The following is a 72089-nucleotide window of genomic DNA, read 5'->3' on the forward strand; positions in this document are numbered from 1 at the left end:
ATAATATTTAATCAAACAACTCAATATAAGCTGTTATTCTTGGTTTTGATGATCACAAAGTATTTTGAAATGTATCTAACCTTCTTCGATTATAAGTGTCTTTACATATCAAAGAATCAGGTATGAATAGGTCATGAAATGCATTTCAACCAAAAGAAGAAGCAAAAACAGGATACTCACGTCGGACGGCCGAAAGGAATCTGTCGGACGTCCGAAAGGATAAAGAGCATCAAGAAGGAAGCTCTGTCGGACGCTCGTGAGGAAGCATCGGACGTCCGGAAGGATCGGACGCTTGCCATCGGACGCTCATCAACCGCATCGGACGTCCGAAAAATTCCAAGCTAACTTGACAACTCTCTGCCTACGATCGGACGCTGCGGTGTCGGACGATCAAGACGCATCGGACGTCCGAACGTCAACTTGGATGCCATCGGACGATTGGTTCGGACGATGATTTGATCGTCGGACGTCCGACAGCCCCAACGGCTAGTTGACTCTTCAGCTGCCTTCTATCCGTTGGAAGCATTGATGAAGCCCATTTCTGGTTCCCTTTAAAATCAAACTGGTCTGAACGAAGTAGAGACTTTTGCACACTTTGTTTACAAGATCTAGTGAGATATTTTAGCTAGAAAATAGTCTCCAAAGCAGATTTGTTTTAAGGTGGTGTGAATTTCTGTTGAGCTTTTCTTTTGTGAGTGAAAGGATCTTTAGTGTAGCTCTGTTGAGGGTTTTCTGAGTGATTGTAAAACTTCTTGGCTTGACTAAGTGAGGCTTAGGGCAAGGAGGAAGTGCTCCCTCCCATTGTATACAGTCTAGTTGATCGCTTTCATGCAAAGAGAAGTTGCTCTTCCTTGTGTTTGGTCTTCAAGTTTTGAGTAAAGCTTGGTAGACACTTGGTTTTGTTTCTCCATTTTAACATTTCTGTTTTAATAAAATCTTCAATTGCTTATCTATACTTGCTTCTCCGATCAATATTGCTATTGTCTTCTAATCATACTTTGTTGATCATTACTAGGAGGTAAATTTTCATTAACGAAAAAGTGCATAAACTTGGTTAAGATTTTAATTAAACCAATTCACCCCCCTCTTGGTTGTCTGTGGGAAACTAACAAATTGGTATCAGAGCTTGGTCTCCTTGAGATTAAGGCTCTAACGGCTTGGAGTAAAGATGACAACCAGTCATGCTATGGTTGTTGAGGGGCAATCTGTTACTAGGCCTCCATGTTCAGTGGCTCTAACTATGTTGCGGAAAGAAAGAAATGATTATCTTTGCAATCTATTGATATTGAACTGTGGTTTATTGTGAGTGAATGACGGCATGAAAGCTAACTTTCTTGATGCAGATACAAGGGCTGTTTCGGCCAAAAATGAGAGCTGAAATGATGCTCCAAAGAAGGACTACCTCAACATTGAATGCCAAGGCGCATGAATGTTCTTATAGTGCTTAGATCAAATGAATCAATTAGAGTGAAAGGCTGTAAATCAGCCAAAGAAATGTGGGATAAGTTAAGAGAAATCCATGAGGGTGGGACAATGTGAAAGAACAGAAGAAAGGCCCATCTTGGTCACAAAGTATGAATCTTTTAAGAATTGAAGCCTCTTAGGATAGTTGACAAAATGTTTTTGCAGGTTCACTGACTTGATCAAAAGATCTCGAGGTGTTGGGCAAAAGAGTAGCACCTTGGGAAGAGAAGAACAGAAAAATCTCCAATGCATTGGGCAAAGAATGGGAAAATAAAGTGACTGCAATAGAAGAGGCTAAGGATTTAAGTTTCTGTGCCTATTGAATCTATCAATGTAACTCACTAACCTCTTATGAGTGGAAACTGAAATCTAAAGTGCAGGCGGAAGAGGATGCTAGAGCAAAGAGAAACATTGCTCTAAAGATTACTCAAAGTGAAGATGATCCAGCTCACTTGGATGATGAAGATTCGGATGGTGATGATAATGATCTTGCTCTTATCACCAGAGGCTTCAAAAGAATTTTGAATAAAAGAAAGTTTAGAGGGGGAGGTCCTAGCAATCAATTCCAGAATCAACCATCTATCGCAAAGTACAAAGGAAAACAAGATTTCAACAAGAAACAGTTGGACAAATGCTTCGAATGTGGACAGATTGGACACTATGCAAATGAATGCCCCATGAAGAAGATGAAAGATGGAAAAGCTGATCGAAAGCCAAGATTCAACAACTTTCAGATTACTTGGAATGAATGCAACTCCGAAGGGGAAGTTGAAGAAGAAGAGGAATCAGCTCAAATGGCCTTCATGGCTATTGGAAATAATGAGGAAAAAGGATCAAACAAGTCCAAATGGTTTATTGATAGCGGCTGCTCAAGGCACATGACCGGTGATCCCTCTCTATTCATAAAGCTGAAATCAAGATCAAGTGAAAAAGTGACATTTGGTGATGATGTGAAAGCTAAAACAATTGGAATAGGTGATGTTGGTAAGGATGGTGAAACTTTTGTTCATAATGTGCTCTTAGTTGATAACTTGGGTTATAATTTGCTTAGTGTTAGTCAATTGTGTGATAAAGACTTGAATGTGTTGTTTAGAAAGCATGAATGCATTGTACTTGATTCCAAATACAATGTTGTGTTCAAAGGTAAGAGGTTCAACGACATTTATATTGTGGTTCTTGATAAAATTGATTCTTCTAGCTTAACATGTCTTAAAGCTTCAAAGGAAGATCCTTGGTTGTGGCATAGAAGACTTTGTCATTTTAACATGGAGTTACTAAAGGAAATTTCGAAAAAGGAGCTAGTTAGAGGCTTGCCAAAAATCAGTTTTGAACAAAAGGATAAAATATGTGATGCCAATGGTAATTTGGAAAAACAAACAAAAGTTTCTTTTAACCAAAGAGTGTGTATCTACTTCCAAACCTTTAGAACTCTTGCATTTGACTTATTTGGCCCTACTCAAAATCTCTAAGCTTGGGTGGTAAGAAATACTGTTTGTGATTGTAGATGAATTATCTAGAACACTTGGGTAATATTTCTTTGCTGCATAAAGGATGATGCATTCAAAGAAATTTCACTTCATTGTTTGCTAAAGTGCAAAATCTGCTTGGATTAAAAATTGTTAGAATTAGAAGTGATAATGGACAAATTCAAGTATGTGGTTTCCAGATTTTGTGATCATAATGGCCATAACTCAATGAGTTTTCTATTGCGAAGAACTCCACGCAAAATGGTGGTGTAGAAAGGAAAAACAGGGACTCTCCAAGAGGCTGCTAGAACTATGGTTAAATGAATGTAGGTTGCCTAAAATATCTTTGGCTGAAGCGGTAAACACTGCATGTTATGTGATGAATAGAATTCTCTTGAGACCTATCTTAAAGAAATCTCCTTATGAGCTGATTTTTAATAAGAAACCTACAGTTGGTTATTTCAAAGTATTTGGTTGTAAATGTTTTATTTTGAATCTAAAGGAACATCTTGGTAAGTTTGATAAAAAATCTGATGAAGGAATATTTTTGGGGTATTGTGAAAATAAAAGAGGTTATAGTGTTTTTAATAGAAGGACTCTTGTGATTGAAGAAGCTATACATATAACATTTGATGAAACCAATGATGATAATTCCAAAAGTCCGTGTGAGGATGATGATGTAGGTGTTCGAGCAGGAATGGAAAAGCTGTCAATTGAAAATGAAGGAAGTTCTAAACCAGCAGGAACTGAAATGGAAAATGAAGTTCATAATGATCAAAGAAGAGGAAGATGAAGACAAAAATGATGATTCACTCCAAAAGATCTCCAGGCTTGGAAATTCAGCCAAAATCCAATCCAAAAGAGCTTATAATTGGTGATGCATCCGAGAGGTAAACACTCGTTCCTCATGCTAGAAACATTGAATTGACAATTTTTGCTTTAGTGTCTCTTTTTGAACGCCAAAATGTCATGATGCTTTAAAGGATGAAAACTGGATTTTGGCAAATGCAAGAGGAAACTTAATCATTTGAAAGAAATGAAGTTTGGCACCTTGTTGATAGACCCTCAAAATCAGCCTATCATTGGCACAAAAAGTGGATTTTAAGAAATAAGTTGGATGATAAAGGTGTTGTTGTAAGAAATAAAGCCAAGATTAGTTGCTAAAGGATATGCACAAGAAAGAAGGAATTGATTTTGATGAAACATTGCTCCCGTAGCAAGATTAGAATCTATAGAATGCTTTTGCTTTTGCTTGCTTCAAAGGTTTCAAATTGTTTCAAATGGATGTTAAAAAGTGCCTTTTTTAAATGGTTTTATTTGATCAAGAATGTATGTGGATCACCCCCCGGTTTTGAAAATACAAAATTTCCAAGTATGTGTTTAAACTTTCTAAAGCTTTAAATATGGTTTAAAACAGGGCTCCAAGAGCTTGGTATGAAAGATTAAGTGGTTTCTTGATTGAAAAAAAGGTTTCAAAAGGGGTGTTGTGGACACCACACTTTTTACTAAGCACGTGGTTGAAAAGAAACCTTCTTATTGTGCAAAATATATGTGGGAAAGAAAAATATTATTTTCGTGCACTAATGAGTATCTATGTTAAGGAGTTTTCCACCACTATGCCCAAAATGAATTTGAAATGAGTATGATCCTAGGGAGAATTAAATTTCTTCCTTTGGACTTCAAATACAATCAAGCTCTTGAGGGATTTTTATAATCAAGCAAATATACAAGGAATTTTGCTGAAAAGGTTTTGGCATGGAGGACTCAAAACAAGTTGGAACTCCAATTGGCACTTCTAGAGAAGCTGACAAAGATGAAGAAAGGTAATCATGTGGATGAAAAGCATTATAAAGGTATGTCGGAGCCTACTTTATTTAACCGCAAGTAGAGCCTGATATTATGTTTTGCTGTTTTGCTTGGTGTGCTAGATTTCAATCTTGTCCAAAAGAATCACATTTGAATGCTGTATAAAAGAATTTTTGGTATTTTGAAAGGTACATTAGACTATGGTCCCTTTGGTATGCTAGATTAATGAGTTTGCTCTATAATGGTTTATTCGGATGCCTGATTTTGGAGGTTGTCATGTGGATCAGAAAGAGTACGAGTGGAACTTGTCAAATTTTCTTGGAAATTGGTTTAGTCTCTTGGTTTTAAGCAAAAAGCAAAATGCAATATCTTTGTCTACAACGAAGCGGAAATATATTGCCGCTAGTGCATGTTGTGCTCAACTTTTGTGGATAAGCACACTTTGAATGATTTTGGGAATTGTTGTAATGACTGCATGCCTGTATTGCTGTGAAAATACTAGTGCTATAATTGACCAAAAATCCTTCATCATTCTAGACAAAGCAGCATAGATATATAAGCATCCACTTTATTCGTGATCTTGTTAAAAAGGTGAAATATGGTGTAAATTATGTTTGTCTAAGATTCAATTTGCTGATATATTTACCAAAGCTCTGCCATTGATCAGTTCATTCATCTAAGATCAAAATTAGGAATAATCCGAAAAAATCATCCTAGAATATTTCTCACAAGTCTTCGGACGTCCCGAAAGAAGATGAACGACGTCCGATGATGTTTCTTCAGCCATTTTCCAGAATTGCGCCTGTTCGGACGCAACTGTCGGACGTACAACTTCGTTCGGCCGTCCGACAGTGCAACGGCTCATTTGTTTTAAATCAACTTTCTTCCTCATTTGCTTCAATCTTTTTTTATTTCCTCTCGGACGAAAACCCTCTCATTTCTCACTCTCAAATTCATACCATTCTGAAGCTCTCATTTCCAAATTGATTCAAACAAAACTTTTCCTGATTGATTGCGATTCATTTCTCCTAATTATTTCATCGAATCGCAAAACATTTCGAAAATTCCCAAATTTCCCTCAAAACCCTACTTTCTCATAACTGCTCTGTCAAATCTTGTTCAAGGACTTTGTGTCCCAAAATTTCTGTACGATTCACTTCCCTACTGCTGTGTGCATCATTTGCATTCCTCATTCCACACATTTCGCACAATGGTGAATCTAAGGGGAGGAAAAGTTACTGCCGGACGCAAGCATCCACTCAGGGATGAGGATGAGAGTCTTCCCACTGTCAAACGGACAATCCAACGCCTTCAAAAGAGAGCATGCAGGGTCAAATGGTCACGGCCTACACACAACCCTCCTCATCAGCCTGAATTCTGGACAGGGGACATCTTTCTAACCGGCCTCCAAAATCAGCCCTCCTCCTACATTTCTTTGATGATGCTGGCGAAGACAAATGACTCTGGATATCCCCAGAAGGGTGTCCATCCTCAAAGAACTGTAAACCCCTCTGAATTTCGCTCCATAGGTTTTAGAATCCATTTCTGAGTCTATTTGCTTTCCAGAAATGGTCACATCTTATTTCTATGCCAAAATGTCTACTATCCTGAATAATGTTGCACGATACAATTTTTTGCCAATCTAAGGAAAGGTTTCTGACCCAACTGAAATATTTTCCAGGGTTTGGGGTAGACTTAATCATTGACTCTGAAATTGTGAACTCCACTTTTAAATACTACCATTTGAACGTTTATGCAAAGATAAGATTCTAATTTCTTTTCTTATGAAGAGCTTCCTACTGCTGCAAATCATTTTGATGGGACAAAAATGTTAACCTATTTCAAAAGAAGTTTTTCTCACCTGCTGATGCTAAATTGAATGATCTGGCTCCTGTGAATTTAATTGCTTTTTCTATCATTTCAAACCTGCTTGTGCCCACTGATGGGCACAGAACTGATGCAAACAAAATGGAGTTGTACCTCTTTTATTGTTTTCAAGAAAAAATTCGTATTGATTTTGGTTTTGTCATGTGCAAGTTCTTACTTCGCTATGCCACTGATTCTCGCAGAAAATTGTCTTATGGAAAGTTTCTTCAAAAGATTTTTGAGTTTAACAAAGTCCCTATTCTAGGTGTTTGTCATAAAGAAGCATCTCTTATGCCTTTACAAAAGGGTATTTTGAAAAAGAAAAATCTTGTTTTCAAAAGATAATGCTGTGGCTTATAAGGGTGCAATCTTCTAGTGAACTTAGGTCTAAGACTGCACCTGATCCTTCACGACCAAATTTCACTCACTCCCCATTCACACCTAGGAATCTTACTAAGCATCTCCTCTTCCAGTGATAAGTAATTGAGCTCCTTCGTGAACCTCAAACAACATGTTCTTCTCTAGAACATGGGTCTAATGCTCACTATGTCCTCTGAGCAACAACTGCCTTCCTAGACAAAAAGAAACCTCCTGTTTCCCCCCCTGTTGGTTGAGGAAGTTTCCCCAGACAAAGATCCACACCACTGATCCAAGTTCATCATCCGGATGCCTGGTTCTTCAACCCCTGTGATCCTCATGGGCACCTCTACATGCAGATAAAGGCAAGGCACCAAGTTGAAGAGGCTGCTGAAGATGATAGAAGAAACTGAAGAGGAGGATCTTTGATCAATATCAGCTTCTTCGGAGGACACCTGGATCCACTTAGTTATCATTTAGCGACATTTGCATGTTGTTTGTCTCTTTTATGTTTTTTGTAGTATTCACAATGAATGTGTAATTAATGGATACGCTTTTAAGTTTCATTTTGGATGTCTAAGTACTGTTTTGATGGCTGTTGAATAATCTTGATGAAATGATTGTCTATTTGCTTATGTGAATTAATGAATTTGTGGATTGTCTATTCTGATATTCTGATGGTCTAAGTTTTGATGTGTGAATTTGTCTAAATTTGTGAATTTGTGGATGTGGTGATGTGATTGGTTGCCCGTTTGTGATGACAAAAAGGGGGAGATGGTTATGATTGATGATTGGTAATGTTAGGATATGTTGGATTGATTGTTTAAATTTAGATTGGCTGATATGCTTAATTGATTAACTCGGATGGGCAGCTTTGTGAGGGGGAGTTTTCCAAAATTTTCAAATTTTGTGATTCACTAAGACAGGGGGAGTTCTTGTCTATTTTGAAAGAGGAAGTTTTCATTGCAATCATAAAAATTCATTTCAAACCTTTGTTTTGTCATCATCAAAAAGGGGGAGAATGTTATTCTTGGTTTTGATGATCACAAAGTATTTTGAAATGTATCTAACCTTCTTCGATTATAAGTGTCTTTACATATCAAAGAATCAGGTATGAATAGGTCATGAAATGCATTTCAACCAAAAGAAGAAGTAAAAACAGGATACTCACGTCGGACGGCCGAAAGGAATCTGTCGGACGTCCGAAAGGATAAAGAGCATCAAGAAGGAAGCTCTGTCGGACGCTCGTGAGGAAGCATCGGACATCCGGAAGGATCGGACGCTTGCCATCGGACGCTCATCAACCGCATCGGACGTCCGAAAAATTCCAAGCTAACTTGACAACTCTCTGCCTACGATCGGACGCTGCGGTGTCGGACGATCAAGACGCATCGGACGTCCGAACGTCAACTTGGATGCCATCGGACGATTGGTTCGGACGATGATTTGATCGTCGGACGTCCGACAGCCCCAACGGCTAGTTGACTCTTCAGCTGCCTTCTATCCGTTGGAAGCATTGATGAAGCCCATTTCTGGTTCCCTTTAAAATAAAACTGGTCTGAACGAAGTAGAGACTTTTGCACACTTTGTTTACAAGATCTAGTGAGATATTTTAGCTAGAAAATAGTCTCCAAAGCAGATTTGTTTTAAAGTGGTGTGAATTTCTGTTGAGCTTTTCTTTTGTGAGTGAAAGGATCTTTAGTGTAGCTCTGTTGAGGGTTTTCTGAGTGATTGTAAAACTTCTTGGCTTGACTAAGTGAGGCTTAGGGTAAGGAGGAAGTGCTCCCTCCATTGTACATCTAGTTGATCGACTTTCATCAAAGAGAAGTTGCTCTTCCTTGTGTTTGGTCTTCAAGTTTGAGTAAAGCTTGGTAGACACTTGGTTTGTTTCTCCATTTTACATTTCTGTTTAATAAAATCTTCATTGCTTATCTATACTTGCTTCTCCGATCAATATTGCTATTGTCTTCTAATCTACTTGGTTGATCATTACTAAAAAGGAAGGTAAATTTTCATTAACGAAAAAGTGCATAAACTTGGTTAAGATTTTAATCAAACCAATTCACCCCCCCCTCTTGGTTGTCTGTGGGACTAACATAAGCCTCAAGGCTTTCTTGATTTTATGAATGAAACTACAAAAGATGAAATACTTCTCGAGACCAAAAGACAAACGAAGAAACGGAACTAGGGGGCCTCTTTATTATTTGAATGTTTTCTCTCACACTTTTACATGCAAATTGGAGAGGTCTTTATATAGGCCTTCCACTGACAAAAACTACTAAAAATAAGCTATGACATCATATTTGTAATCCAAAACTAAAACTAAATAACAAAACACTAGTTTCCTAAACTGATAAACTAATCCTAAAAAGACTTTGGTTTGTATTCCTACATCTATGGATTGTAATATCTTTTGAACTTGAAGAATGAAGAGCACAACTTGATAATAAAATATCCATATTATTAGCTAGGTTTATAAGTTATTTTACGCTAGGCAATGGGAAAAATAAATTCATTTTACACTAGGTGATATATAAGCAGAAAATTTTGGTAGATCTTTTCAGGCACACATTTAAATAGAGAGAAAGTCGTGTGGGAAAATGAAGTGCAAGAAAGTGAGATAGGAAACAGAAAATCTTTTTCTCGAACATATTTGGTTGTCAGGAAAAAAATTCTGCGAGAAAATAGGAAGTTTGTGATAGGTAGTGATAGTTATTAAAGTTTTTGTGTCTAATCAACCATTTTTCTTCAAAATTTTGCAATTTTTGTAGGACACAAAATGCAAGAAAATGAAGAAAAGTATAGAAAAAATTTATAAATTTCCTGCTAAACAAACATACACAAAAGAAATAATAACTAATTTTCCCTCATTTTCTCATGCTTTTCTGTGAAAAACACCAACTTAAAAGAAAATTGAAAAAAGCAATTCACTTCCAGCTGAAATAAATAAATCTTGAATGAAAAACCTCTATCCGAAATGTGAATCTAATAATGCCCTTCTAAGGGATAAAAAATATTTTAGCCTATCCTTATTTGTAAGTGATCTAACAAATTAACGAAAAATATTTTTTTCTAAAAAAGAAATCCAATTATTAAAAATAGTTCTTTGGAAACTAAAAATTGGGGCTTAAAAGCAACAAGATATAGTTTGTCTAAGATAAATTTTTTTGGATCAAGTGTAGTTTAATTTGATATTGAAGTTTCGTGTTTATGGTCACCAGAATGAACACTAATATTTTTTCTAACAAAGAAATCCAACTCACGATTTTCTTAAGGTTTTAACTACTGCTTGTTGCAAAGAGCAGCTTTATTTTCTTCCTTGCCCTTTTCTTTTTATCTGTTTGGAATGTGATTTGTTGTCTAAGAAGTTTGTCCAAATGAAATAAATAAAGGTACTATTTTATTATTGCAATCAATATGGCAAAATTTATTGCTATCTATTCCATATCTAAATTTACATCAAAATTTTACCATGTTGGTTTATGTAAAGTCAGCACTATATTGTCTTTCCTCCATCTCTATTCGAAAATACCTATATAGTTGTGCAAAACTCGATCTAAGGATACTACCAGTTCATCCTTTTTCTTTTGATTTTTTTTTTTCAGCAGGTGAAGCGTCAAAATTTTGAAAATGGAAAGGGAAAAGGAGTTTTGAACCAAGAAATATATGCTCGAAGGTCCTAACGTTAAATACAAGACCAAGGACTTCTCGGCCAATTGTTCAACAAATTGTTCATATACTCTAATGCATTGTACCAAAATCAAGATCCAGACTTCTTTAACATTCTCAAAGCAGGAGCTTATGATCAAAAATCGCATTAGAGGTTATTACTTGCACTCCCTTTAATCTTATTAGTCACAGGATAATTGCCAACTTAATAAGTTAGACTCATCACCTGTCAAATCCTCTCCCTATTCTTGCCTAACAAGGCTACCCTTTTCTTTGCGTCTTGCTCTAGACCAATATACTTGTCCAATAACTCATCAAAATCATTGGGTTAAGTAGAAGCTAACTTGCCTTGAATCCTAATTCCCACTGAAGCAAATCATCTTCAAAGGCTGTCTTTCATGGTATATGAGGCATAGTCCTATTGTGTCAAACCAATCAGACTAGTAACAACCAGACTTTGTAAAAACCAGACAAGTAAAAAGGGGAAAATACCAGTTTTCATCCCCAAACTTTTGGGCACAACACATTTGGTGTCTGAATCAACAATTTTTAACCAATGTCATCGTCAAATGGCAATTTGGCCAATTTTTAATGGAACTGGTCACATGAAAATCACATGATCGTTAAGTAAATGTCCTTGTCCGAAACAACATCAGGTGAAAGTGCGGTTGTCTTCACTTTCCCTTTTTCTTTCACTTCGGCAACTTCCTCTGCAAATTTCGAAGAGTAAGCTTTCTCCGAGAGTAAACCCTCTCTTCCAAATCAAATTCTACCAAGAAATTGAGAAGAAACTAGCATAAGGCAACACCTAGCATTGTGGCTGCATTTCCCTAAAATGAGATCAAGAAGTCTTGAGTCGTCATCATCATCAACATCAAACAGCAACACTCGGCTCTATGGCTGTGGATTGCAGCCAAAAATGGCAACATATTAGCGGGATGATAATCTTGGGAGACGGTTCTATGGTTGTTCGAGATGGCCTGTAAGAAAATTTTTATTCTTGTTACTATTTCAACTCAAATTAAATTGTGACTGTGCTTTGCTGATGTTTCTAAATGGAATTATATTTGTAGAGACCTGATAGGTGTAAATATTTTGAATGGTATGATGAACCAATTTGTACAAGAGGAAGGATGATTATACCAGATTTGCTAAGAAGGATGAATCGGATGGAAGAAACAATTGCAAAAAGCCGTAGAAGGGAAAAAATATTGATTGGCATCATCATACTATTGGCTATGCTGCTGATTATGTCTATTATTATAAAAAAGACTGGACATACAATGGAGTAAAAGTTAGTGCTAAGCTTGGAGTGAGTTATTGAATTGGAGCTGCTAAATCTAGTTCATTTTGATTTTTGTATTATTTTTTATTGGATTAGCAGCAGTAGAACTAGCATTGGCTGGTTCTCGCAAATGGTGGCATGTATTGACTTACCTAGCGAGAATGTAGGATTTAGGTCTTGATTGGTAAATGTATCCTATGCATCTCTCTTGTTTATGTGGAATGTTGAGGTTCTATGTACCTCTTTTGTTTATGTAGCCTTAGTTTGGTAATTTGATTGTTCTTTTCTTGTTTAGACTGCGAATAATTTGTCAATAAGACTAGTTTGAAAATAGAGAAATTTATTAATAACCTGAATCTGGACAGGACAAATTTTAGCAAATAATGATTTCTATTAATAAAGTACCAAAAATATTGTGTTCACATTGTTTCACTAATTTTGGGGACCATAAACAAAAAGGTGACCACCACCAAAATAAGATGTCTACATCAAAAAAGGACAATTCCTGCTGTGAATTTCAGTCCATAATCTACATCAAAATAAAAGAACCATCTAAGGCATCTACTATGAACATTTATAGTAGTTTGTTTTTCCCCTTCATTCTTGAAGAACCAGCAACTCGTTTGGTAGCAGCAGCAGCAGCAACTTCCATGTGGATAGATTTGGCCTTGACAGGCATCTGCATAATCTCTTTTTCTTTTCTTGAATGTAGTGGTTGGCTGTATTTCACTTGAGATCTTTTTAGACCGAAAACTTCATACAAATTAGGAGAAGTTGGTGCAGAACTTGTAACAACAACATCTTCCGAATGATTAGTCTCCTACACCATCCAAATAAATAATTAGAAGAGACTATGATAAACTTTGTTGCTGTGGTGAACATGTACCACACTCACAGTTGAATTTGCAAACTTTGTTGTATCATGCATTGACCCATCTTGAACTCTACTTTTTGCATGTGATCTTTTCTGCAAAAGAAAGAAAAACAACCCGCAGTGACTTCATTTTTATAAACTATTGAATAGAAGGAGAGAAAATGAAACTGTAACATAATAACAATTGTAATAAAAGACTTACTGGTATTTTGGCAGACTTATTATTTGAATTCTTGTCAAATATTTTGGGGAGTACATGTAACCAGAACCTCAGTGCAATTAGCTTCATTGTAGTCTCCACTGTCAACTTCATCAGATCTTGCATTGTAGGCAGCTTCATTGCTCTGTATACTAGATCCCGAGGCATTGTTTTCAGCCTTTTTAAGCTTACAAGATCTCACATTGTGACCTTTTTACAAACAATATTTGCATCTTATTACCTGCCCCACTCTACTCATTTTGTTCGTCTTTTTTTCCTTTGCTTCTTGTTCCTCATCAGCAGTCATTCTCCTTTATTTTTTTGGTCTTCCAGCTGCTTTACCATATAAAAGGGGTTTTGGACTATCAACATCAGTTTTCTCCCAATTTCTTTCCCTATTCATTGGATAAATTGCTCCTTCGTAGCATTTTAGGTATGTCTCAACTGTATACCAATTGGATACATAAAACATGAGATCCTTTTTAGTTAGTCAAAGTTCAGCGATTGCATGAGGACAAGGAATTCCTATCAGCTCCCATCTCCTACATGAACAAGTGTGCTTTTTAATGTTCACAGCATAATGGTCACCATATGGACAGAAAACTTCATACAAGTCATCATTCGACTTGAAAGGAAAACATTGTGTTGCCTTATCTATTCTTTTTTGTACTCTCTCAATGATTCTAGGACAATACATATAATCTTTCCATTTCTATCTAGCAATATCTTTATTCTGCTGCATTCTTTGCATCATATACAGCCTTAGCAATTCCATCATTTCAATGATTGGCTTCTATCTAGCATCCAAAATTTTACTGTTGAAACATTCACAAATATTATTCAATAGGACATCACAGTTCAAATAGGTGCTAAAGTGAGCTCTACTCCATTGAGATGGTGGTTTATCATCAAACCACTTGGCAACATCCAAGTCAATTGCTGCCATGTCTTCCATTTTGCTAACAAATTCTACTGGTGTAGTTGCCTTTGCAGCAGCCCACAAATGCTCTCCTTAGAGCTTCCCCTTTGAACCCAGAAGTAGAAAAGTTAAAGTTGCTGTGTAAGTGCTTTACACAAAACCTTCCAGCTGTATTTGAAAAAACATGACCACAAGCCTGAATTAGTCCCTTTTGCTTGTCACTCATAATAGTCCATTCATAATCTCTCTTAATTTTCAAATCCTTTTTATGTAACTTGAAGAACCATGTCCAGGATACCTTGTTTTCACCCTCAACTGCAGCATATGCAATTGGAAAAATGCTATTATTGACATTTAGTCCAATAGCAATCAATAGAACCCACCCAACTGTTCCTTTCAAAAATGTGCCATCTACCCCAATCAAGGGTCTACACCCAACTAAAAAGCCTTGTTTCACTCCATGAAAGCACATGTAAAGTCTTTGAAACCTTTGTTGCCCTTTTGAAGTGCCATCCACAGTCTTTAATATGATAGAGCTACCAGAATTAGATTTCTGAATTTCATGCATATACGCTCCTAACTTGTTGTATTGGTCACTTTCACTACCATGATTAATATCCAAACCCTTTTTTCTAACCCTATATGTTTGTTTTTTTATGAAGAAGCATTTGTTATCCTTCATCACTGTTTTTCTAAAATGCTCCACATCTACCTTAGGATTGGATCTAAATTCCTCACAGTACTTTCTACCAACCCATCCAGAATTTGCAAGTGGATTTTGATAGGTAAAGCCACATTTGTGAATGTCCTCAAATGTCCTAATTTGTACATTTCCTTCTCCACCCAATTTTCTAGCATAGATTTGCTAATTATAGCCTTCACTTCTGCATTTTGCCCTCAATCTAACCAAATCCTGCTTCACAAATTTACAAGGCCTACCTTGTCTCATACTGTAATTTATAATAGCTAACTTGCACTCTTTGATGGTACTAAAAAACATCTTTAATTCCAATTTTGGATTATCCATGTCCTGGGAATTGAACACAACACACCTATTACTACCATTTTCATCATCAGACTTATGCACACTCTCAAAATCTGATTCAGAATCAGGGGCTACATCATTATCTTCAGATTGAACCAAATTAGCTTCAACCTGTCCTTGTTTTGCCGAATTAGTTTGCAATTCCTTATAGTGTTCTACACCCAACCATTCAGCATTTTTATCTATGTTATCATTGAAATCAACATCATTTTCTTCACTTTGATTATAATCAGAATCTACTGCTGAGAAGAAAGATTCACTGGATGAATCAGAATAATTATTATCATTCCCTCCCCCCTTCATGGTCATGATTTGCAGTTATATCTTTATCATTAGCAGGACTTTCTTCATTCTCATCAACCTCATAAGGATTACAGCCAAGTTGGTGAACCATAATTTCATGGAATGAAATTTCAAGGTACAAGATAATTTCCCTAATTGAACTAGTAGTCCTTTGAATATATCCATACAATTCTCTACTATTGTCTATCCTTTTAAACTTATTATTCTCCCAATCATAGTACACTTTGTGACCAAAGACACCAGCATCTTCAATCAATCTATCCACTTCAAAAAAACTCAAACCTATACTCTCAACATAATCAAGGACACATACATCTCCACCCTCATAATGTGGTTGAGGAGTGTAAAAAATCAATCCTCTACAGTGACATCTTAGTGTAATCAGTGAGATACCTTGTTCTGATGATTAAAAAAAAGGCATATATCAAATACTGAATAAGTAACCAAACCATTACTTTCATATTTTAACAGAATCGAATAAACTCATACTTTTTATTATAAGCTTAACAATCCAAAAGGGACCACAAGTTTATTATTCAAACATATATGTTCTAACCATTAAAAAAATTAATCATTTCAAACAATGTGGACCAAATATTAACAAGATTACACCCACAAAACAGACATCAAGGGCCCCTATGTATCATATTAAAAAAAAAGGTCAAACTTTGTAGCTGGACCCAAACATATATGTTCTAACCATTAAAAAAATTAATCTTTTCAAACAATGTGGACCAAACATTAACAAGATTACACCCACAAAACAGACATCAAGGGCCTCTATGTATCATATTAAAAAAAAAGGTCAAACTTTGTAGCTGGACCCAACGTTAACAATAAAACAACACAAACAGACATGAAGGACCACATCTACATAGAATGCCAAAAAAAGGTCAAACTTTTCATTATTAACACTTTAATTAACAAATTATTAAACCCTAGACAATTTACCATAATTTGGGAGTGCACAATCATTCAATTCTTTGTTTCGCACCGACATTTTCCTGCCCACTTTCTTACTTAATCACAGCAGGTCAGCTTCTTTGATCTTCAAAAATTTCACAGAATGCAATTTTGAAGGGCAAGGGAAAGGGAAAAGGGTGAGAAGAAATATAAGTGCAAGAGAAAGAGAAAGTTCAGATTAGGTTTCGAACAAGAAAAGCGAAGACAATCTCATTTTCACCTAAATTACCTAATTTTGTTTCGGAGAAGGACATTTACTTAATAGTCATATGATTTTCACGTGACCAGTTCCGTTAAAAATTGGCTAAATTGCCGTTTGAGGATGACATTGGTAAAAAATTGTTAATTCAGACACCAAATATGTCATGCCCAAAAGTTGAGGGATGAAATGTGTCCAGAACCCAAAGTTTGGGGCTGAAAACCGACATTTTCCCAAAACGAATCAGACCAGTAAAAACCAGGTACCAGTTAGCCTACCGACTTGGGAGCTAGGGTTTGCTTTGAATGCATTGATGAAAACCTGTGATATCACATTACAGGGTTCAAAGAGGGTCTCTTTTCGAAGTCACAACTTTACAGTGCTGAATGTACCTTATACAAGAGAATATAAATGAAAATAATATATTTCTTCACAAAGTACTCCTTTCACGTGATTATTTGATAAATAACTGCATCTAGTCTTTTATTTCCTTTGGCTGAAACGTAGCGCACCTAAACTTGACTTCTGATTTTATGGGAATCAGCTGATTCGAAGATTACTTTCATATACTCTTCACCTGAGGATGAAATTGCAGATATCACATGCATGGTTCCAAATACCGCATTTTCACTGAGGTGAAAATTTGCTGGTGGAGAAATTCACAGCATTCTTGAAAGACAAAAAAGAACCTTATGTTATTAAAGTGGTTCTTTGTCAACTTCCAGTATAGCCCCTGTATGATTAAATCCGCATGAAACTTGCCATGCTCTCACTTTATTGCAAAAGTCAATCGCCTTAGGTTCAATGTAGTCAACGTCATCCCCTTGCCCCTGCAGAGAAAAACAACTGAATAAATATGATGATCATACAGGTACTTGTAGAAAGCAAGAATTTAGAGAACATGTGCTGCAGTAATACAACTTAAAAAACCCCAGAGTAAGGCACTTAAAATCTCTAATGAGATTTTCCAGATTTAAAAGAAAGTTTGCAGCATCACGTTGAATAATGAAATTTGTGTCGAGCCAATCATCATTTTCTACACAAATCAAATAGCCAACCAGGCAAAAGTGATTATTAAAAATCTCTTGTAAAAATTCGAACATCATGTTCAAACACGTATTATGTTCATCTCATTATACAAGAATGCCTGAACACCATGAGCTTATATAATATGAACAGAAGCACTGAAAACAAAATGAACGAACGAATTTTTTTAGACAACCTAAATTATAAGCAGAGAAGTTCCAAATTTCAAATTGGCTAATGTACTCAACAATATGCAACAGTGTTATCATCCATATCTTTTCAAGTTCTTGTTTAATGGAAAATAATCAAATTTACCACATGATTTTTGTACAATTACACAAGGAATCTTGTCCCCCACCTCGTAAAAGTTGAAACTCCATTATGTTTTGTAAGAATCATGGCTCAGACATGTAATTAGTTTTCCAAGTTAAGAAGGATTTCTGCCTTGTTTCTTCTTGCAGTCTTTGCAACCAATTTTTTAAGAAGGAAAAAAACGATTGTCAAGTACAAAGAAAAGTAGATAAAAAAAATAAGCCAAAAGGTCAAAAACTAATTCATTCGACATTGAAATGCGAAGTCTCAAGGCCTCCTGCTTCGCCTTAAAAAAAAAAAGAGAACTAAAAAATGGCTATACCTTGTAAAATTTAAAAGTAAAATGAGACCTCTGCGTGATTTGCAATGTTTGTTTAGGCTAGACAAGTCAGGCTTTTATTCTCTCTGTTTTCATAAAAGTGTCAAAGGTCAGGTTTATATCCTCCTCCAAGCTACATCATGTTCGAGTTACCAATAAACAGGTTGGCTTCCATGACAAAATTCCCACAATAACAAACGGTTCTTCCCCTAATAAAGACCTTAAAAGTACAAGATGAACAGCTAGCAAATACTTTCTTTTTCCTATTTTGCCAATATCAGCTACTGCAGCACAGAAGTATGGAAGATATCATACTCTAATCGTTTAGCAACTCATGGACATTTCAGGACCGCCACCCCTTAGATTTCCCCCGAGCCACTCCCCAATGAGCATTACCAAATCACAGACACAAATAAGCCTTTGGTCCAACAGTTCAACAAGACTAGTTAGGACGGCAACAGACGGAGGGGATGAAAAGGAAGGCAACAGATGGAGGGAGTGAAAAGGAAGGCAACAGACGGAGTGGTAAAAAGATGGCAAAGAGGAGAAAACTAGACTGAGGGTAAAATATACCAGTGTGGTACATGAGGTTCACAAGAACATTAACAATCTAAGCTATGTAGTTTCTTGAGAAAAGAGCTAGCTCTGATTTCCTGTCTAAAGCACATCACAAATCTGATTCAAAAGTTAAAAGAGCAGCATATGTTGAAATCAATACAAGGATGAAACTCGTGTGTTATAGACCTTTTTATGCTGATTATCTAGTTACCTGAAAGGTCTATATGACAAAAGTTAATATTGGAAACATAGCACCATTCACGAGGCAAGAGAGGAAGAAATTCTCTGTAACTCTACAACCCTTATAGTGTGAGGATTTCAGAGATTATAAAATGGTTCTACCTACTTCTTTCAACTTTTCTTTCTCGCAAATCCCCAGGCAGAGAAAAACTAGAAAATCTTTTCCAACTAAAGCAGATAGGCAACTAGAAAGATAAATACATTGGACACAATAGTTTAAGAGTAGGTACAGACCAGTTGGCCACCAGAAGAATGTCCATCTTCAGAAAAAGTTCCATGTGAACCACCCCAGCCCCAGGTGTACATATTGCCCCCTGCAATGCAGATTACCCCCTGGTTAGTTAGTAAAAGAGAAATTAAAAAAAAAAAAGTTAAGCTTTAGTAGTATATATTCTACCATAAAAGCAATACATATAAATTACCTAATCTGAAAATGAGAAATGAGCTTATAAAAATTAATTTGAAAAGCAGCTAGAAGGATCAATCTAAAACTCAGACTAGACAATGCACCCAAAAAAAGGAAAAAAAAAAAAGGCTGTAGGGAAAACCAAGAAAAGGCTCACTAGTACACCAATACGTATACACGTGCATATGCTACAAAGAAAACGCACCTAACAAAAAATGGAAAAAAAAAGAGACTTGGCTGAATTGCAAGTTTGGAGCAGAAACTAATCTAAAATAATGTTGGAGGTTACTGCAAGAAGCAAGTTATGGAAAGTGCAGGAAGGGGAAGAACAAAAGAAGCAAGAATAAAGGAAATACAAATTGGCAGAGAGGAGACAGCGAAGCATGGCCTAGTTGATAAGATAATTCACCTGTAACCGAGAGGTCACAGGTTCAAGCCATCATGGGGTAAGTGGGAAACCACTATTGATCCTCTTTTTTGAAAGCAAAAAAAAAAGGCAGAGAGGCAATAGAAAAATAGGTTCAGCAGATGATGTCACTCGACACGCTTATTCAGCATGTCTTGAGAGAGCTCACCAGAATATCTTTTCAAGCTCTAGTTGGTCTAACTAGTAATATAGAAGATTCTTTCGTTTCCAGTTTTGACATGACTTCTCTCTTTCATTTTCTTTCGGCTTTTCAGTATTTCTACTAGACCAACAAGATTTTCCCTCCTCTTCCTTTTATTTTTGTGTTTATGCCTATTAAGGCAACACCATGATTTCAAATCTATTTGGAGACCTGCAATTTTGCCATACTATGCTGTGAAAATATTCCATTTTCCCTGGCAATCTCTTCAAGCATTTTTTTTAGTAGCATGAGACCGACCAAAATGTTGACAGTTCATTAGAAATGAGCTTCAATAACTTGTCCACAATGGCATTGTCTATATAAGGCGAAGCTGAGGGATTCAACATGCCAAAACTAAAGAAAGTATTCAAAGAATAGAAAGCATATACAGGAAGTAGAATTAATACTCCCCAAGAAACTGCCTTTGGCTACCATATTGCCTGCAAAAGGTCATGATAATGAAAATCTCATGCAATTTTAAAGCAGAATATTTAAATGAGGCGGAGAATCTCTGGATATAACTATGATGGTACATAAAATTGCTTCTGACTTTCAAATTGCAGAACAATTTATCTATAGAAACAGTAAAAATGTCTAAGGCTTCACATTTAATGTCCTTACCACAAATTGCTGCAGTGTGCTTCCAACCGCAGGACACCTAATAACACATAAATTTAGAATCATAAAGAAAAGTCTAATGATAAATCCTTAAAAGCTCAAGTTAAAGCCAGCAGCCAATACAAACACCAGCTTGCATATGCTGCTCCAGGTGGCATTATCAGCAGTCAGAATGGTGGTATGATAGCAGGATTTTACAAATTTATGGGACAAAAGAAACTTGGAAGCTGAGGGTTTAGCTCAATCAGGTGGAGTTTGCATATATATTCAGCAGAATCAGTCCCAGGTGCTTGGGGGTTGTACATCAAAATCCTATGAAACACATTAATGGCTGTTCCAATCTACTGCAGTAAATTCGTATTCAATTTAACAAATCAGGTTTCTTATTCAAGGGAGAAGTTTCTATTTCAAACATATTTTCAGAAGCCACTCAAACTTATTTTCCAGCTAATGAAGGATGTCACTGTAAACACGATATCCAACATCCATATCTATGCAATTAAAGAGGTTCATCAAATTGCAGAATTTAGATATGCCTATATCAAGCGTTTATAATTGATATTACAGAAAATCGGATTTGTATGTCCCTTTCCATTCCTGTAATTACTTTACCAACTTAATAAACCCCAGGGCTAAAAACAACACCACTCCAAGGTGGTTTTGATTTAAAAACAAAATAAATAAAACTTAAAAATTGGGAAACAATATGTTTGCCAGGGTCATACATGTCACATTTTAAATCATCTTCTTTGTTACCTCATGTTCCCTAATCAGAAGAAGGTTGTTTTACCAAAAGCAAAATTAATGGCCAGGAAATATTTTCACCTAATATTAAACTCTCTGCAGGAAAATTTAAGAGAAGAATCGCTACTTGACTAATTTGGTAATTTGTGTTACAAACCTTACAAACAGGATGCCTCACAAATGGACCTTTAACTCTTTCAGGTGAATGAACAACATCAGTTGATCTGGAACAAACAATTTAGGCTTCAGTTAATTATCCAATAGTTCTGTGATTAGCTCACAGAGAAGTCAATAAGAAACAAAAACATTAACTCATTGGCTAAACTTTTAGATCTAAGTTCATTAACAAGGAAGATACCCAATACCAAGACAGCCATTGTCATTTGAGCCCCATGTGTACAGCTCCCCACCACCTATGAAATAGAAGAAAATTCCAGATTAAAGGACAATTTACAGAATCTCCAAAACGAGAAACAACAGAAATCACACTTCATATCATAACAACCAAGAGATATAACTGTAATAGTATCTTATGTAAAGCCATGCTAACAAGCAGACAATTGAATTTACATCAAATGGATTAGGGAAATTCTATCTGGCATTTTACTTCATCTTTGGTATTTATGTTATTTCAAAAATTTTAATAATTCAGCCGATCAGCCAAGTAAGTTGAAACCAATTAGGAAGATTACATTTGGTATTTGCTTAATTCTTGGTGTACAACTCCAGCAAAGATTCATGGACAAGGAGAAAGGGTGGCTCTCAAACTGAACAAAACCAAGTGGCAATTGAGTAGCAGACCATATCTTTATTAACTATTTTGGAACTCCCCAGAAAAACGATGCCAGAATTTGTACCTTCAACACCCCCCCCAAAAAAAACAAATGACTTTGACTTGTACAGACGAAGATTCCTGAATTGAAACAGCCTACAGCGGACGGAAGTCACATGGGGAATTGTGGATTGAGATGTATGAACTGAAACCCAAGACAGTGCTCTCAAACCATGGAAAAGATCATGAGCATCCAGCTCAAAACCAGTTGGCAGCAAGTGGAAAGGCTCAAGATCTCTATTTAACTCATTGAAAGTCCTAGAGAAATTAATATAGGACTTTGTCCATGGCAGGGGGTCACATTTTTAATTAAAAAAGGAGCTTTAAGAGGAAATGGAGTTTGGAGTATCTCTTACTATGTAATTTAAGTAGTCTGGTAAGGTTCAGTTGACATATTATTGATTACCAGAACAGTATCACACGCAACTCACTGGCCTCTTACTGCTAGTCAGCCAGGTAACGTCTTATGACTTCTGACAGCTAGAAGCACTTGTAAAGCTTCTGTTATGAGCTCAGCTGAGCATAGGACCATTGAGGAAAGGTAGAGAAAAGATATACATATAAAAAGGTCTTTCCAGTTCACTAGCCTGGTTCACTAACATGCTCATGTAAGATACTAATACAACATTGAACTTTAATAAAATGAAGGCTAATGATTTTGGAACTCCAAAATAAGTTTCGGGCACTCCACTGCTATCTTTCCATTGGTCTAAATGACTAAAAACCAACATGACATTTAAATATTATGACATCCTCTTCTTTATATGTAAACATTTTATTGATGGTTTGTTCATGAAATGTCTTCAAATACATTTTGAAGCAGCATACATCATAATTCTTAAACTTTTCCTGAGGTATAAAAATGTAAAAATTGAACAAAAATAAAAAAGAAAGTACTTTTTTGGTAATAAAGTTCATATATTCTAAAGAAGATATATTTGCTATCCTGCAAAGTAATTTTTGTTCAAAAAGGGTCATAGAAAGTACATAAAAACTTTCTAAATTTTATTAGTTTATATTCAAGAATGCATGCTCTTTTACAATCTCAATCCAAAAAGGTTACTTTAAAATTATTTTGTTCAATATCTATGTATTTTTTGCATTTAAGTTGTTAAAAAATATAAAACTTGTGTCCGCATCAATTTGGTTAATATATATGTATGTGTGTGTGTGTGAGAGAGAGAGAGAGAGAGCTCTAAAGCTAATTTTGGCGTGCCAACATCGTTAGCTAAAAATAAAAGACTTCGCATGGTTTTAGTTCTGTCAATAAGGTAATGCAAAAAACACACCTATCTTGCAAACTCTCAAACATCACCAGTCTCACCCGCATTGCCAAAGCAGGCTTTCGGGATAAACCCAAGAAAGACAGAAAAAATTTTCAACGACTTCAAGATTCAGCAAAGATGGGATTAACTCTGATAGGTAACAGCCAAATTTCAAGTATCTAAGTTTGGGGAATGTTCAACAAGGGCCAGTTTTCACAATATCCAAGTAGAAGGGAAAAGAAGGTCCCTGAATAGCAAAAATCCATGTTTGTGGATATATCAACAGAATTTAATGATCCAAAAGCAAATAATCATTGACGACAAGAAACTAGCCAGCTAAGAGTAACTCAGTCACAAGTATACCAGATCAACCAGATAATACGAAGATGATTTGACAAATTTCAGTAAAATTTACTGGCACTGACAAACACTATTCTTCAGCAAACAAGGACTACTTGGTCCATGTTACTGCCTTAGATGCTTGCGAAAATGTTACTGATATCATGGCATTGGGACAGGGTATATCACATAAAATGAATAACAGTTCTATATTTCTTCAGAAAATCAGGGCAAATACTCAAAAGAAAAGTCCTTCTGCCCTAGTAAAACAGCATTCATCGTATTATTGCTCATGACAAGAAATATATAATTGCAAGAATATGGAAATGAGAGACTACTTGTAATGATACAAGTGTGATGACCACCACAAGCAACCTCTTCAGATGGTGGCATTTTGCTCATAAGAGATGGAACTGTAACACTCTTTCCTTCTTCAAAGCCCTGTTTTTTTGTAAAAAAGTAGCCACATATTAGAGACATATCACTAGTGAAAATGCAGCTTTTGTTCACGAAAAAAAGAAAGGAAGCAAAAGATATTCGACAATTTTCTTGTGGCAATCCACGTCCTACCATCTTCGCCTTTGCTCTTTCACCAAAAATATATACAAAGCCATTTTCTGCAATACCCCAGAAATGAAAAAGCTGTCCAAAAAAGTTCAATTCCAATCTTCAAAGAATATGATCATTAACCATCTCCAAAAGGTCAATAGTTTACCATCAATGCAGGCAGAATGCAAAATCCCAGCAGCAACACTTTTAACCTATATATTCTCAAGAAACAGAGTGACAAGGATCAAAGAATTAATACCTTGACCAACTCACAGTGAACGTGATCTTGAGAAACTAAACAGACACTTGTACAAAATTAGACATATACACTACCTTCACTCCCTCCAGATCCTTAATCAGTCGTGGAGTGAATTCACTGCATAAAAGAAAACCCAATATAATCAAGATAATAGCTTCTCCTGCTGCAGCCAATCTCAAAATTCTTCAAGGGTGAAAGCATATTTTAACGAGGCATATTGAGAAATAACAATACATAACAGTACTACGTAATGAAGATGTATGAAACTTTCAGGTGGTGGATCTGCTAATCACATGATATTTTGACAAACATGTTTATAGCTTGAAGAGGTTTTTCTTATTCTATCATATCTCACCTTTCACATGTCAACCATTCATGTCATTCCCTTCTACTCAAATCTATAGGGCACCACACTCAGAAATCAAAATACACAATTGTAAATCAGAGGTTAATTGCATTAAACCCCCAGTACTTGGGTCAAAATTTTACTTGCGCCCTAAATCTTTTAATCAATACTTTGTGCACTTGGACTAGCCCTGTTAATACTTTTTAACATTTGACCATACGTACAGTATGTTGTGGGTGAATTTGCCCTTCAATGTTTTTACCGCACATTTTCCTTATTCTGTCTTTTTTTTCCCCAACCATGCTTTTCCTCTTTAGTAGTTTATTTATTTTTCCCTTACAAACAAATTTCCTCCCAGAGAACTTAGCATAACCGCACAACTACAACCCAATACCAGAGTCAACTTATCAAGGACAATGACTTGCACTATTCACCTTCTATCAATGAAGGCACATCGATCGACACCAATCCTCCTTTACATGAAACTCAAAACATAGTCTAAAGATGAAGAAAAACAAACCAAAAGCATGTAAAGTCAACTAACTGTATATGTAATGCCACACAATTCAGTATTTTTATACCAAAGCAAGAAAGGAAAAAAAAGTAAAATATGAAGAAAAAATTAAACCAAAAAAGCATCAAAATGAGTGACGTAAGGTTGTCCAAACATACCAAAGTAAGGGTAAAATGCTAAATAGGACAAATAAATTTGTTGTAAGATGTCAAATGGCAATAACAGAATTAGTTAAAATGGGCAAAGTGCTGATAAAAATATTTCAGGGGGTAAAGTGAAAGTCGGAGCAAATTAAAAGGATCTACAGTAATTCACCTTAAAGCACATTCAAATTACAAACAAGAGTGAAACTTGCCTAAAAAAGGTTCAACCTTACAATCAAAATTGAGCCCCAAAAACACTGAAATGAGGCGAATGTGAACATATAGGCATAGCTATGAACCATTATTGAGATCAATTATCCCCAAAACCTACATTTTGTTTCTACTTAAAAGTAAAAAGCCATCTCAAAAGACAGTCATGTAAGAGAGAAAAAAAAAGAATGAATAACAGTTCAAACTTCCAAGAACGTTATACAGAAAATTCATTCTGTGAACAAAAAAAGCATGCTTAACCACATAAAAGAACCTGTTACTTTTTCGAAATCCCAATATGCTGGATCCATGACCATGTCCAAGTTTTCCAGATGCTCCTCCACCCCAACTCAAGGCCTCCCCTTTATCTAGACATTAACAGCAAACCAGTGGTCAGTAAACGCATAGAATCGTGACAAGAAAGACGAAGAAAAAAAAAATGCTTTGCTATTAAAGACTGCCAGTGTTTGCATAATACTGCATTTGCAACACACTTGAAATACAGATATAAACCTGTAACAGCAACTGAGTGCTCAGAACCCAAAGAGGCAATCTTAATGGAAACTCCATTCAAGCATTCCACTTTACTGGGAAGAGTAACTAGCTTTGCTGCCTCTGCAGTTAACAGAGAATTTCAGAAATCATTTCCATTTTTTTAATGCATAGTAGATGCCTAAATACAAAGCCAGATATTAAAAACTACAAGAACAACTACAGACAGTGAAGATACTAAGCCTAACAACAGATGGTGAATTAACAGATTATAAATGGCCAGCCAAAGCGGATTTTGAAGAAAATCATTGAAAAGCAATGTTAACATGTACTTGGACCACACAAAAAATTGTGCAGAAACTTCCCTGCATCATAAATTAAGGAATTAAAAGTTGCTGTCAGACTATGCACAAACAAATTTGGAAACAAAAAGGATGAACCTAAGTATCTTAAAGGAAAATCAGCCATTAAGTTCCATATTTATGTACCATCATTTTTCAAGACACAGGAAAGGAAAATTAGAGGTTTACATCGGAGAAATTCTTATGCAAAAAGAAGCCCAAAATGGTTAAGAGGTTTGGGAAATCAAAAAAGGAGGAAGGAAAAGGGGAAAAATGTTAAGATATAACAAACAATGGATTGACAGATACACATTACATCCTTACGTCATCCTTTCACAAAATCAAGCCAGTATAATGTTCAGATGAGATTGCAGCACTTCAGTAATAAAACAAAAAGGCAACAGAATGTAGAGGTGAGCTAAATTATTACTTTTCCCAAACCCAAGTTGTCCATCTGAGTTCTTCCCCCACATATAAAGCTCGCCATCCACTACAAGACAAGGATAGATATCAGGAGACAGGCATTAACAGTAAAGTCCAGAATGCTAAAGAAACATTGGCTTGGAAAGGTGAAACATACAGGTTAAGTAGTAATATAGGTTGTAAACTTTGGAGTTTCAGCCAAATCCAAAAATGAACCAGTTCTTCAAGAACCCACCATATTCGACTTTCCAAAACTGACTCTAACAACAATTCTACTAGAATTACCAACAAATAATCACAATACAAGTCGATGTACAGAATTTTTAACATGCAAGGTTAATCTTACTATGTTGAGGTACATTTAATTGATGATCCTCACTAATATTTAGGATAAGAATCTTATTGGTCAGTGGTTAATTACGTTTTCATTTTATTTTCCCATCATTTATTGCTCCTTTTCTCCCTTTATTCAGATGATTTTTGTTGCTGCAGAGGATATGTAGAGATATAGAATTTCATCACTTCAAGAACCAATTTTATTTAAGCTTGCTAAAACTTGGACATCCGGTTTCTTCGAGTAAATTGTTTTGAAGTACTGTTCTTTCGACATTCGAGGTCTTGGCTATGAAAGAGCAAGTAATGGCTTGCTCAAAATCTCAGTGAGCAACTAGTTGCTACTCAGGAAAATGATGGAGGCTATTGTGAGTATGATTTTGGACTTAACAATTGCTTCCTATCAGCTAGGGTTCAGTTAACTGAGAAAACACTGCAGAGGATAAACAAATGTTAAGGACACGATCTCCGGAGACGCATATATCACCATTTGCACCACAAAAAGAAAGTCAAAAAATGAAGGGCTGCAAGTTTAAAAGAATATTTCAGTTAATCAACATTTTCCTGTAACTTATATTCCTCTTTCACAACTAAAAAGCAGAGCAGCCTGGTGTATGAAGCATATGAGAAGCTGATGTCCCATAAAAAGATTAGTAAAGCATGAAGATTAAGTTTATCCAATTCCACCAACAAGAACAGAAAATAAACTGTAAGTAAACAGAACAATTGGAACCACATATACCAGTAGTATAATTGAAACCATCACCAAATCTCAGTGAAAAGGAAAATCAACATTATGTAGCACAGCTACAGAACATGGCATCTAAAAAGGTCCAAATCTAAAACCTGTAATTGCAGAAGAGTGATGATAACCGGCTGAAATTTTTACAACTTCTTTAGGAATTCCAGTGACAATAAGTGGCTCCTGCAAATGAACAAGCTGAACTTAAAAGGCAGAATTTACAACCATGTCATTTTATCCTAACAGAGCAAATGCGCTAAATATATAGAACAAGGAACAGCCAAAATGAAAGTCAGATACCAACAACAACATTCTACATGAAATATAAGCAAAAGTAGCCATAATTAAGGGTCTAGATAATAACTCATTTATCCATAATGCGGAGTATCATTTCTCTGAACACTTACGGACAACAAAAGGACCTATAGCCTAGATAAGGGTCATAAATGAAACCAGTGTCCATGAAATGCAATATTATTGACTGAGTCACAAAGTCAAATCAAACATTCTAATTATACCCCCTGAAAAGAATGCAATACTTCAATAGCATGACCATGACATCAACATGGAGAAACAAAATACGACACTCCACATAGTACATTAACGAAACCCTAGCAGCCACGCCAAATACTGGATAGAGTAGCTCATCATAAGTATGAGGACTGAGACATGAAGCTTCATGTTCATAACCATCAGCCAATTTAGGAAAGCCTAGACAATTTAGCAGTGGCAGTGGTTAATCCAAGCACCAAAGATTCATTAATTTAATTTACAAAATAAAGAGCAATAAGTACACCTACAAAGGTTGGATTATACAAGCTCATGCTAAAATCAGTGAACATGCAAGGTGTGTAAATTCAAATATCTTTAGACCCAGGTTCATGGGTTTTCCAAGAAATGCAGGACATCAATTTCGAAAATAATAGGGGAGATGGTGGCGATATAGAAACTGCACTTTTCGTCATTGGCATGGCATCCTCCTTGTAACTTTGTAATGAATGTGAAGCAAGTGAAGAACCAAAAACAAAAATGGATAGCCAATATTGCTACCCTCCATGGAAATTTTTCAATCAAAAGTTCATAAAAATTCAAAACCATTGCAATATATTCTGTCTTCATATTTTATCCATTTTATAAAATAGTAAATTGTCATATGAAAATATACCTTTCCATCTCACAAAATAAGTAGAAAATTTGTAAAACTAATGATCTTGGTAACTAGGCTCTTGATTGTACAAAATTTACCAGTTTACAGCAAGAGGAATTAATGAAAAGGAAATACAAAAGATGATATTTGAAAAACATCAAAAAGTTCACCACTTCTCCTCTTACACAATCCCTCCAGAATCAAACTTCAGATAAGCTAAAGCACTCGTCTCAGCAGCATGTTGAACAATATTCAAAAACTCCAGACATGGACAAAAACCACCACATCATCCAACTTTTTTCTAGAACACATTATAGCCACTGTTTTCTCAAAACCCACTGGACAAGGCGTCAAATGCCATTATCAAATGGCAGTGCGCCATCATCATCTCCATGAACCAACAAGTAACATCAAACTTAACAAAGTTATACCAAAGTCATCCTCTCAACATGGTCAACAATATTCAAGAACACCAAAAATGGATGAAAACCATGAATCATAACTCAAAATATGCGCAACTGATGTCAAGCTAATTCTTGGCAATTGTTGAGCAAAATACCAAATGCTAAACAATTACTTAGAGCCAGTAGGATTCAAAAGTATCCAATATTAACTTAAACCAGAGATCATGAACAACCAACTCTCCACATTAGTTAGCCAATAACAGGGTGACCCCATAATAAGGAAATTACTAGGCCATTGGTATCTCGTATTCAACCAACAAACTTGTATTTATTTTCAGTAAAACCTTGATCCCCTAGAGACAAGTATATTCAATACTAACATCTCCATGAAAAATTTCAAACTGCGACAATGTCCACCATCAAATTTTCATCTTTCCTGAACTGGAAAGTTTTGAAAAGAAAAACTTTGAACTCAACCAAGTTTTCAGTCTTTGTAACATTTTAACAGCAGAAATAGTAAGTAATTGCAAATCCAACGTATAGCAATTATAAATAACAGTTGACAAATTAAGGAAAATTAAGTACCCAGCAATATGCACCTATCAACGTAACAAACAAAATGGAGTGCTAAATCAAGGCACTATCGTGATTCGTTACAGAAATTACATCCAAACAAAATTCAAAACCAAAGTGTGCAAGCAATTAAATCAAGCAGAACCCACAAACAATTAATCCAGTAAAAGTAAATAACAAGGCAATCATATTTCCAAAACCCCGAGTAACATCACAAACTGACCAAAACTGACAAGAAAACAAACCCACAGCTCTAACTAACTAAACCGAGAAGACCAGAAAACATGACAATAAGGTTGAGAGTGCATACAGTAGCATAACTTCTATCATCCGAAATTCCTAGCTGCCCAAAATCATTCAAACCAGTGGCATAGACACGGCCATTTTCTGCAAAGGAGAATCAGGGAATCACCCATCAGAAATGCATCAAAACCTGGCCACATCAACTACAAGAAAAATGATGAAAAATCGAGACATTTTTCGATCCCACCAACTCAAGAAAATTATCAACAACCTGTTAGAAAAAGGGTATGAGCTCCACCACAGGCAATTTCGCGGAGGCTCTGATCATAAAATGCAGAAGAATTCAAAATCCTTGGCTTCCATTGGGACTCCAAATTTCCCAATCCCAGTCTCCCATAATCTCCATTTCCCCACAGTGCCGCAACCTTCTTTCCACCGTCGATGACAGAAGAAATCCATCTCCCTAATCTAAACCCTTCATTTCCAATTCTCCCAACTGTAGTTGCCGATATTGATACTGAAGTCATCAATTTCTTTCCGGAAACTCTGGAAGTTGTAACCGCCATTAGATTCCAATTCCAAGAAAATTTAACTTAAAAAAAGTCGACGAAAATTCAAAATACCGCAGACACCAGTCTGACACAATCGAAAATTTTATTTGTTATTTAATAGAGGCTCCCTTTTTAGCTATAGGATCACTATAGTCTCAATCTTGACCATTCATTCAAAGTTTAATTGTTTACAAGCACCTTTATTGGTTTAAATTTGTCGTAAATTTTTACTTTTGCAATCAAAATCCACATGTGATGTTTAGTAGACAATGGGAGAAGTTGACGATTTTGACATGGTATACGCTAAACAAGACAAGGCGGATCAACTCCAATAGAAATAAAGATTTTTTTCCTTGAAATGAAGGTCTCCTTTGTCATCCTCCAGAATCGGAGTACAATCGAATCCAAATCATGCAGTGCATTACTCAAACCTTAGCTTGAGATCGAATAGTGTATTATTCAACCTCAACTCGAGTTAGAAAATTTGTCTCAAGTCGGTTTTGTTTTATCTTATTCGAGCTTAATTCGATTTCATTCAAGTTCAATCAAGACTAATCAAGTTTAATAAATATAAATTTATATTTTATATAATTTTAAATAATGAATAAAACAAAAATATCTAAATAAATCTTATATATACTAATAGCATATGGTGTCATAATTAGATGAATGTCACAGAAGTAAAATTTACACTTGAAATTCAAATTCAGCAATGTAGTGTTCATTTAAACATGACAGTATATACACTAGTTGAGATTCGCTGTGCTATGCATAATCGGTAGGGGTGGGCAAAAAAATCCGTGATTCGAAAACCCGACAACCCGATTCGATCCGATCCGAAAAATAGGATATCCGATCCGATTTTTCTTAGCGGGGCAGATGTGGGTCGGGTACACGTAAAAACGGATACGGATACGGATCAGGAAAATAAAAATCTGCGGGTACCCAACCCGCAGGGTATATTATATAAATATTAAAAAATTAGGGGTCATTTTATAATTTTATAATTGTTAATCCTAAGTGTAAGTGAAGTGGCTCACAACATCATATTCTAATCCCATATGATCCATCTTTCCTCATCTTGTTCGAAGAAAGAGAATATTCTTGATGAAACCTAAACTAAATGAACAAAACGAAGAAAAATGTGTGAAATTCTGTCATAAAAATTGGTTATCCTTTTCATCCTTTTCGTTTTTATTCTACCTCTATTAATCTTTCCTGCAAATTTTTCTTCAATTCAATCAAAGATTTGTGTTTGGAGCTCAAATTTTCTATTAGCTAGATAATTAAAACGTTTGTGTCTTTCATTTAATTATTTATTTGATTTATTTTATTGCAATTATGTCTCCTAAATTTGTTTCTTTTATTTTAGTGAAAGAAATTTATTTTTCTTTTTCATCACCTTTAATGCCATAAGGTCTATTGCAAAGATATAAGAGAGTTGGGGAGGATTTTTCAAACTTATTTTGATTATACTTTTTCCAATAATTATCAGCTCTATTCAATTCTTTTCCAGACTTTGATTTCACAGTCGACTCATTTGTGATGCAGTCTTGTACCATAATATCCTTAAGGAAGTTGGGAAAGTTGCCAAATACTTATTATCCTTATGTTTGTTATGTTGTAAAACGATGAAATGTGTGAGAATAGTGATGTACTTAAAATTATCATGAAATTTCGTATTGTCTATTAGATATTATAATTCTAACATGTACCAAATTTACGAAATCGATTTGATTATTGGATGAAATTTGTGAGAATGGTGATGTATTGACTTTGATTATAATATCTCTACCAATATTAATTGGAAAACATATATTTTTTTATTGAAAAACATGTTGATATTAAGTGAAAAGTAATTTTTTTTATTGAAAATTTGCCCGAAAACATTAGGAGCGGGTTAGGGTCACAAAATGACTGATCCGATATATTAGGGTCGGATCAACCAAATCATATTAGGGGCGGGTACCCGACTCATACTCACCCGTAATAACCGGTGCCCATCCGAAAGCATTTAATTACAATCATATTTTTGAAAAATACAATGAATTGTTTTTGACCTTTCACTTTTACATTTAGCGTACAAATATTTTTATAATTTTGGAGTTGATAATGTAGTCCGTGTTTAAAAGTAAAAAGAACAATGTGTATATCTTTTCATAAATATTTTATTTCTGTTAGTTTTTAGTAGTCAAAAGGAAAAATGTGCATGGTTGTTTAAAAAATATAACCACTTACTTAATTTATGAAGAACCACTTATTGATTGTTAAGCTAGGTATTTTTATAGTATAAAACTATTCAATTATACAATGAATTTTTTTCTGTTCAATTGGAATAGTATATTCTTTTTTGTTGTATGAGGTTTTACTATTGGATTATATTGTGAAGAAATGAAATAATCAGAAGTTATAATTTTAATAGATTAATGTAATTACATGAAGAAAAAAGATAAAATCATCGAACTAATTTTTTATTATTTTTTCTGTACCTATATATAGATGGGTAGTTGCAGAATTATTAAATTGCGAGTAAAATACAAATTTATAAATTTGCTTTGTGCTAAAGTTTTATAAGCTGGTGAAGAAAAACTTTCCATTTCTTGCTAGTGTTTTTGAATATATATGATAGCAGGAAATAATTATCTTTAATATAGGATCTCTTCTGTGATTATAAAGATTTCCCAGTTTTTTTTGGAATAATATCAAAAACCTCCTTGAGATTTCTCTTAATATCACTTACCACTTCTAAGGTTGTCAAAACATCATTTAGCTCCATTACTTTTGTTATTTGTGTAACAAAAATTTCAAAAATCCTAAACTACTGTTTTGCTCATTTTGCTAAATAAAAAAGCTCATCAACCACTTTGTTTATCCCAAGAAAAACCACAACGTAAAAAATTGTCTCTAGTAGTATCACCACATCTCAAAACTATAATCCATAAAAATATAAATCTGAAAAATAGAAAGGTATTTATAAAGAAATACATTAGTAACAATTTAATTTTACATGTTCAAAACCGATTTCTTGTCAAGTCTAAAGTGATTAGGCTTTGTGGATTTAGTATCACCTTTAAAACCCAAAGAGTATTGTTGTTGTTGTAATAGAGTTACAGATACTAATTCTCTATCATTAGATTATCTACCTTTAAAACAACGATTATGCAAACAATGATTTTAAAACATTCAAGAATCAACCTTTATTAGTTGATTCCTCTACCAATGTGCATAGTTCATGTGTGCAACCCTCGCACCTACCATGGAGAGAAATGTGGTGAATTCTCTCAAAACCATTCCTTTGTCCTTTTCACTCCATCTAAGTTTGTCTTTTTCTCTACTCCATTGTCTATTATATTTTCTACTTTTTTAGCAGTTCGGTTCATTATCTATTTTCTGATCCCATTTTCGGTGTGCCACCGATGACGAAGAATTGGTCCTGCAGTATCCTGAATTTTAACGGATAAATCATTTTTCAATTCAATCTCTAACTCCTACTAGGTTCCAAATACGTGACCTAAGTTGTAAAAACATAACAAACATGAATTTTCAATTTGACATAATGATGTTGAGCTTATTAAAGGCATAAACACCTAAACCCTAACCCCAAACATCAATAACTGAAGTCAGTAACTGAAGGCAATACTTCAAAAACCAATAGAATATCAGGGAAAAAAGAAAAAAAGAAGAAGAAAATGCTACTATATACACACAAAAATCTACAAGTCACAATAAAATTTAGGACCTGTAAGTGATCAATTTTCTTTCAAAAGCATATATATCACTTGTTCATTTGATTTTTATAATCATAAGTAATAGCCTTAACGCTACATGCATAAAGTTCATACATGAATAGGTAGCAATAAGCATCTTCATTGCATTCAAATAAAAAAAAAAACATAAGTTAAGAAAATTTATTGGAATCAAAGGCAAAGTTAAGCTATATGTGATTAATTACAAAATTGCACACCAAAGAATCTTCTGTCACGCCCCGAACCCGCACGCGCCAGTCACGTGACATCCGCCGTACTCCTGAGTCCCACTCAAGAATATAAGGCTACATTAACTAACTTAACTTTAACATTACTAAATAATTCAGCTAAATAAGGTGTGGTGCGAATTACATATAAAAGAAAGTCTACGAATAATCAAGACGTTCGTACATTTATTCTCCAATTGAAACAGCGGAAACAAAAGTAAATAAGACTAACAGCTAGAAGTAGCTAGCGTACCAACTTCTATTCATCTAAAGCTAATAAAAGTCATCCTCAAGGTCTTCTACGTAAACCAACTTATACTCTTCAGAATCTGCAAAAATGGTTAGAAGTGGGTTGAGCGACACATCGCTCAGTAGGTAATATTTACCCCTCTGTTGGATCATGCACTCTTAGTTTTATAGATACATATATATATAAGTACAACTCAAATCATTTGCAAATCATTCACATCCATAATTTTGAAAGTAACGTCATTTATAAAACAATCAGTAGTAAAGAATGACAAGCAATTTAAAAGCATCTCATTGATAATTATACATGAGAAATCGTAACGTCATAAATCACTTTATAGCAATTCATAAGTCTCTTCATATTCATTCATAAATGATCTTGTAAAACGTTGCATATCAGTTCATAGATCATTTCAAATCAGCTCATAAGTCTCATTTCAAATCAGTTCATAAATCATTCCATATCAGCTCATAACAAGTACATGTAATGACCGACTACTGAGTACTCAACCTAGAGATTAAACCCCTTCTAGGTGGGCGACCAATAGATTTCGCGACTATCGATTGATCTCATTTCATTCTTGGGTCAATCGGCCGGATTTTATACCAGACTACCATGACCTTGCCAATCGGCCGGACTCTATACCAGGCTACCATGACCTTACCAATCGGTCGGACTTTATACCAGGCTACCATGGCGATTAGACAAGACTATAGCCCCTACCGTCTATTCCATGACTGCTCTGAGCTTTACTTGTCAAAATTCATTTCATATATTATATGCATAAATCTTTGCTTTCATAAAGGATTCAGCTCATCTTGTATATAAGAACATATCAAAACATTTCAAATAAGTCACATGACCTATTTTGTATAGTAAAATATAGCTTTCATAAATATCCAAGTAAAGCATTTAATCAAACACTTTCCGAGTCAACACAACAAAATAGGATTGAAAACAAGAATTTCATTTTGCACATTTGAAATCTCATAAGGGTAAGTACCACCTACCTTTGTTTAGCTACTCGAATGGAGCTACCTTAGGTCTCTTAACTGGTACCGAACCTATCAATGCATAGGTTTCCTAATTAGTTGTTATTTCCTATAAATGCATAGCATACAACTCTGAGTAAGTCGCAGATTCATGTCTAGGCTATTATGTGAACCCTAATAGCATTCCCCTCAAATTGGACGATCTCTATTTTGGAAAGTTTTCTAATTTGGAAAGTTTCTATTTTTGGAAAGTTTCTCAATTTGAAAAGTGTTCATTTTGTAAGGTTTCTTAATTGATAAGGTTCTCCTTTTTGTAAAGTTTTCTAGTTTAAAAGAAGACAATTATTTATTTATTATTATTATTATTAATGTTCTCGTCAACCTTATTATTTACTATTATTATTGTTATCCTTATTGTATTATTACTAGCATTATTATTATTATTATTATTATTATTGTGATTTTAAACATTTCGCTTAACAATTTAGCACTTATCTTACCTTGTCTAATTTGACTTAATACAGTTAGATTAAGATGCTTTAGATTTCCATTAAAATATCTTATACGTAATTATCTAAGTATAATTTTACATGACTAACCATTCCATTGTAACAACTGCCTTAAATTGGGTTTTGCATTTTAATATTCACGGTATACTATAAAAATGGACTAGTTATATTTAAAATTTATTTATTAAACACTTATTAAATTTTTATGCTATAGTTTGGTCCAAGTTTAAATTGCCTCTCTTTATACATATATATATTTTTTATTATTTTTACTATTGTTATTATTATTTGTTATTATTATATACATATTTTTTTAATTCCGGCGGGGCCCATGGTTGGCCAACCAGAGGGTCTGGCGACCCCAAATCCTCGGCCAACCACAATTGCTCCATTGTCGCCAGCACTTGCTGGCGACATCATCTCATCTTTTTTTTTTTTTTTTGTCTTGGGTTGGCCTCGGCCAACCCTTGGAATTCTTCCTGTGGCGTTGCAGACCGAAACAGAGCAGCGGCAGCGGCGCCGCTGCTCTTCCCTTTCCTTTTTTTTTTTTTTTTATAAACAGATTCATACACCTTAAAATCTTAAAATTAAAATCAATCCCTTTATTTCTATTAACCCAGATACAAATCTTATCAAAACATATATATATCTAAACCTATATAGCAACAATACATGTCCATAAAATTTCTTAGGAAAAGTTAATACAACTATTAAAACTTAAAAGAGAGGTTTTCTTGCGTGAACTCGAGACTTACAGGTTTAGGTATCTAGTCGTCGGATCGATTGACGGTGTTGCCTGCTTCTCCTTCTCTTCTCTCCGACGGCTCTTGCTCTAGGGAGGCAGACGAAAGAAAGGTAAGGTTGGGGTTATTTTTCTGTCTAGGGTTTTAATGAAATCCTAACCCTAGCCCTACTTATATTAGAACCCCTTATTCCATCATGTAGTTACTTTATTTTACTTTCCCCTTTTTACTTAGTAACTTTATTCTTTTAATTAGTTGAGAAAATAAAATAACCTAATAAAAAAAATGAGGTAATAAAATTTGTGCCACAGTCATGGGTTTCACATTCTACCCCCCTTACAAAAAGTTTCATCCCCGAAACTTGCATACCTTGATCAAAAAGATATGGGTACCTATTTTGCATGTCCTCTTCTAACTTTCACGTTGCCTCTCGTGGTGTATGGTTCGTCCATTGTACATTGACGTAGGGTATGGTCCTTCTCCTTAGGACTTGATCCTTTCTATCTACGATTCTTAAAGGAACTTCCTCCACTGACAGGTTCTCCTTCACCTCGATGGGTTGGTCCTCCAGAATATGACTCGAGTCTGATACATACTTTCTCAGTTGGGAGACATGGAACACATTATGCACCCTTGAAAAAATAGGTGGGAGAGCCAGTCGATAAGCCAGAGGTCCAACTCTATCCAGTATTTCGTAAGGTCCCACATATCTCAGACTTAACTTGCCACTTCGTCCAAATCTCATCACTCCCTTGGTAGGGGACACTCTCAAGTATACCTTTTCTCCCGGTTAGAACTCCAAAGGTCTTCTCTTTGAATCCACCCAACTCTTGTTTCGATTCTGAGCTACTTTCAACCTTTCTCGAATGATCTTAATTTTCTCCAAAGTTCGTTCCACCAAGTCAGGACCAGTGATCAGTTTCTCGCCCACTTCATCCCAATATAAGGGGGATCTACACTTCCGCCCATACAATACCTCAAATGGTGCCATGCCTATACTGCTATGATAGCTATTATTATACGAGAACTCCATTAGCTTCACCAACCTGTTCCAACTATCCGAAAAGTCTAGCGCACAAGCTCTGAGTAGGTCTTCCAGAGTCTGTACGGTCCTCTCAGACTGTCCATCCGTCTGAGGGTGGAAGACGGTACTTAATCTAAGGTCAGTCCCCATGACTTCTTGATAGGTCGACCAAAATCTAGACGTGAATCTAGAGTCTCGATCAGACACTATACTTACTGGAACACCATGAAGGCATACGATTTCCTCCATATACATTTCTACCAGCCTCTCCATTGATATTCCGTTCGACATTGGTAGGAAGTGGGCCGATTTGGTTAATCGGTCGACTATAACCCAAATGGCTTCATTATTCCTAATGGTTCTAGGTAACCCAACCACAAAATCCATTGTCACGTGTTCCCACTTCCATTCGGGAATCTCTAGGGGTTGCAATAAGCTGGCAGGTCTTTGATACTCGGCCTTTACTTGTTGGCACACCAAACACTTGGTCACATATTCGGCTATCTCTCGTTTCATCCCATTCCACCAATAATTTGTCTTCAGATCCTGATACATTTTGGTTCCCCCAGGATGGATCGAGAACCTCGAATTTGTACCTCCTTCAACAATTCCTGTTTCAGTCCTTCATCCCTCGGCACACATAACCTACCATCTTTCCACAAACTCCCATCCTCTTTCAATTTAAATCCATCAAAGGGTTCTACTCCAAGTTTTTCCTTAACTTTTGTAAACCCGTCATCCGAGTGCCGCATTTCCTTAATCTTATCTATCAAGGTGGGTGCGATCACCAGGGGAGCTAGCATTTGAGCTGTGGAGTCCACCATTTCCACCTCAAAGTTTTCCATCTGATCCTTTACCGTGGGTTCTCTTAATACCCTTGATTTCCTACTGAGGGCATCTGCTACCTTATTTGCCTTGCCCGGATGGTAACTGATTGTTAGATCATAGTCCTTAATTAATTCTAACCACCTTCTCTGCCTCATGTTCAATTCTCTTTGAGTAAACAAATACTTAAAACTCTTGTGATCGGTAAAGACCTCACATTGTACACCATACAAGTAATGCCTCCATATTTTTAATGCGAACACTATCGCCGCCAATTCCAAATCATGCGTTGAATAATTCTGCTCGTAAGGTTTCAGTTGGCGGGAAGCATAAGCAATCACTCTATCGTTTTGCATCAATACGCATCCTAAATCATTTTTAGAGGCATCACTGTAAATCACGAATCCCTCCGGTCTGGATGGTAGGGTGAGTACTGGGGCTAACACTAGTTTCTCCTTTAACTTTTGGAAACTTGTTTCACATTTATCTGTCCATTCGAACTTTGCCCTCTTCTGAGTCAACCTAGTAAGAGGCATAGCAATAGTGGAGAAATCTTCCACAAATTTTCGATAGTAACCAGTCAATTCTAAAAAACTCCTTACTTCGGTTACATTAGTGGGCCGTGGCTAGTCTACGATCGCCTGCACTTTCTTCGGATCCACAGATACCCCTTGACCTGATATCACATGTCCTAAGAATACCACGCTCTTCAACCAGAATTCGCATTTACTAAACTTGGCGTACAATTTCTCTCTTCTTAGTATCATTAGGACTTCTCTAAGGTGGGCAGCATGAGTTTTCTCATTTGGAGAGTACACTAAAATATCATCAATAAATAGCATCACAAAACGGTCCAACTGTGATTTAAATACCCGATTCATCATATCCATAAAGGCCGCCGAGGTATTAGTTAATCCAAAGGGCATGACCAAAAACTCATAGTGCTCGTATCTTGTACGAAATGCACTTTTCTGGATGTCCTCGGCTTTAATTTTTAATTGATGATATCTCGACCTCAAATCTATCTTAGACAATACCTTAGCTCCCTTCAATTGGTCGAAAAGATCATCTATCCTTGGAAGGGGGTATTTGTTCTTTATTGTGATTCGATTCAATTTCCTATAATCGATACACAATCTTAGGCTACCATCCTTTTTCTTTACAAAGAATACTGGCGCACCCCACGGCGAAACACTGGGTCTAATGAATTTTTTGTCCAATAATTCTTGTAACTGTTCTTTGAGTTTCTTTAATTCCGCGGGCGCCATCCTATAGGGGGTCTTGGATATGGGATTCGCCTCATGTATAACATTTATTTCAAATTCTATTTCTCTATCCGGTGATAGACCAGGAAGGTCCTCTGGAAATACGTCAGAAAAATCCTTCACCACTGGAATCTTTTCTAAAGGCGTCTCTTCCTTCTTCGTATACACAACATAAGCCAAATATGCCTCATACCCTTTCCTTATTGCCCTATACGCCTGCATAGCAGATAGGAGGGATAACCAACGAACTTTTCTATTACCCACATTTCCTTGGTAGGTGAAATCCTTCTCGTCCGGTCTCATGAATAACACCCTCTTCCTTCTACAATCGATTTGGGCAAAATGTCTAGTTAGCCAATCCATTCCTAAGATAACATCAAAGTCACTCATGTTTATTTGCACTAAATCTATTTCTAATTTCCTATCCTCCAATTTCACACTACAGTTTGGATACCTAGTATGAGATACTAAGGTTTTTATTTCCTGGAGCAGCTACTCGGTATGGGTGGTCCATCCATTCAGGAGGCATGCACAAGTACTTTGCAAATTTTCTACGAACAAAAGAGTGACTAACTCCACAATCAAACAACACATATGCAGGCACCGAATTAATTAGAAGAGTACTTGTGACCACGTCGCCTGACACCTCCGCCTCAACGTCGGTCATAGCATGTACCCTCGCGTTAATCTTTGGCTTTTTATCAGTGGGATTGCCATACTTGTCTCCTTCCAACTTTTTGTTTAGACAATTCATAGCCCTATGCCCCAGCTGTCCACATTCAAAACAAGCCCCTGATCCAAATCAGCACTCCCCTCGATGCATCTTCCTACAAGTCTTGCACGTGGGAGTCGTCTTAAGTTGGCATTCTCCCCGATGCATCTTTCCACAAGTTTTGCATGTAGGAAAGATATTTCCTCCAGTTACTTTCGGTGGTGGCCCACGACTTTTCTTAATTAGGCGGAACCGTCCGCCAGGTTTCAGTGTTCCCGACACTGTCGGTTCATTCCCTAGTCTAGGCCTTTTATTCCTACCCTCTTCGTCCAATCTTTTGCAATCAGCCTCAGCCTTCACGCTGGCATCCAATACATCATTAAACGAAGGGGTATAAGCGGTGTTCACCCTAGTTTGAATCCTACTCGACAATCCCCGGATAAACTTATATTTTTTCAACTCAACATTCGCCATGGTCGACGGCGCGTAAATTTATTTGAATATTGGACCACAGACATCCCCGGTGTTTGCCTCAGATTTTCAAACTGATCTATCTTCTACATCCTCACAGCAGGTGGAAAAAAGTATTTCAGGAACTCCTTTCTAAATTTTGTCCAACTTACTGGTGGGGCAACTGTCGGTTCCAGAGTTGCCCACCACTTATTGGCCTCTCTTACCAAAAAGGGTTTGACAATTAGGTGTTTCATTTCCTCCGGCACTTGCAAAAGTGCGAAATTATTTTCTATCTCATCTAACCATTTTTCTGCCAAGTCCGGGTCAGGGGTTTCATCAAAAGTAGGGACATGGACCCGTTTCATCTTCTCATAGTAGGATTGGGTTCCCCCTTGTCCATGACCCTGGGTTTGGACAGCCTGAAGTTGCGCTAACTGTGATTGCGCTTGTAGTGCTTGGGCTATTCCAGTTAGGACAGTTACTAATTTCGTTGGTAACATCATGTAGGGCTGATACCCACCTGAACCAGCACCTTGGTAGCCCATATCCTGATTATTATTTCCTAGATACGGTTCTTGGTTGTGATTACCCTGGACGTTCTCGCCATTAAGACTGCCATTGCAATTCCCGCCGCGCCTAGTGCTTGGTGCCATTTCCTAAGCCACACAAATGAGTTTCAAACTAGGTAAGCATTTTATTCCTATTTACTATTATAGATACATGTATATATATGTAAGCATATATAAGGATCTGCACTTTTAAGACGATCCAACTAGAGTTACCTACTTATGTGCTTTGCGCATACTACTCTAAAAATAACATAAACGAGAAATTATGCTAAACACATTATAATGATAATAAATAACTAAAAAAAATATTTAAATAGGACGTTTCATTCCTTAACTCCGAATGGCAAAACTATCGACTTCTTACAGATCAGAGTCGATATTCCAACTATTTCAAGAGAAAATATCTAACGAACCTGAGTCCAAACTGTCTAATCATTGCCTACGATTGGATAAAAACTAAATTGTGCGAGTAATCGCCAATCACCTTACTAATGCTCTTGGGGTAACGTCCTTAACATCAATAACATAATTAAATCTTTAAATGGAGTCTCTTTTAGCCAACTGTACTACTCCTCCGCATCCGCAACTGCTCCATTTCCTATGCCCTCTCCAGCACCATCTTGCTTCTCAACTCCATCTTCCCCCTCTTGATTTTTCATGGGCATGTCCTCAGGGTCCTCCTCGGGGTCATCCTCTATCTCCGCATCACTATCAGGTCATAGCTAATTCCAACCGTGCATCTGAGGTGCAAGAGGCTGGTGATCAGCTATCCAGTTCATCACGCGTTGCCTTCTCCCTTCATATTTTCCCGTTAGGATTTTGTACTCCGCCTGTCGATTCTGGAGTAGGGAAGCTACTTTCTCAAATCCTTCATTATACATATCAGCTAATCCCTTCTGTACTTCCATATCTGATTTCAACTTAATGACCTCTTCTCGCAGACGGAGGGCCTCTCCCCGCCAGCCTTCCATGTCCTGTCTCATGTGTTCCCTCGACACTATCAGTGATGAGATCTCTTGCCTTTGGTCAACTACTCGGCCACTCAATGCATAAGCCTTCCTAGCTCCGTCCGTGACTCCTCCAGGAACCTGTCCCTATAAAACCTTTGTCTCTTCCTAAGACGAGCCACGTCACATCCCGTCAAATGGACTGGACAGTCACAATTCTCCTGCTCCCCGTGCACTGGTTCGGCCATCTCCTATAATACCAATGGAACACCATCAGTCATGCTTCCTTCCTCTTTACAGTGCACAGACCTTTTCAACCATAATTTACCACTTACACTACTTATTTCGTGAATTATTCTACCTTATGGTCTTATTTCGAACCTAAACTCTGATACCACTAAAAATGTCACGCTTCGAGCCCGCACGCGCCCGTCACGCAACATCCGCCATACTCCCGAGTCCCACTCAAGAATACAAGGCTACATTAACTAACTTAACTTTAACATTACTAAATAATTCAGCTAAATAAGGTGCGGTGTGAATTACATATAAAAGAAAGTCTACGAATAATCAAGACGTTCGTACATTTATTCTCCAATTGAAACAGCGAAAACAAAAGTAAATAAGACTAACAGTTAGAAGTAGTTAGCCTGCCAACTTCTATTCATCTAAAGCTAATAAAAGTCATCCTCAAGGTCTTCTACGTAAACCAACTCATACTCTGCAGAATCTGCAAAAATGGTAAGAAGTGGGTTGGGCGACACATCGCTCAGTAGGTAATATTTACCCCTCTGTTGGACCATGCACTCTTAGTTTTATAGATACATATATATATAAGTACAACTCAAATCATTTGCAAATCATTCACATCCATAATTTTGAAAGTAACGTCATTTATAAAACAATCAGTAGTAAAGAACGACAAGCAATTTAAAAGCATCTCATTGATAATTATACATGAGAAATCGTAACGTCATAAATCACTTTATAGCAATTCATAAGTCTCTTCATATTCATTCATAAATGATCCTGTAAAACGTTGCATATCAGTTCATAGATCATTTCAAATCAGCTCATAAGTCTTATCTCAAATCAATTCATAAATCATTCCATATCAGCGTATAACAAGTACATGTAATGACCGGCTACTGGGTACTCAGCCTAGAGATTAAACCCCTTTTAGGTGGGTGACCAATAGATTTCGCGACTATCGATTGATCTCATTTCATTCTTGGGTCAATCGGCCGGACTTTATACCAGACTACCATGACCTTGCCAATCGGCCGGACTTTATACCAGGCTACCATGGCTTTGTCAATCGGCCGGACTCTATACCAGACTACCATGACCTTACCAATCGGCCGGATTTTATACCAGGCTACCATAGCGATTAGACAGGACTATAACCCCTATCGTCTATTCCATGACTGCTCTGAGTTTTACTTGTCAAAATTCATTTCATATATCATATGCATAAATCTTTGCTTTCATAAAGGATTCAGCTTATCTTGTATATAAGAACATATCAAAACATTTCAAATAAGTCACATGGCCCATTTTGTATAGTAAAATATAGCTTTCATAAGTATCCAAGTAAAGCATTTAATCAAACACTTTCCAAGTCAACACAACCAAATAGGATTGAAAATAAGAATTTCATTTTGCACATTTGAAATCTCAGAAGGGCAAGTACCACCTACCTTCGTTTAGCTGCATGAATGGAGCTATTTTTGGTTTCTTAACTGGTACCGTACCTATCAATGCATAGGTTTCCTAATTAATTGTTATTTCCTATAAATGCATAGCAAACAACTCTGAGTAAGTCGAAGATTCATGTCTAGACTATTATGTGAACCCTAATAGCATTCCCCTCAAATTGGACGATCTCTATTTTGGAAAGTTTCCTAATTTGGAAAGTTTCTCAATTTGGAAAGTTTCTATTTTTGGAAAGTTTCTTAATTTGAAAAGTGTTCATTTTGTAAGGTTTCTTAATTGAAAAGGTTCTCCTTTTTGTAAAGTTTCCTAGTTTAAAAGAAGACAATTATTTATTATTATTATTATTAATGTTCTCGTCAACCTTATTATTTACTATTATTATTGTTATCCTTATTGTATTATTACTAGCATTATTATTATTATTATTATTATTATTATTATTATTATTATTATTGTGATTTTAAACATTTCGCTTAACAATTTAGCACTTATCTTACCTTGTCTAATTTGACTTAATACAGTTAGATTAAGATGCTTTAGGTTTCCATTAAAATATCTTATACGTAAATATCTAAGTATAACTTTACATGACTAACCCTTCCATTGTAACAACTGCCTTAAATTGGGTTTTGCATTTTAATATTCACGGTATACTATAAAAATGGACTAGTTATATTTAAAATTTATTTATTAAACACTTACTAAATTTTTATGCTATAGTTTGGTCCAAGTTTAAATTGCCTCCCTTTATACATATTTATTTATTTTGTTTATTATTATTACTATTGTTATTATTATATATATATTTTTAATTCCGGCAGTGCCCATGGCCGCCAGAGGGTCTGGCGACCCCAAATCCCATTGTCGCTAGCACTTGCTGGCGACATCATCTCATCTTTTTTTTTTGTCTTGGGTTGGCCTCGGCCAACCCTTGGAACTCTTCCTGTGGCGTTGCTTCTGCAACGCCTGACCGAAACAGAGCAGCGGCAGCGGCACTGCTGCTCTTCCCTTTCCTTTTTTTTTTTTTTTTTTTATAAACAGATTCATACGCCTTAAAATCTTAAGATTAAAATCAACCCCTTTATTTCTATTAACCCAGATACGAATCTTATCGAAACATATATATCTAAACCTATATAGCAACAATATATGTCCATGAAATTTCCTAGGAAAAGTTAATACAACTACTAAAACTTAAAAGAGAGGTTTTCTTGCGTGAACTCGAGACTTACAGGTTTAGGTGCCTAGTCGTCGGATCGATTGACGGTGTTGCCTGCTTCTCCTTCTCTTCTTTCCGACGGCTCTTGCTCTAGGGAGGCAGACGAAAGAAAGGTAAGGTTGGGGTTATTTTTCTGTCTAGGGTTTTAATGAAATCGTAACCCTAGCCCTACTTATATTAGAACCCCTTATCCCATCCTGTAGTGACTTTATTTTATTTTTCCATTTTTACTTAGTAACTTTATTCTTTTAATTAGTTGAAAAAATAAAATAACCTAATAAAAAAATGAGGTAATAAAATTTGTGCCACAGTCGTGGGTTTCAGATCTTCAATCTTCAGTCTCATTATCATCACACTTACTTTTTTATCAAGATATAAAAATAATTAAATCAAAATCAATTATAATCCAATGATGAAATGGCCAAAGCTATTCTGATTTGTTAGAAGTTAGAATAAAAATTTTATATTAACTTTTTTGCATTCCTGATAGGTGCCATTTAACATTTGGAGATAGATATTCTTTAAAGATTCAACAATAAGTTACAGTTGTTCAGAGAAACTTAGAAAATAAAGTAAAGTGCTTCTTCTGAAATATTTCCAAGAAAAAAAAGGTGAAAAATGGTTACAGTCCATGTTAAGGAAAAAAAAAAGAATATAATTCAGAAAAGTAGTACTGCCTTTGGTTGGGCTCACATATTTCTCACTTCAAAGGATCGAATACAGAAGCAAATTTTGTATCTATTTCAAATTGAAAATTTTGTATAATTGTTAAAAGTGAAAAATCAAATTTAAAAAATGTACTAAGTTGAATGTTCAACTCATGATGTTATGAAATAGAAAATAATCCAACTCCTTTCGGAAACCTCGTCGATTATAACTTGCACAAAACCTGCAATTGAGGGGAAAAAAATATATCCAGTATATTCATGGCTAAAATTTGTAGCAATCATAAGGAAAATACAAATACATGTATCCCCAATTTATTGAAAAAAAAAAAGAAATTTGCATCAATTTCTATGATGGCTGAAGAAATTGCAAGCTAACTAGAGCTACTTTTTTTGTCCGTTAATAAGAACTACTTATTTTTTCCATTAAGAGCTAGACCTACCATTTGAAGACATTCTATGATGCCTAGAGCAAAATACATCCAAGCAAAGTAATTTCTAGTTAGAAAAAAATTATAGAAAGAATTTCACCAAGGAGATAGAGGCTTATACATGACAAAAATTAGGCAAAGAAGGTGAGTTGCAATGGTTGCAATTCCGGCACTAATCCATTTCTCACTTTCAGGCAAGTAGGTGGTTCAAACTAAAACAACAACTAATAATTGAAAAATTTTAAAAAAAATAGAGAGAGAAAAAAAATTCGGTATAGTCGTCTCAAAATCATAATAACATCAACTCGGTCCCCCTCCTGACGATGCTCGTACCCTCCACCGTCCTCGTTAAGTGATAAAGTTTAGCCTTCAGATCCCATAGGCAACTGCTTCCGAAGTGATGAAAATACCGTCTCCCATGCAAGCATTCGATCCCGCTGATTATGAGTTTGTATCACATTTGGGAAATGGCATTTCGGGTAGTGTTGATAGGGTGAGGAACAAACATACCCGTCATGCATATGCGAGGAAGAGGATAAGCATTTCGGGTGGTATGGCGGATGAACGCGAGAAATAACACTCTTTGATTTTGAGAAAGATGGCAACTGTAGCTCAGTTTGATCATCCTAACCTTGTGAAATTGGTTTCCAGTTGGGCTAGCGTAACCGAGATTCAAATGATGTTTGAGTTGATTGATGGATTTTTGAAAGATTTTTACACTGAAGAGGAGAATGTGATCGCACACATTGCGCAACAAATATTGATGGGTCTGAGTTATCCACGGGACGAAAGAATTGTCCATAGGGACTTGAAGCTAGCGAACGTGTTGAGAAATAACGACGACAATGTTAAGATTGCAGATTTTGGTTCGAGCAGGAGATTGGACATCGGCAACATGCAATTCATTTTGACAGTCCTCGGCACTATTCAATATTGTAGTCCCGAAATGTTGCAACATCAACTGCGAAAAATTGACCGACTAGACAAGAGTAACATTTGGAGCTTGGGGATCTTATTGCTGGAAATTTATATGGGACATTTCCCTTTTCCCCGCATTGATAAGCTTCAGATTTACAACGAGATTATTAATGACTTTGTTGTTCCTGAGTTGCCCAATTCTACCTCATAGTTCCGGGATTTTGTTCAGCAATGTTTGATTAGGGATGTAGACTCCAGGGCATCTGTTGATGATCTACTGGGCCACAATTTCTTGTATATGTTTCATTAGGATGTGGCTCTTTTTTGGTGGTTGTTTTGTTGACAAGTCAGTCTTTGCAAGTTAGTCCCTTGTGCTGTTGTCCGGTGATTGTTCTTTTGAGAAGTTAGTCTTTTTTGGGATTAATGCTAGTTGTTTTTCACAAGTTACTCTTTTGTTGATGCTACTTACTTTAAGGCTGATTGTGGAGTCATCTGATTCTCTTACTAGGAGCTTGCTTTATAGACATCTGATGTTGAAAGTTTGCTTTAATAGAAAAAAAAAACATCAACTCATCTATGAAAATAAATAAATAAAAGAATCAACTTATGGAGCAATTTGGTAGCAATCAAACATAAGAACGTAACAAAAGAAAACAATTTTACTAATTTACATAAAAATCGCCAAAAGGAAAAATCAAAAAAGGGAAAAATATCCCAACAAATCTGATTCCTCAAGCATGCAAATAAAAGAGTCAAATATAAAATATATGTCAATTACTTCTTTAACTTCAAAATAAGAAGAAGCAAGAAGACAGAGAGCTTACCGAAACAAAAGCGCTAAGAAGAACCAAGTGACCAGAAGGCTCAAATAATTGGGCATACTCTCTTATATATAAGAAAATTTTGATTCAGAAAAGTAAACATCACATCATGATGAATTTTTGGAAAAAAAGTTGGATGCCCGAGACAATCGAGACATAAAGTCGTCTATGACCATTCTGGTTTGGTAGACAAAGATGGGTTTAGGTAGAGAAAAACATGTGGAAATAGAAAGCTACACTATTCCAGTCCCTATTTAAACTTGAATTGTCTCCCCCGTAGACAATGATTCAAGACATCTCCTACCCTTTATGTTGTAGTCCATTTGCATTTCCATCCATTCCTATCCATAATAAGGGAACAACATTTAAGGCAGCAAAACAAACGCAAGCTTCTCCTTCCTACAACTACGTGGCAGCATGAAAAGCAACTACAGTAACAAGCAACTCGTTCTTATATTATAGTTAGATATATATATATATGCGTGTGTATGTATGTGTGTGTAAGAGTGTGTATGTGTGTGAAACTTGATTGCGTTCGATTAAACTCGATGGCTTTTTAAACTTCACAAATTAGGTTTGAACTTGATTCATCAAGTAGCTCGAACTACTCGAACTCGGCATTTCGAATTCAGTCAATTATAACATAATTTTGGCCAATTTCGGTAGTGTTTTGCATGACAACGAAAATTTTACTAGTATCTTATTAGTCATTAGATCACTATATTCTCAATCTTGATTGTTTATTCATGTATGAAAAACTTAATGAAGATTGATTCTCATCTCAAGTGTTGTGCTAAAAGATTCACGAACTAATGCTGTTTCTTCTCAGTTTCCTAAGTTCATGAGAAATTTGTAACCCCCTCATTTACACTCAATGAATAATGAAATCGAGTCTCCAAATTTTTTCATGTTCTTTTTACCTTATCTTATTGATAAGTTTATCTTAGTGATAAGCTTGCATTTCTTTCTTATCTATCGAAAGCTTATGAAACCATGTTAATGATGTAGCCTTTCAAGTCATCAATTATAAGATCAAATAATTCATCTTTATCTGTTCTACTGAGTGATTTATTCCTATTTTAACTCAATTTTATTAGTGCTTAATTTATTCCTTTACTATCAATATCACAATGGAGATTAGTCACAAGATGGACCATCAATGTTCATATACAAATATGATAATCACCTCCCACTATTAATTATTTTTAGCAATTAAGTCATACGAATTTGACTGCTACTTATGTCTTCCAAATACCTTGTTGATATTTCTACTAGTTTAGGTTTTTTAGTACTACATGTACGACTAATTTGGTCACCACCTCGGCTATTTGATACCGAGGTGATTGCCCCGACTCTTCATTTTTTTTAAAAAATCGTTTTCATCATCCCGAGATAAAGGATCATCTCGACTAGTCGACCCAATCTCGCTCTTACCTTGAACACGATTAGGGACCCCAACATACAACATTTTGGCCAAAGAGGTGACTAGTGGTTGACAGATTGATGTAATTGCCCACCGCTCTAGTGGTCAAGAATATGTCTGAACCAAGCCATAACTTGTCATCTGACCATTAACCAGGTGTAGGTGTCACATCCTGTCCATTGAATTCTCCCTTATAAATGCTCATCATCATTTGCAAGTCAGGTACACAGAACAATCAACCTAACTACTCGTATCATTAACCTCCAACCTATAACTGACTTTAGTATCGAAATGAAACAGGAGAATGTCATGTCCTATTTTTAAAATAAAAGAGAAAATCTCAAATTTTGGTGTCTACAGTGAACAAGACCCAGGCCATTTTTGCATTTTGGCAGGTGAGATCATGCTGTCGACTCGGCTCGTCTATCCAGAAATCATCTCATCAATTGGCACTGTCTATGGGAATGATAGTTAAGTCGATATGACACCTATACGTTCCCGAAGTTGTCGGGTTCCATGAACTGAGTCCAAAACTGATGTCGAGATCCAATAAGAAATTGATCAAAATCTCGAAGAATCTCGGAAAAATCTCCAACCCACGAACGAAGAGGATCTTAAGAAGATGGCAGAGTTCGTGGTTGAAAACTCTGACATTTTGAAAAGTTGGGGTTCTTCAAGAGAAAGAGAAAGAAGAAGGCCGAATCCTCAGAACGACAATCGGCTACCTCTTCCGAGATCCTATTTGAGGAGGAGTCGGATGACAGACATCTGAGATGAAGTGATTTCAAGCAAAATTTCTCCAAATCTAACTCCAAACTAGCCTCCATATCGAAGGCCCTTTTCAAAGGTATTCGCGGATGATAGGCAAACGATGCACTTCGGTATCCTGAAGTGATGCGGATACGAGTGTGCAACAACTTCAATCTTGGGTTAAGAATCCTTTGATCAACATTAGTGGTCCGATGACAAGATCAAGATCCAAAAAGGTGAAGGAAGTTTTACGGGCCTTGATCATTCACCATACAAGCAAGGAGCAAGCTAAGTTTGAAGAGTTGATGGACCATGAAGTTACCTTGTTCACTTGTACGTTTGAAGTGAAAGAATGATCTCATACTTGTTAGCTTAGTTGGTAGTTATCTTAAGACTGTCTAGTTTAGTAGTTGTTAGTCATTGAGTATTTTATTACTTATTGGACCTTATCGGGAAGCCTTAAGGAGCTGGCTATTTTATTACTTATTGGACTTTATCGAGAAGCCTTAAAGAGCTGGCTCTTTATGCGGACCGAATTTCTATTCCAGGTTTATGTGGGCCGGATTTGCCCTAGTTTTAGCCTATAAAAGACACCTATTGTATGCGTGAAAACACAGATTATTACAACCAAAAATCATGAGAAATTTTCCTTCAAGTTATTAATCGAACTTACTCTTGAATTCTTGAATTCATAACTTAAGATTCAAATCAGACTTTATCGATTAGCTTGTTTCCTAATCGTGGTGCCGCTTCATCCATCCTTATTTGCTTAAGGTTACTGATTACGTTTGTGTGTCAGAGGTCTTGAATTCATGAGAACAATCGAGTTCAATTTCTGTTGGGAGAAAAGATCCAACTCTGATAATTACAAGATTGGGAGGTTCTAGGAGGGTCTTCCCCTTGGGTTGCTCATCAGTTGGTAATCAGAGTATCAAGTTAATTCTCTTTTAATTGAAGTTGTTCATATCTTGTTAATTTGTGTCTTTTTTTCAAAAAATATATATATACTGTAGCGATTACTGTTCATCGTACTGTTCACGTTACTGTTCACCCGAGTAAAAAAAAAAATCTGTTTGAGTGTTGTCTTTTTTATATTTTTCTGTCCAAGTTCTTGGGTTTGTTATACTTGTGTTTGGGTTGTTAGGGTTTAAAGACAAAAAAAAAAAAAAAAAAAAAGAGTCACGTACCTTATATTGTTTTAGTTCCCAAGTTGCTAGAGTATTGCTGGAATTTTCTTTTGAGTATTGCTGAAATTCTGTTTTGCCTATTTCTTGAGTATTGGTTGTTGTTCTTGCAAACCCTAAACACCACAACGTAATTTGGGAAAGTTCTTGAGCTTCTTGAACAAATTCTTGAAGTTCTTGGACCACGAAATCTTGTTTTGAACGTTCTTGAACAATAAATCAAGAACTAGGGTCTTCTTGGAATTTGCATAACCTTTCATCCTGTTTTCTTGAACTTGTTGGTGTGACCTGAATTTGTGTTCCTTGAAGAGCCGAAGCAAAAAAAAAAAAAAAAAGAGAACGAAAAAAAAAAACGAAGAGAAGAAGGAATCGGCTCTCACACAAAGGAAATCAAGTATCCCAAATCTTGAGTTTTCAATTCTTAATTAGTCTCCAAATATTGATTGGTTTTCCAAACTTGAGTCTCCAAATCTTGATTGGTTTCTAATTCTTAATTAGTCTCCAAATATTGATTGATTTTTCAAAACTTGAGTCTCCAAATCTTGATTGATTTCCAATTCTTGAGTCTCCAATTTTAATTGAATTCCAACGACCCCAAATGACCTAACCAGTCCCAAACACACCCAAATCAGTATGCAAAATCAAACGTAAACTGCCACAAATACCTTAGCCAAATCGCCTTGAATTCTTGAATTTCTAAAATCGGTTGAGCTAGTTTTTGCGAGCCGATTTGACTGAACTGTGAGGACTGGTTCTTACATTATTTGAACCCCCCAAAAGCACCATTTACCCTCCAAAGTACTGACCAGAAACTCAGCAAAACAACAGCTCAAAAAAAAAGTTTCAGTTTCGGATAGAGTTTTTTTAGGATTTGTAAAATTCTGCTTTGTGTTTTGTTATTTGCTTATAGGGTCTTTAATTCTGAAATTTTTGAGAGTTTGAGTTGTTTTAAGAATTTTGAGAAGGAAAATTGAGAGTGAGTATGTTTTCCTTTAGTGATACACGAGTGCTTTGCAAGATAGACTAGGATACACTTGTTTTGCAGGTTTGACAATATGTCTCAAGAAGGGAACATGTCTGAGCCGTCTGAAACCGACGTGTCACTCAAATGGGTGCTCCAAGCTCTTCGAAAACAAGCGGAGAGACATGAAGTTGTAATGACACAATTATTAGACAGATTGGCTGCCATTGAGATGCGAGGTACCGAAAATACACACAATAGGATTTCGAGTGTTCAGAGTGCTGATCATGATGCGGATGATGAGGGATATCATTCTAGCACTTCCTTTTGACAAGGAAAAGTCAAGGGGGAGCGAGAGAAGGTCGAGACCGACCTAGGAGAATCGATGACAATCTTGGTTCCATCAAGACCAAGATGCCTACCTTTCATGGGAAGAATGATTCTGAAACTTACTTGGATTGGGTTAGGCGAGTTGAGCAAGTTTTTGAAGTCCACAATTACTCTGAAGAGAAAAAGGTGAAACTTGCAGATATCGAATTTCAAGATTATGCATCTATTTGGTGGGAGCAAGTATGTGCCACAAGGAGGAGAAATAGGAAACAACTGATTGACACTTGGACTGAAATGAAGCAAGTGATGAGGAAACGATTTGTACCCTTCCATTATACCACAGACTTGTACAATCGGCTCCAACGACTCACTCAAGGTTCTAATTCGGTTGATGAGTATCACAAACAAATGGAGGTAGTAATGATAAGGGCCAATGTACAAGAGGATCCGGAAGCAACCATGGCGAGATTCCTTAATGGATTAAATCCTGAAATTAGGAAGAAGGTTGAGCTTGCAAGACCACTTTGAACTTCAACAAATGGTGTCTTATGCAGAGAAGGTGGAAAAGCAAGCCTTACCTCTAACGACACCTAGTGGCCGAACCACTACATCCTCTTCCACTCCTTGGAAAAGAAATCAATTGCCAACATCCAATGCTTGGCCAAGGCAAGATAATAGAGAGAGGGAAAACAAGCGGATGGAACAATCGTCCCATCCGAGTGCACCTTCTTCTAAACCGATCCCGCGGCCAACTCTTTCAGGGGCAAATACATCTACCAACCAGCCAAAGGCATGTTTCAAATGCAAGGGAATTGGCCATCTCATGGCTCAATGCCCTAACCGAAGCATCATGTATATGAATGAAGAGGGAGTGTGGCAAAGCGAAGGAGAGGAGGAATATGCGGACATGCCACCGCTTGAAGAAGAAGGGAAGGATGATGACATGGTTGAGATAGAGGAGGACCCCGTAGCACGAACTATGGTGACTATGAGAGTGCTTAATGCACAAGTTCAAGAAGATGATCTCCAACGAACCAACATCTTTCATACAAGATGCAAAATTGGAGATGAGGTATGTCTTATGATCATTGATAGTGCTCTTGTACTAATTGTGTAGCCGCTGATTTTGTGGAGCAAAACCACATTCCATGGACTTATCACCCTAAACCATATAGATTGTCTTGGTTAAATGATGGGGGGGAAGTCAAGGTGACCAAACAGGCCTTAATTGCTTTTTCTATTGGTCGATACAAGGACCAAGTTTTATGTGATGTAATTCCTATGCATGCTAGTCATGTCTTGTTGGGATGTCCTTGGGAGTATGATAGACAGGTTGATCATATTGGACTTACCAATAAGTATAAGTTCATTATGGACAATCTCAAAATCACTCTTTCACCCTTGACACCTACACAAGTGTATGAAGAACAATTACATTTGAGAAAAGAGAAAGAGAAAAGGCAACCGAAAGAGGCAAAGAAAAAGCTGAATGAGAGAGAGAATGAGGGGAAAAAGAAAGTAGAGGCCGAGTTGAGTGAAAAAGAAAATTCGAGTGGAAAAAAACTCAGTGAGGCCGAGAGCTTGAAAGTGGAAAAAAGGAGTTTCTATGCAAGTGTGCGTGAGATAGATAGGGCTTTGAATGCACAAAGTCTTCTCATAGTACTTCTGTACAGGGAAGCTGATTATTCTTCTTTTTACACATTAGGCCTAACCGATTCTCTTCCTAGTGCAATCTACTCTCTTTTGCAGGAATTCAAGGATGTGTTTCTAGAGGAACTTCCGAAAGGATTACCTCCAATTCGAGGCATTGAACATCAAATCGACTTTGTTCCTGGAGCAATTCTACCAAATCGACCAGCCTATAGAGCAAATCCGGAGGAAACAAAGGAAATTCAAAGGCAAGTCGACTCCCTCCTTGAAAAGGAACAGGTTCGTGAATCTCTTAGTCCTTGTGCAGTTCCAGTTATCTTAGTGCCTAAGAAAGAAGGGACTTGGAGAATGTGTACAGATTGTCGTGCAATTAATAAAATTACTGTTAAGTATCGTCATCCTATTCCTAGGTTAGATGATATGTTAGAAGAATTGCATGGAGCAATCATTTTCACTAAAATTGATTTAAGATCTGGTTATCATCAAATAAGGATAAAGGAAGGAAACGAATGGAAAACTGCTTTCAAAACAAAGTATGGTCTTTATGAGTGGCTTGTGATGCCTTTTGGCTTAACAAACGCTCCAAGTACTTTCATGAGATTAATGAACCATGTTTTAAGGCATTTTCTTGGGAAGTTTGTTGTTGTTTATTTTGATGATATATTGATCTTTAGCAAGTCTTTAGATGAGCATGTTGAGCATTTGCGACTTGTTTTAAGTGCCTTGCGTGAAAATAGGCTATTTGCTAACATGGAAAAATGTGTCTTTTGCACTCCTGAAGTTAACTTTCTTGGATATATTGTTGGTGCAAATGGCATAAGTGTTGATCCCGCCAAGGTAAAGGCCATTATGGAGTGGCCGACTCCAACCAATGTATCTCAGGTAAGGTCTTTACATGGTCTTGCAAGTTTCTATAGGAGATTTGTTAAAGACTTTAGTACTATTGCAGCACCTTTGAATGAGATAATTAAAAAGAATGTGGGGTTTCAATGGGGAAAAGAGCAAGAAGAGTCATTTACTAAGCTTAAGAATTTGTTAATTTCAGCACCTATTCTTGCTTTGCCTAATTTTGATCTGACGTTTGAAGTTGAATGTGATGCTAGTGGGATCGGCATAGGGGCTATCTTACATCAAAATAATAGGCCGTTGGCATTTTTCAGTGAGAAGTTGAGTGGGGGAGCTCTTAATTACCCTACTTATGATAAAGAATTGTATGTTGTTGTGCGTGCTCTTGAAGTGTGGCAGCATTATCTTATGCCTAAGGAATTTGCGCTACATACCGATCATGAATCAATTAAATTCCTTAAGGGGCAGGGTAAGTTGCATAAAAGACATGCGAAATGGATTGCATTTATTGATTCCTTTCCATATATCATTAAGTATAAGAAGGGGAAAGATAATGTCATTGCGGATGCATTGTCTAGAAGGTATATTTTGATCACTAACATGAGCACTAAGTTACTTGATTTTGAGCACATTAAAGACTTGTATGCACATGATGACGATTTTTCTAATGTGTTTCAAGTTTGTGAACATGCTGCATTTCAAAAGTTCTATAGGCATGAAGGCTTCTTGTTCAAAGAAAATCGGCACTGTATTCCCAACTGTTCACTTAGGGAATTACTTGTTAGAGAAGCCCATGGCGGAGGGTTGATGGGACATTTCGGTATTGATAAAACTCTTGACATTTTGCATGAACACTTCTATTGGCCTAAAATGAGGCGTGACATTGCTAACATTTGTGATAAGTGTTTAAAGTGTAAGCAGGCAAAGTCAAGGAGTAACCCTCATGGATTGTATACACCTCTACCCGTACCTCATTCTTTTTGGACAGATTTATCCATGGATTTTGTGCTTGGTTTACCAAGATCTTCTAGAGGTATGGATAGTATCTTTGTTGTAGTGGATAGATTTTCTAAAATGACTCATTTTATCCCTTGTAGGAAAATAAATGATGCGCGCCATGTTGCTGATTTATTCTTCAAAGATGTGGTTAGATTGCATGGAGTACCGCGTACTATTGTAAGTGATAGGGATGTGAAATTCTTAAGCTATTTCTGGAAATCACTTTGGGGAAAGTTGGGAACTAAGTTACTGTTTTCTACTTCTAGTCATCCCCAAACGGATGGTCAGACTGAGGTAACCAATCGAACCCTTGGTGCTTTACTTCGAGCCATTGTTCAAAAGAACTTGAAGAAGTGGGGAGAATGTTTGCCTATTGCCGAGTTTGCATATAACCGAACCATTCATTCTACTACTAATCATTCTCCTTTTGAAATTGTTTATGGGTTTCAACCGCTAACCCCTCTAGATTTATCACCTATTCCTGTTAATGAGTGTTTAAGCGCAGATGGTGTCAAAAAGGCAGAGGCTGTTCGGACCTTGCATGAGAGAGTTCGAGCTCAAATTGAGAAGAAAAATGCGCAATATGCACAACATGCGAATAAGGGTAGAAAACATGTTGTATTCGAACCCGGTGATTGGGTTTGGGTGCACATGAGGAAGGAAAGGTTCCTAGTATCTCGACGGACCAAGTTACATCCAAGGGGAGATGGACCTTTTCGTGTACTAGAGAGGATAAACGACAATGCTTACAAATTGGAACTCCCAAGTGAGTATGGCATAAGCGCATCTTTTAATGTGTCTGACCTATCCCCTTTTGACTTTGATACAGACTTTGAAGATTCGAGGACGAATCCTTTCGAGGAGAGAGGGAATGATGCGGATACGGGTGTGCAATAACTTCAATCTTGGGTCAAGGATCCTTTGGTCAACATTGGTGGTCCGATGACAAGATCAAGATCCAAGAGAGTGAAAGAAGCTTTACAAGCCTTGATCATTTACCATACAAGCAAGGAACAAGCTAAGTTTGAAGATTTGATGGACCATGAAGTTACGTTGTTCACTTGTACGTTTGAAGTGAAAGAATGATCTCATACTTGTTAGCTTAGTTGGTAGTTGTCTTAAGACTGCCTAGTTTAGTAGTTGTTAGTCGTTGAGTATTTTATTACTTATTGGGCCTTATCGGGAAGCCTTAAAGAGCTGGCTATTTTATTACTTATTGGGCCTTATCGGGAAGCCTTAAAGAGTTGGCTCTTTATGCGGACCGAATTCCTATTCCAGGTTTATGTGGGCCGGATTTGCCCTAGTTTTAGCCTATAAAAGGCACCTATTGTATGAGCGACAAGGAGATTATTACAACCAGAAATCGTGAGGAATTTTCCTTCAAGTTCTTAATCGAACTTACTCTTGAATTCTTGAGTTCATAGCTTAGGATTCAAATCAGACTTTATCGATTAGCTTGTTCCCTAATCGTGGTGTCGCTTCATCCATCCTTATTTGCTTAAGGTTGCTGATTACGTTTGTGTGTCAGAGGTCTTGAGTTCATGAGAACAATCGAGTTCAATTTCTGTTGGAAGAAAAGATCCAACTCTGATAATTACAAGGTTGGGAGGTTCTAGGAGGGTCTTCCCCTAGGGTTGCTCATCATGAAGGGTTTGCCACCGATTACATGAAGGTCCTTCGTTTCATTGATGAGATAAATGATGATTTGGTTCTCCCAAATTTCAAACTCCCCATCTTGCAGTCCTATGACGGGCGAGGTGATCCAGAGGATCATCTCCATGTTTTCATTTTGGTCTTTCAATTACATTGCGTACTTGATTCAATTATTTGCCGAGTCTTCCCTATTTTCCTTCAAGGAATAGTTTGAAAATGGTTCTAGAATCTAAAATCTAAGAGCATATCCTCCCTAGAGAGTTCATGGACCAATTCATATATAGGTTCGTCTCATCTCGACCGATGACCAAGATCTCAACGTACCTGATAATATCCAACAAGTTCCTTGCGAATTCTTACGTTCTTATGTTCAGAGGTTTCATCCCGACCCAAATGAACATGTCACCATTGCAGTGTTCACCAATTGGTTGATAGCCGGAGTTTTCAACACTGAAGTGCTAAAAGAGTATCTCCGAATCTTGAGAGAGTTTTGACAGAAGACAGACAAGAATACTTAAAATTAGAACGTCAATCACATGAAGAGGGAGGTGCAGGCATCTAGGATAGCCCTTGATTTAAGGAGAAGAAAAGATCAAGACCAAATTGAGACCGGACCAATTAGTAGCAAGGGACAGAGTTCTTTGCGAGATCATCGTAGTGTATTCAATCGGATCACCAAATGAAAGCAGTCTATCTCTAAATCTGACCTGACACCCTAACACTACCCGATCGTACGTTCTCGCTGTTATGGAATAGTACCATTTTAGCAGAACCTCACCCAAAATGATGGAGAAAAGAGAGAAGAGGAATGCCAATCTTTTTGTACCTATCACCGAGGTGTCGGTCATGAGACTAAAAATTGCAACGACCTTAAAAAGAAAATAGAAAATCTCATCAGACAGAGGCACTTGAAATAGTTCATCTGAGGCGACAAAAGTTAGGATTGTCAGATAGACCATCGAGATAATTGCCGAAATCATAGACGAGACGATAGACATGATCAAAAAAGGTATGATAGAACCCTTAGGAACTCTTGAGAGTCTAATCGGCCTCCCTGAAATAGATCCCCTGACTACGAGCCTAACATAGTAGGAGTTATCAACATTATTGTCGACGGACTAACAAGGGAAGATAATCAGAACTCTTGAAAGAGAATGTATGACAGTCAATCTCAACCGAATGAACCCTAACTCTTAACTCATGTCAGCCGTAATCTATGGCCCGGATGATCCTGTACCTGGTGCATCAAATAGCCATGAAACCTTGATAATCAAAATTTGTATCAACAACTTTATCATCAAGAAAGTATATGTTGATCCTGGTAATTCGGTGGAGTGCCATACTACCAAACATTTAGAATGTTACGGTTGACAGATAATTAATTGGCTCAAATATAGACTTCACTAGTAGGATTCAAGGACATATAATCTATCTCGAGGGGATGATTACCGTAACAATGACTGTTTGAAACTTTTCACATTGTCATACCATTCCTATTAATTTTATCGTTGTAAAGATTGATTCTCCGTACAACTTATTGATCGACCAACTCGTCTTAAATGCCCTTTCAAACAATCTATTCAATTTATCACCTAAGTTTCAAATTTTCAACTCTAATTGGCATGGCTGAGGTTACTACCGACGTACAAGTTGTTCGTGAGTATTACCTTGTCGCCTTGCAGGCCGCAACCTGGCTAGTTCTTCACTAAGGCCGAAGAGTGAAAGATCAGATGTTTTGTCCATTAATGCAATCAAATCTCAGGAGATCGAGAAACCCAAGGGTTAGAGATCGAAAATAATGTGGAAGGAGCTGCGATAGATTCTATGCAACGGAAACGGATTGTTCGAGTTGGCACAAATCTTCTATCCTTTATCCGAAATACGCTAATTGACCTCCTTAAAGAATTTAATGATATATTTGTTTGGACAATCAAAGAAGTCATTGGCATCCTATATAATTTGATAACATATAAGCTTAGCGTCGATTTTCGAATTTGTTCCGTGAAATAGAAGATGAGACATTTCGACCCAGAGTATAGTCGAGTCATCCCGGTGGAGGTGGATAAACTCCATCCGACGTGAATGATAAAAAAGGTTCAATACTTGACCTGACTTTCTAATCCAATTATGATCAAGAAATAGCGTGGAGGGTGGCGTATGTGTGCAGATTTCACCGACTTCAATAAGACTTGTTCAAAAGATTACTACTCTCTGTCTAGAGTAGACGTTTTGATCGATTCAATTATAAGACATGAAATCCTTTGTTTTCTATATGCCTTTAAAAATTATCATCAAATAGGAATGAGCGTGGAAGATAAAAAAAAGGCTTCATTACTGATCCAAATATTTATTGCTATACCACTATACCCTTCGAATTAAAGAACGCCGGAGCCACTTATCAACGTCTCGTTAATCATATCTTTCATGAACAGATCAAACGCAACATGAAAACTTATATAGATGGTGTTTTCATTAAGAGCAAAACCTTTGATGTCTTCCTTTCAGACATACGGGACATTCTCAAGATTTTACAAGAAGTCAGGATGATGTTCAACACCAAAAAATGCATCTTTGGAATCATCTAGAAAAAATTTTTAGAATATCTTATATCCCATCAAGACATTGAATCTAACCCTGACAAGATTAAGACGATTTAAAAGATGGCAGTTCCGAATAATATTTGTGAGATCTAAAAATTGATGGGACGGCAAGTCGCACTGAACCGATTTCGCTACCGATCCGCTCAAAAGAAATTATCCTTCTTTAAAATATTGAAGAAGACAGACAAATTCTCTTGGAATGAGCAGTGTTAGCAAACCTTCACCCAAATGAGAGACTATCTTTATCTATTCTCAACCCCTCAGCTCACCAAGATCTGAAAAGACTCTCTATCTATATTTTATCTCGGTCAAAGAGGCGATCAGTACTGTGCTAGTGCAGGAGGGTGGCATCCAATAACCTGTTTATTATGTCAACCAAGTCCTCTGTGGGTCTGAAAGCCGATACCCGCAGATAAAAAAATTAGTATTATACCTAATTCATACAACTCGGCGATTGAAGCCTTACTTCCTGACTCACCCCATTTGCGTTCAAACTAATCAACCAATCCATCAGACTCTAACCAAATCTGAAGCCTCAGGACGATTGATAAAATGAACCATTGAATTAGAAGAATACAACCTGACTTACGAACCTAGAACAACAATCAAGGGGCAGGTTTAAGCTGACTTCTTAGCCAAGCTTACCCCTGTAGTAAATCGAGACGTCACTAAAAAGGCCTCAACGCCCTTGACCTGAGCCCTTTATGTAGACAGCTCTTTCAATAACAAAGGCAAAGGAACTGGATTGCTTCTCGTTGGGTCAAGCGGAGAGGAGTGTTCATATACTCTCCGTTTTAGTTTTTCTGCCTCTAATAATGAGGCTAAATATGACGCGTTGATCATTGGTTTGCATTTAGCACGAAAACTGGAAGCTCGTTAAATTCAAGTATACAGTGATTCTCAATTGATGGTCAAACAAGTTCTAGACGAATACGAAACTAAAGAAGATACCATGCAGAAGTATCTCTCGCAAGTTTAGAAACTAACCAATCTTTTTGAATCGTTTACAATTCACTGCATACCTTGTTCCCAAAACAAGTGGGCAGATACTTTCTCCAAGTTGGCTTTTACCTCAATCTCTCCATTGAATAAAACAATCCCAATTGATATTCTAATCGAGCCTAGTTATTTAGAAAAGAAGGTATATCCAATACATTCAATAAAAACCTAGATGGATCCTATCATCAAGTTTCTTGATCAAGAAATTCTTTTCGCTGACCGATCTGAGGCAAGAAGGGTCTAGTGTAAATCAGTTGGGTATACGTTACACAATGGATCACTGTATAAAAAATCTTACCTCGAACCATAGTTAAGGTGTATTCTTGTTGAATAAGGGGAGCAGGTACTTAAAAACATCCATAAAGGACTGTGAAACTCATGTCGGAGCTCGGATGTTGGCTAAAAAGACCCTATTACTCGGATATTTTTTGACAACTATCTAACGAAATTCTCAAATTCTTGTAATAAACTGCCTTTCTTGTCAATTTCACGCTCCCAAACACCACCGTCCTACCAATCCCATGGTTTCTATCACATCTCTTTCACCCTTTGAGCAGTGGGGAATAAACTTAATCAGCCCTTTTTTTCAGATACCAGGTAACTACACCTATTTGATAGTGACAATTGATTAATTCACCAAATGGGTGGAGATCGAGCCGTTGAGCAGTATTATGGATCAGGCCATCCAGAAGTTCTTTCAAAAGAACATAGTATATCGATTTGGAGTGCCGAAAGTTGTCATCTTAAATAACAGGAAACAATTTGCCAACAACCTATTTAAAAATTGGTGCAAAAATTTTGGTATCAAATAACACTTCATCTTGGTAGGCTATTCTCAAACTAATAGACAAGTCGAGATTTTCAACAAAACTCTCCTACATAATCTTAAGACACGGCTTCACCGAGTCAAAATGGCTTGGGGGGATGAGTTGCCCAACGTTCTCTGGACCTATTGAACTACTCCGAAGTCGGTAATCGAAAAACACCATTCTCCTTAACTTATGGATCTCACTCCAAGTCTTCGAATGACTGTTTATGTAGTCAAGACAAATGATGAAGAACCGCAAGCGGACTTGCATTTATTGGAAGAAAAAAGGGAAGCCGCGGCAATGAGACTCACTTTGTATAAAATATCCTGATTCACTACTATAATGCTCGGGTTAAAAACTCGCTTTAAACCAGTCGATTTAGTCTTGAAAAAGAACTCAATTAGCTGATTCGAATCCAAGGAAAAACTAACTCCTAAATGAAAAGGATCCTACCATGTCATCGAATCTATCCTCGATAGCTATTATAAATTAACCTACCGAGATGGTACCCTTGCGTTTCGGACTTGACATGGTAAAAATCTTAAATTATATCATCCGTAATGTTATGACGGTAGATTTATTTTCAAAATAATGCTTACTATTGTTATAAAAAATAAAGAGGGATAGGGGGGTTGAAGCAGACAAGATAAATAGGATCAAGAATAAGAACTGATTCAATAATAAAGAAAGCAATGTTATGTTATAAATAGTACAATGGAACAATAGACTACACAAGTCATATTCAAGTACAAAAGTCTGAATTCAAGAACACTTCTAAGTATCTCTTGTTTCATTCCCATCATTACCCCCAACTGTCATGGCGTCCCCTACGAGCTCAGTATCTTCTTGGCCCTCTTCGTCTCCCTCAAATTCGGGCTCCTCAATTTTGAATTTGATCAGCCACTGATTGAATTCTCGATCAAGTTTCGCTCCTCTTAGATACCTGTAGTCATGTAGTCACATAACTCCTTAGCATCCTTGTTGTAACTGTCCTTGGTTTTGAATATGTTAAGATCCTCTCAAAATAGTAAGGGACCGACCTCATTTATAGTTGAGGTATAGCCGAACATAAAACTCAACAGAGTCAATTCACCGAGATCCTTGTTGAATTTCTCAGATTTAAGAAAGATCTCCACCGTAGAGGTCCTCGTCTTCTTGAGAGCCTCCTTATGAAACAACTCCTTTTGGTGCCTTTGCTTTTATTCTTCCTCAAGGACCGTCTTATAGGAGTTCGTCTCGACAACGACCTAATCCCATTTTTATCAGGTACGATCCTCCTCGTGATTGGCCACCACCAACCTTTTTTTCCAAGAGGGGATATTTTCTCATGAAACTCCACCATGGACTGATGTGTCTCGAGCAGGTAGTCATAGTATCTGGTTATTTAGGGAGTGAAAGTTAACGTCAATGCCCAAATAATGGCTAAATGGTCCACCAATTCGGGAAGTGGTAGCTGCTTGGTGTATTCCACATTCCATGGCAAGAATGAATGCACCAGTAACTTCCGAGACAGCTCCAAATTTTGATATTCATCGTTCACGTTGATGTCCCAATCCAAACAATAGTGCTTGTTAGGATGTCTTATCTCGTCAATAGTAGGATGCGATGCCATCGAATATCTATTCCACAGAAACGCTCCCACTATAACTGAAGGAGGGGGTATAGTGACTTGCCCCTTCCGTGTCTTGTCGAGGCCACTGTAACACCTTGGATAGTCACACCTCATGAAATATTGTGAATATCTGAACTTCCTTTCTCAACTATAATCACAGGAGGTTGAAGAGGCATGGAACCATGAGTTGAGCCGCTTACTAGAAGACAGAGGGTAGCCCAGCTATCTTTTTTCTTCTTTCACGCTCTTGATGTCTCAACTGAGGTCTTACACTTCTGTCTCTTAACTACTGTTCTGGTCGTCGAGATAATAAGGTCGGATACCTTTACCACTGCACGGAAGAGATGCATTATTATTTAATCAAACAAAAAAGATACAAAAGCGATGAAATGGAAATTATAATTTTTCTTAAATTTAGAGAGAAGTAAGGGGTTTTTTGGGGTTGAAGAGAGTTCGGCTGATTTTTTCATCCACTAAAACCACTTTCGAGTAGAACAAACTGTAAATCCTGAAATCCGACCCTTTAATCTTTTGGAAGTTTTGCTCATCAACAAGTTCTGGGGATGGATCGATCGGGGTATTGTGTGGCCTCCACTAAAAGCCCTTAGAAAAGTTTTTGGTCGGAACTAAATCAAAATTGTTCTTCAAGCGCTTTATTGAAGTCGGGGAGTCCACCACTAATTTTGGCATATTTTTGTTTTGGATCCCATGGTAAAACCACCTCCTTTGATTTCTACTATTCTTGATAGTATCAAATCGTCAAAAGAGTAACCCCCTGTTTCCAGCACATCATCTCAGATCTGACGAGAATTTCGATGGAATTAGGGACAAGTTGAGTTATCCAAACTTTCCAGTATCGGAGGTTATCTTAGAGAAACCTCATCATCGGCATCCTTAGACCGGCCTCCATCTGATTAGCATACACTATCACTTGCGACCTCGGCCGAATAGTTGCTAATTGGTCTGTCTTGGCCCAATTAATGCTGTAGCCTCGACGGAAGGGATGTTTTCGCAGCAGAGCTTTCCCACTAAGTTCCCCAATTGTGCTCTTGAAGAGGGGAAACTCGCCAAACTCTATTTGATCGAGGTTGGGTAGATCTACAGGAACTACTACCCCTTCATCTTGGGGAACTTCTGAACCAAAAGTATTGTCATATAATACCTCAGATTTTGTAGGTTCAGATCCCTAGGAACTAATTGCCTCCTCGCTGGCTGCTTCAATTAAATCCCCCGAGGTCTTTCTTTCAGAATTGGACGATGTCTTTTCCTTTTATGGTCGGGCCTTCCTACTTCCTCGAAATCCGATCTAACCGTTTCCTTATGCATCCAAGTTACCCTAGCTACGTATCTTATTTAAAGAGGGAGAGGTGACTTACTATCTTCTTATCTCTGAGTCACAGGATCAAAAGAAGACTGTTTTGACAATTCAGACGGGCACCTCGGATTTGCTATTATGGTTTTTATTAGCGGTGAAAGTGAATTGTAAAAATCTCCTATTTATAGGGGGGATGGAAGGTAAAAAGGCGGACATTTCAAATTTTAAAACACCCGTCTTCCTTTCTCTTCATTAATGTGCACCGATTCATCTAACGTCCCTTCAGAACGTATCCCATCAGTTACCTTCGACTGACATTTGGCCTCTTATCGTTTAGCATCGCAACACGTGTCCCTCATTCACCGTATAACTCAGCCTCGAGAAGGGAGTCGTTTAAGCCTCCCGTCCTCGAGGTTGGGGGGCTTATTGTGGCCACCACCTCTACTATTTGATACCGAGGTGATTGTCTTGACTCTTTATTTTCTTCAAGGACCGTCTTCATTGTCTCAAAATGAATGATCGCTTCGGCTGTTTAACCCAACTTCGCTCTTACCTTGAGCACGGTTATGGACCCCAACATACAATGTCTCGGCGGAAGAGGCGACTAGTGGTTGACAGGTTGATATGACTGCCTACCGCCCTAGTGGTCAGGATTATGTTTAAACCCACTGCCATAACATGTCATCTGGCCATTAGCTAAGTATAGGTGTCATATCCTGTCCGTTGAATTCTCCCTTATAAATACTCCTCATCATCTGCAAGTTAAGTACACAGAGCAATCCACCTAACTATTCATACCATTAACCCCCGATCTATAATTGACTTTAGCATCTACATAATTATTGCCATATCATTATTCCTTAAAGATGGGAAAGTAAACCTTGTTCCATGTCATCACTCTACATAGGTCATAGGCGGTGTTAGTTAAAATGAATGTTAGGTGTGTTAACGAGTGCTCGAATGACACCCATCAGAACAACCTTATTGAATTTTATTAATTTGATATATATTCTACATAATTATTGCCATATCATTATTCCTTAAAGATGGGAAAGTAAACCTTGTTCCATGTCATCACTCTACATAGGTCATAGGCGGTGATAAACCGGTGATGAGTTAAGCGGTGATATATATTATTATTCTCCATTAAAAGGTCAAAAACAAGTCTGCATACAAAAATAATAGGGCTATTTTGAAGGAATAACTGTTTTGTAGTTTAGTTTAAAAAATGTTTTGTGACTTTTATTTCGGATAATTTCAGAAACCTCCCTTGAGTTTTTATAATCATATCACTTAGCACCTCTTAATTTTGAAAATTATCACTTACCTTTTTTATTTTAACTTTTTTGATAACATTGTTAAAAAATTCCTAAATATATTATTAAAAACTTGTTTTTGGATAAAGAGTATGTTTTCATTCCAATCTTGCCATTTTCTTGTGAACCCTTTTATTTTCATAACAAACCAAGTTAATTCCCTAATTTTTGAAAACTTGGTTGATATGGTTTTTTAAATAAGAATTATAAGAAGTTAACAAGGTTGGGGAACCTTTTAATAGTTTCCATGTGCACTAGAAATATAATAAAATTTAGAAATTCTAAACAATTTAAAGAACTCATAAAAGTCACCCAAAAAATTTTACCATGATGAAACTAACATTTTGCACCTTGAAAAGCACCTGAAATAAGTTTTTACAAATACAGTTCAGAATTTTATCTTTTATTAGTTTTCAATCCATTAATCTAAATGAAAATTAGAAACTTTAGAAAACTTGTACACAATTTATAAATCCTTGAATTCATATGAAAATAATTTCCAATAAAAAATAACTTCTTAGTCTTTGAGAACACCTCAAATGAGATTGTAGACGTAATTTTAAACATTTTGTCTTTTTTCTAGTTTTTGAGCCATCAATCTAGACAAAAAAAAAAATCAAGAAATTCCAAAAATTCTAAAAATTTGAAAAAAAATTCTAAATTGACCAAAAACACTTTGTAATAACACAATAATCTTTTTTGGCTCAAAAAACCATAAATATAATCTTCAAAATAAATTGTTTGTACCGTAAAATACCTACTACTATATTGTGTTCTATCAGAACTACACATTTGCATAGTTTGTCTTTATTTTCAGGCTTTTATTAATATACTTTCAATTTTGAAGAAAATAATAGAGGACAACAAAGTGCATTTTTGGAATGAAAATGTCTTCTCCATCCAAAAATTAGATTTTTGATAATATATTTTGAAATGGGCTGACAGCTTTCAAAAAATTAAAAAAGGAAAACTTGATATTTTCAAAGTTCAAAAGTGCAAAGTGACATCTCAGAAACCTCAAGATAGGTTCCTAAAATTATCCTTAAAAAAAAAAGACACATAGCTGATGTAATCGGCCATATATAGCATTAAAAACATGGAAAATAAAAAACCAACTACTAGATATATGGGTTGAAAACAATAATTGTTGCATGAGACCATTGGTCTTAATAACCCTAAAACCTAATGCAACCCTAGTCTCAATTTCAGCTAGTAGATCAAGGCCTTCTCGATTATGTTACTTTTAATCTATCTTTTAACATGCAATTTTACTTTCAAGTCAATTTACATTTACTTCTAGCTCTACTATTGAAGACTTTATGGTTTTGATATCTGACAAATAATAATGTGAAGTATTAATGATTTAAGCTAAATGATTCATTAGATGAACACGTGACCATGTTTATAGTTTATTATTGTTATGACCCAAGTCAACCTAATAATAAAAGGGCAAATTAGCTGCTTGCTTGGTTCTCACCAAGGGTTTGAAAACTAAAACCCTACTGATTTACATGTAAGTTGTATTACATAAATATGATTCTACGTCTGGAACTGCAAAGTACATAATGAACTATTTGTGGATAAGATTGAAAACAAGATATGAACCCATGTAGGTTAGAATTACGAAGCAATAGGTGTACCATAGTAGTTTATAGAGTCAAGATGACTATGCACACCATAACTTTCCTGTTTCTTTTTTTTTTTCCAACTTTGATTTCTGCCTCAAAGAATCATACTTTTTTTTTCAAAAAAGAAAAAAGAAAAAAGTGCTTTCCCTTCTTTGGTGGTTACTTTCTTTTTACAACCATACATATCTTGAAGGCTATCAAATGTGCTTAAAATAGAATTTCCTTAACAACCTGAAGGGCTATCGTAATTCACTGTTTAGAGTATTTTACGCTTATTCACTACAACAGACTTACGGCTACTATATAAAGGCTAGGTTGAACAATTTCAGTTAACAATTTCAGTTACCAAAACAGTTCTTAATTGCCAAAATGGGCTACACAAATAAAATCCTTTTCGGCATTCTTGTATGCTCATTTTGGTTTGCAAACATTAGCTCTGTTTCTGGCAGTTTTATCCATGGTCCGCATTATGAAGTTCATGTGGTTAATTTGATGCCAAATCAAACATGGGTACACTGCTTTTCCAAGGATAATGAACTTGGATTTCATTATCTTCAACCAAAGGAAGATTTCCATTGGGACTTTCATATGAACTTCTTTGGAAGGACCCAATACTTCTGTCGTTTTTGGTGGGGTATAAAACAAGCCGGTTTTCGAGTATTCAAGGGTTTCGACATGTGTGGCGATTATGATTACCATCTGAATGTATGTCGTTGGGAAATCAGGCCAGATGGTTTCTATTATTCCACTACCGCCAAGAATGGGCACATCAAAACTAAACAGCAAGATTGGTACTAGATAACGTATTGGAGTTTCAAAGTGTAATTTTTATTAATATTTTATATTGGATGTTTTGATAAATCTTCATATTCTTTGATATTTAAAATACTTGATGTATTTTCTGTCATTAGTACAGATTTAATGTAACAAAGCTACGATGTTTATATAAGAAAAACAACAAAAGGTTGAAATATTCCTTTTCCCCAATTACTTGGGCTTAATTTTCTACTATTACATTGCAATTCTAATCTAGTTATATTTCTAAATTGTCTCTCCAATTTAAATGTGCTAGTTCTGAATTTGTCTTTTCATTCTTTCTTTTTGATAATGTGGAAAGCTGTTAACAGTTAACAGAAGGAACATTGGAATTATGATTTTCATGAAACGTATATGTTCTGCTCCACAAGTTGTGGCAAGTCTTCAAGAAGATAGTTCTTGTTTGATACATTTTGCTCATGGACTATTTGGCCTTGGTTTTTTTTTTTTCTTAAAAAAGCCTTGCTGATATATTTTGAGGTTTCTTGGGGCTGGACTCAGTTTTTTTGGTCATTCCACCACCAAATCAAAAATGCTGGAATTGATGCCAACGCCCACCAATGACCTTTACTGAATTTTAACATATTTTGGCTATAAATTATGAGATTTTTGCTATAAACGAACCATGAAGCATCGAGGTTTAAACTCCAACCCATAGATTAGCATTCTAGTCATGATAGTAGAGAATAACCGTATCTTAAAATCAATAAAAATAAAAAGATAAAAGGTGTGGAGGCAACAAAGCCTTGCGAAAGAAATTATGTGTTTTTGGTTGAAACTTGAAAATAAAAAAAAAAACTCAAAAAGCTCGAGCTCTTGGGCATTCGCCATATGGCACGGGCGAACATCCAATAGCCAATTACTTCCTATTCAATCTCACCCCTATAGGCATTAGAAGAACACCCTATTCCAAGACTCGCCTCAAAAATACCATCTAAAATACTAGGGAGGGACGCCAAAGATGTGCTTCGATCAATTTATTTACAATATGATCCTGCCCTTTTTTCTTTGAAAAATGCTCCTCTCTATGACAAACAACTCTACGAAATAGGAACAAAGTATAAGAGAGTCTACCCCTTGATTTTAGATATTCTCATATTTATATTTATCGTTTAGACATGTCATAATTTTCAATCATTTTTTTTTGATACTACAAAATAGGACAATAACACAATATACTTTGCTTTTTCTCTATACATCATTTGTTTTTTTTTGAGCCTATTTTATATCTTTTTTTTAAATAAAAAGCTATTGTTTAATGTTTTTATTCTGAAAGAGGAAAAAAATAATTTTTAATTTTTTTTGCCCATTTTAACACAAAGGGAACTTTAGTCATTTTAGTATTCCTGTTAGTTTGGTATGAACAAGGGAGGTGATTGTCATTTGGTTAAATTTGAGAGATGGATTCATTATTTGGTCAAACTTCGAGGTAAATTTGATTGATTGAAAGTATCCATTAACAACTAATCAATCAGCAATTAATGGTAAATACAGATCAATCATTGACATAATATCAATGATTTATTTAGGATATCAATCAATTAATCGTATAGATCACATATGACTCTAAACGTAGAAATTCTTACAAGAGAATGCTGCTATAAAGATTGCAACTTATATGTAATACATTGCTCAATTAGATATTTCATGGACAATATTTTTAAAGTTTCTCGTACTTGTTTTTCTCCTTAGGATAAATATTGAAAAGGCCTTTTTCTCATGCCCGTTGATTATTTTTAATATCACTTTCTAGTTAGAACCAAGAACCAAACCAACAAAAGTTTTCCCACATGCTTTTTGGCACTGTAAGAAGGAATTTGGTGGAGAAGTTTCGAGTACCGAGTTATTTTTAATATGAAAATACCTCTTTTAATATATGAACACACATATATAGTGGACGTCTCAAACTCGAAAAAGAGATATTTAAAGTTGGAGTCATGATGAATTTTGGATTTAATTGTGAAGACAATGGTCTATAATACATTCTGTAAATTACCGCAAAATTCTTTGTATGTTTTTCAAATTCATCACCTTGTAAATGAATATCTAGTATTACTGAATTCAAAATATGTGGATCAGTTAAATCTATTGAAAAATTTGGAGCACAATTAAAGTAAATAGCTCCATTACAAACGTTGGTTTGAATCATAGATAAAAGTGAGGTTTTGTATCTTTTGAGTCTGGTATCTTTTGATCACAGAACTCTTGGTTGAA

At 36.3% G+C, this 72089-nt stretch overlaps 2 protein-coding genes across 5 annotated transcripts; one reads left to right on the forward strand and one right to left on the reverse strand.

The window, feature by feature from the left end:
• Nucleotides 1-16684: 16684 nt before the first annotated feature.
• LOC113778279 (ultraviolet-B receptor UVR8) lies at nucleotides 16685-31175 on the reverse strand. 4 transcript variants are annotated; one of them, XM_027323625.1, is made up of 15 exons: nucleotides 30673-31175; nucleotides 30469-30545; nucleotides 28139-28217; nucleotides 26967-27026; nucleotides 26217-26318; nucleotides 25978-26071; nucleotides 24565-24607; nucleotides 24398-24443; nucleotides 24253-24299; nucleotides 24021-24123; nucleotides 21605-21659; nucleotides 21404-21470; nucleotides 20506-20542; nucleotides 19105-19184; nucleotides 16685-17245 (listed from the first exon to the last, which is right to left on the reverse strand). In XM_027323625.1, exons 1-15 carry the CDS (start codon nucleotides 30965-30967, stop codon nucleotides 17114-17116), a joined length of 1317 nt encoding a protein of 438 aa, XP_027179426.1. In that variant the 5' UTR covers nucleotides 30968-31175; the 3' UTR covers nucleotides 16685-17113. The 4 variants fall into 4 exon arrangements, 3 of the variants coding, with proteins under 3 accessions (XP_027179426.1, XP_027179425.1, XP_027179424.1); XM_027323624.1 differs by having other exon boundaries at nucleotides 16685-16992; nucleotides 17105-17245; nucleotides 24021-24299; XM_027323623.1 differs by having other exon boundaries at nucleotides 24021-24299.
• A 16668-nt stretch (nucleotides 31176-47843) lies between these two features.
• On the forward strand, nucleotides 47844-48374 carry LOC113777031 (mitogen-activated protein kinase kinase 4-like). The gene has a single exon (XM_027322080.1). The coding sequence runs from the start codon at nucleotides 47844-47846 to the stop codon at nucleotides 48372-48374; it is 531 nt and encodes a 176-aa protein (XP_027177881.1).
• Nucleotides 48375-72089: the final 23715 nt, after the last annotated feature.

Source organism: Coffea eugenioides, chromosome 7 (genome assembly GCF_003713205.1).
Source record: "Coffea eugenioides isolate CCC68of chromosome 7, Ceug_1.0, whole genome shotgun sequence".
NCBI lineage: Eukaryota > Viridiplantae > Streptophyta > Magnoliopsida > Gentianales > Rubiaceae > Coffea > Coffea eugenioides.

What these genes read in the sequence shown, in the direction of transcription:
- LOC113778279 (XM_027323624.1), bottom strand. Translation starts at nt 30,967, where the DNA reads ATGGCGGTTACAACTTCCAGAGTTTCCGGAAAGAAATTGATGACTTCA. An exon ending in TCACTCTTCTGCAATTACAG is followed by an intron (nt 27,027 to 28,138) that starts GTTTTAGATTTG and finishes CTTGTCTTGTAG; the next exon opens with TGGATGGCGAGCTTTATATG. An exon ending in GGATTTCGAAAAAGTAACAG is followed by an intron (nt 24,608 to 25,977) that starts GTTCTTTTATGT and finishes TCTTTTATGCAG; the next exon opens with TGAATTCACTCCACGACTGA.
- LOC113777031 (XM_027322080.1), top strand. Translation starts at nt 47,844, where the DNA reads ATGGCAACTGTAGCTCAGTTTGATCATCCTAACCTTGTGAAATTGGTT.